At 31.5% G+C, this 70,647-nt stretch overlaps 7 protein-coding genes and 1 pseudogene across 12 annotated transcripts in view; 2 read left to right on the top strand and 6 right to left on the bottom strand.

Annotated features, from left to right (window-relative positions):
* The window catches only part of LOC7474728 (tRNA-specific adenosine deaminase TAD2), a 9,096-nt gene extending 7,194 nt beyond the window's left edge, over positions 1 to 1,902 (bottom strand). The window contains exons 1-2 of the mRNA XM_002308077.4: positions 1,861 to 1,902; positions 1 to 33 (exon numbers count right to left, since the gene is read on the bottom strand). The exon at positions 1 to 33 is cut by the window's left edge and continues 36 nt beyond it. Of these exons, the coding sequence (XP_002308113.2) occupies positions 1 to 33; positions 1,861 to 1,887 (60 nt within the window). The 5' untranslated portion in view covers positions 1,888 to 1,902. The remainder of the gene's footprint in view (positions 34 to 1,860) is intronic.
* Positions 1,903 to 4,521: 2,619 nt separating this feature from the next.
* LOC7485501 (protein CHLOROPLAST IMPORT APPARATUS 2) lies at positions 4,522 to 8,451 on the bottom strand. 3 transcript variants are annotated; one of them, XM_002308076.4, is made up of 4 exons: positions 7,933 to 8,449; positions 6,397 to 7,902; positions 5,480 to 5,632; positions 4,522 to 4,914 (listed from the first exon to the last, which is right to left on the bottom strand). In XM_002308076.4, the coding sequence occupies exons 2-4, from the start codon at positions 7,525 to 7,527 to the stop codon at positions 4,852 to 4,854; spliced, it is 1,347 nt and encodes a 448-aa protein (XP_002308112.3). In that variant the 5' UTR covers positions 7,528 to 7,902; positions 7,933 to 8,449; the 3' UTR covers positions 4,522 to 4,851. The 3 variants fall into 3 exon arrangements, with proteins under 3 accessions (XP_002308112.3, XP_024460411.1, XP_024460413.1); XM_024604643.2 differs by having other exon boundaries at positions 6,397 to 8,449; XM_024604645.2 differs by lacking the exon at positions 4,522 to 4,914 and having other exon boundaries at positions 5,480 to 5,627; positions 6,397 to 8,451.
* An 8,494-nt stretch (positions 8,452 to 16,945) lies between these two features.
* On the top strand, positions 16,946 to 18,657 carry LOC7474727 (uncharacterized). The gene is made up of 3 exons (XM_024604027.2): positions 16,946 to 17,231; positions 17,630 to 17,830; positions 18,442 to 18,657. Exons 1-3 carry the CDS (start codon positions 17,121 to 17,123, stop codon positions 18,475 to 18,477), a joined length of 348 nt encoding a protein of 115 aa, XP_024459795.1. The 5' UTR covers positions 16,946 to 17,120; the 3' UTR covers positions 18,478 to 18,657.
* A 1,326-nt stretch (positions 18,658 to 19,983) lies between these two features.
* Positions 19,984 to 24,308, bottom strand: LOC7474726 (uncharacterized). The gene is made up of 2 exons (XM_002308075.4): positions 23,113 to 24,308; positions 19,984 to 20,456 (listed from the first exon to the last, which is right to left on the bottom strand). The coding sequence occupies exons 1-2, from the start codon at positions 24,169 to 24,171 to the stop codon at positions 20,298 to 20,300; spliced, it is 1,218 nt and encodes a 405-aa protein (XP_002308111.4). The 5' UTR covers positions 24,172 to 24,308; the 3' UTR covers positions 19,984 to 20,297.
* A 3,372-nt stretch (positions 24,309 to 27,680) lies between these two features.
* On the bottom strand, positions 27,681 to 32,294 carry LOC18099953 (transcription factor bHLH35). Of its 2 annotated transcripts, none has more exons than XM_024604161.2 (5): positions 32,052 to 32,294; positions 31,774 to 31,936; positions 31,401 to 31,640; positions 31,150 to 31,320; positions 27,681 to 27,975 (listed from the first exon to the last, which is right to left on the bottom strand). In XM_024604161.2, exons 1-5 carry the CDS (start codon positions 32,132 to 32,134, stop codon positions 27,886 to 27,888), a joined length of 747 nt encoding a protein of 248 aa, XP_024459929.2. In that variant the 5' UTR covers positions 32,135 to 32,294; the 3' UTR covers positions 27,681 to 27,885. The 2 variants fall into 2 exon arrangements, with proteins under 2 accessions (XP_024459929.2, XP_024459928.2); XM_024604160.2 differs by having other exon boundaries at positions 31,774 to 31,940; positions 32,052 to 32,278.
* A 21,242-nt stretch (positions 32,295 to 53,536) lies between these two features.
* On the bottom strand, positions 53,537 to 55,286 carry LOC7474723 (transcription factor bHLH35). Of its 2 annotated transcripts, none has more exons than XM_024602531.2 (5): positions 55,148 to 55,286; positions 54,866 to 55,031; positions 54,360 to 54,593; positions 54,097 to 54,267; positions 53,537 to 53,863 (listed from the first exon to the last, which is right to left on the bottom strand). In XM_024602531.2, the coding sequence occupies exons 1-5, from the start codon at positions 55,225 to 55,227 to the stop codon at positions 53,780 to 53,782; spliced, it is 735 nt and encodes a 244-aa protein (XP_024458299.2). In that variant the 5' UTR covers positions 55,228 to 55,286; the 3' UTR covers positions 53,537 to 53,779. The 2 variants fall into 2 exon arrangements, with proteins under 2 accessions (XP_024458299.2, XP_024458300.2); XM_024602532.2 differs by having other exon boundaries at positions 54,866 to 54,986; positions 55,148 to 55,279.
* Positions 55,287 to 61,168: 5,882 nt separating this feature from the next.
* LOC7485500 (transcription factor bHLH35) lies at positions 61,169 to 63,433 on the bottom strand. Of its 2 annotated transcripts, none has more exons than XM_024603484.2 (5): positions 63,216 to 63,433; positions 62,934 to 63,099; positions 62,462 to 62,695; positions 62,125 to 62,295; positions 61,169 to 61,618 (listed from the first exon to the last, which is right to left on the bottom strand). In XM_024603484.2, exons 1-5 carry the CDS (start codon positions 63,293 to 63,295, stop codon positions 61,529 to 61,531), a joined length of 741 nt encoding a protein of 246 aa, XP_024459252.2. In that variant the 5' UTR covers positions 63,296 to 63,433; the 3' UTR covers positions 61,169 to 61,528. The 2 variants fall into 2 exon arrangements, with proteins under 2 accessions (XP_024459252.2, XP_002308107.3); XM_002308071.4 differs by having other exon boundaries at positions 62,934 to 63,105; positions 63,216 to 63,424.
* A 1,895-nt stretch (positions 63,434 to 65,328) lies between these two features.
* The window catches only part of LOC112326114 (uncharacterized), a 6,800-nt pseudogene continuing 1,481 nt past the window's right edge, over positions 65,329 to 70,647 (top strand).

Here is a 70,647-nt window from a genome sequence, read left to right as displayed (position 1 = left end):
AGAAGAACACCCTTCTTCCACATGAGAATCCATCTATGAAATACTCAGATAGAGAAATCACCAAAAGAATCAATAAGAACTCAAGTCTGTTGGTTTTTCAGTGATGTGTTTAACTTGTTTGTTAAAATGCCTAAACAAAATTACAAGCTTTGAAGCTTCCAGTTTGGCTAGTGCAAGTGGTTGTTGTTAGCATCTCAGTGAGGTGTTTCTTTATGAGGATTTAGAATGGTCTATAACCTTGAATTTAATAACAAGAAAAATATATGATAATTAAATAAAGCAAAATTGAGAATAACAAGAAAAATACCAAAAAAGATTGAAACTTTAGTGAGAATTTCTGGTCTATAACCTTGAATTCAAGTGGGAATTTCAATCCAACAAATATAAGATAATTAAACAAAGTAAAAATTGAGAATTCCAAAGACAAAAATTAAAAAAAATCAGCACTAGTAACTAGGGAATTCAAAGAAAATCCTGGAATTTGGAGGAAACCGTGTAGAATTAGGTGAACTGCTAGAAAAGCTAAAAGATTCCACCTTTTTGGTGATGTAATTGTGAAGTAACAAAAACCCTAAAACCCTAAAAAGTACAACAAGCGAGAAAAGTATCACTTATTTCTGTAGAGGAAAAGGAGAAAAGGCCAAGAGTAAAAAGAATATTTTACAAAAGAGGAGGAACCTAGAACCATATAAAAAAAATCCGTTAATAAAATCAAACCCCATTTTACTAATCTTAAAGAGAATAAAGATAATCCTGATGGATTGAGAGCAACATATAACCCTTGTAACCTAAACAATTATGAAGGAAGAAAAGGTGCCTAAAAGAAAATGGAAATAACCATCTATGTATAATGCAAACGAAAACAGATTATCATGAATGGTTATGCAAGGACAATATGTTTATGCATGGGCATTCCAATAGTCTGATTACAAGTTCACACACAACAGATCTACCACAATGAACATCAACAGTTTATGGGGGAAAAAAAGTCCAAAGCAAACTCTTCTGGTTCCTGTAAAAGCTTCTAAAGGATAAACACTTGGAAAGATAGCACTGTCAAATTGATGCTTCACACTGGACTCGGCAAAATTAAGAAATGGGCTCCACAACATGTTATGACATGCATTGTACTTATCCATAAACATGTATTGGTTACAGAGGCAAATAAGACTTGGAATTGGAGTGGTTCTAGAAACAAGCAATAAAAATTAGGCTCACTGCGATAAAAAGAAGATTTTCAAGCAATGAAAATTCCATTAATCTATTTCCAATAGTCTGATCACAAATTCACACACAACAGTTTATGTCCGTGACAAGAACAACAATCAGGCTGTGTGAAGCGTTCTTGCATAAAAAATCATTCTTTTCTTTCTTGTATATGCCTAAGAAGAAGAAAACAAATGAAATGAAATATAAAATTGCAGTTTACTTATGATTTATGCGGTATTTGACATTGAGGTTAAACCTGGTTTTCGTCAAATGTTTTTAAAAAAATTGCTTTGATATACTAATATAAAAATGAATTTTAAAAATTAAAAAATAAAAACACTATTTTAATATATTTTCAAGTAAAAAACATTTATACTCCACCCCACTCTCAAACACCCTCTCAGAGCTATAGGTCAAGAGCTGGTTTGTCTAGGTCTGCGTATACAGAAACAGAGAGACAACCAGAGCAAGTTTCAATAACATACTCCTGCAAACACGTTTCAAAATTGAATTTCAATAAGCTAAACAGTGAAAAGAAATCAACTCAAACAAAAATAAAGACAAACCATTACCATCATAATTACAAGGTCTCCTAATTTGGTATAAAAGATCAATAAATAAACCAACCAAAACCCAGTTTTAAACACATACGTAGCATTCAAAAGGTAAACCTTTCATCCAAGAAGGACCACCTCCTTTTACCTCTCTCTCACTTGCTCCGCAAAAAAAATGGATATTTTAAACCTGCCCAAGTCAATTATATTCTACAAGCAGAAAAAAAAACTTCCATGTGCAGCACTTCTTTTTGAAAAGCAAAGCATGACTAATCAGGCAATTGGCCCATTTGGCAAATAATCATGTGATAGAAAGGACAATGTGCTAACTAATGTTTGCAATTCAATTTTGAAAGTAAATTTTGGGACTGACCTAAGCGAGAGGGGTGGTTGCTGGCTGCGCTGCGCGAGATAGAGGGAGGAGGGTGGTGCCGTGATTTTACGAGTTAACTCCCGATTTTGACACCAATGCTCACGACAGTTTCTCTCTCCTCTCAGTGCATGTTCTTGTTGATTTCGGCCTCCGCCACCACCCTTAGCCACCACAAACGAGGTCCAAGCGTAAAAACTATATATTTCAAGCTTGAATTGAAGGTTCGTTCAAGAAGAAGAAGCAAATTGGGTGAAATGAAGAAGGCATTGGTGGAATTAGGGATTCGATTTCTACGGGATTTCTCTTTTTTTCTTTCAAATTCTTCTCTTCTTACTTATCCCCGACTTTCCGAGCGTAGTTTGTAGTCTGAACATTTCAATACAACCTCGTGGTTGCCTGTCTTGGGAACCGATGATTTTTACCCCTGTTCAAAACGACGTCGTTAATAAAAAAAAGGTTCATCCTTGGGTCAACCGCTGGTCACCTAGGTTTGACCATGCGAATTTCCTAGGAGCTATTCTAATGAACCCGAAACGGTCTAGAACCCGGGTCTACTAGTTCTTGGGTTGACCCACTGGTAGGTGCAAGTTTTAAAACACTGAATAAGACTACCCATGATATAATTGTGAGGTGTTTTTTTTAGGTCTGCTCTTTATTGAAAACCTAAGAAATTAAGAAAGGACAAATATATTCCCTTTAAAAAGTATTTATTTTTTATTAAATTATTTCTCACGGAGGATACATAATGCCTTATTAAACTATTCACGTTAGTATTTATAAGGAATTTTGACAACTGTTATTTTCCATGAAAAAATCTATGGATTTATTTATCATTAAATCAATAAATTCTTAAAACGGGTGACGAAGATGTCACTCTACGAGTTTATAATGAAAATATTCATCTTGAAATAACTAATGATGGTAGATAATTTGACAAGTCATCGCTCCTTGGCTCCAACTTAAATTAAATAAGTGTTTGGAAATGCAGTTATATTTATATTTTTAAAAAATTTAAATTTTTTTATATTTTAAAATGTTTTGATGCGTTGATCTTCAAAATAATTTTTAAAAAATAAAAAAATATTATTTTAATATATTTTAATATAAAAATACTTTAAAAAACAATTACAATCACATCCTCAATCATGCCAGACAAAAGTCATGGCTTCCTTGTTTTCATAATGGAAGAGTAAAGCCAGCATATTGAATAATCTTGGTGCATACTCATGCACTTCGATTACGAACTCAAATTGATGAGCCAATTGAGACGAAATTAGGTGCCGATAAGAGCATTAATGGGAGTAGATTGCGTTTTTTCTCATGATATTCATGTGATTTTGCACATGATTTTGGTTATTTCGAACGGCAACGCCTTGTGCTCTATATATTTTGATCTCATTTTTTTTATAACAAGAACTTTTACTAGAGTAGAAATACAGTAATTTTAAAATATTTTTTTATTTAAAAATATATTAAAATAATATTTTTTTTATTTTTTAAAAAATATTTTTGATATTAATACATCAAAATAATTTAAAAACACTATAAAAATTGTTTTGAAGCATATAAAAAATAAAAAAATAATAAATTTTTTAAAAATACTTTTAAAACACAATAACAAACAAGCTTGGCTACATTTGTTTTCCACAAGTTTTTGTGTTTGCGGTGAAACAAACGCAGCAAAGTGTTTGGTAACAAACCAAATCGTATTTTATGCTGCGGGATCCACTAAAAAATTAAGTTTGAAATGTAGTTTTTATGTAGAAATTTTTATATGTTTTTTTAACTGAATTTCGTAAAAATTCCTAAAATCATGTTTGTTTTTGCGTTTCAAAAATGCTTTTGGAAAAATTTTAAAATTTTTTATTTTTTTCTTTGCTTCAAATTAATATTTTTAGTGCTTTTAGATCATTTTGATGCGCTGATATCAAAAATAATTTTAAAAAAATAAAAAAATATATTATTTTAATATATTTCCAAATAAAAAATATTTTAAAAAACAACCACACTTCCAAACACAAATAACTACCAAACATTTTATACATATATTTTACTACACATAAAACTTTAACCACATTTATCTTACCACAAACTCAGAAAATTGGTTCCCCTCTCTCTCTCTCTCTCTCTCGCTTAGTTTGTATTAAGAGGGTGTTTGGCAGTGTGGTAGTAGTTGCTTTTCAAATAACTTTTTGTGCCGAAATGCATGCAAATGATTTTTTTTATTTTTTAAAAATCATTTTTGACATCAGCACATCAAAATGATCCAAAACATACAAACCATAATAAATTTTAGTAAAAAAAAAAAAATTTGAATGTTTTGAGAACACGATTTGCATTGCGTTCCCAAACAAGTTCTAAATTTCTTAATCATAACTAAAAGAATTGAAAAAGAAAAGAGAGTTAATTTGTACTTTGTATTAATATTGAACCATCAAGAGCCTCTTAGCTGCTAAATGATGCTATCGATAACTTTCTTGAACCAAAAAAAAAAAAAAACTCAAGCAGCATCTTTCCAAAAACTAGGAAACAAAGAGAAAATATAGAGCCTAGGCGAAAAAAACTCGTCGGCGAATACTTCTATATCCTCCTCTCCCTAACCAGCCTCCATCTCCTCGGGTTTTAGCGTAGAAGATGAAAAGAAAGCAAGTAAATAATGCAAAACAAAAGATACCATCATCAAAGTAGTGATGATGATGATGATGATGATGATGTTCACAGCTTCTTCTTCTTCTCTTGTTCATCACTTCTTGGATTCGGCCTTCTCACAAATCTTCCCTGTAACGTTACAAGAATCATAAATTAGAGTAGAGAAGAAGGTTCAAGCTACCCTTTTATTTTTTGTAAATTCAATAAAAGGGCTAATTTCTTGCAGAATAACAAAAGAACTAGCAAATATTTTTTAGGGGTTAGGGGCAATGACACCCCCAAACTTTGAAAAATCTTATAGTTTAATTCTAAGATCTTGAATTTCTTTAATCATTTCCTTCATTTTAAAGTTTATTTTATATGAAATATATGTTTGCATCCCAAAAGTTACTCTAAAATATGATAAACTATTTGAATAATTTATCATAGACTTATTTATCATCATATATTCTTAGAAGTTCTCTTTATTGTTTTTTAAAATAATTTTTATATATGAAAATATATGAAAATAATAATTTTTTATATTTTTAAAATAAAAAAACAAAACAAAAAAACAAGCTAGAAGTAATATAGAAGATATACCATCAACCTCCCACTTTCCACTCTTCAGGGTATAATTAACTGAAATCACCAAGAGTGATCTCAGCAAAAAGAAAGTACATAACATGGAGTAAGGAAAAGAAAAAAAGTGTACCTTCATTCTGGGCCGTTGATCAGCGTTGACTTTTCTGACCTGGTATCTGATCTTCTTAGAGAAAAGGCGTGTACGCCGCTTTTCTTTGTAGCGCAGGACGCTAGCTTCTCTCATTCCATTCTCTGAGAATAAATCAATCTGTGCCAGCCTGGCCTGCCGCAAAAATAAATAAATAAAAACAAATTAGAACCTTCAAAACCCATGGGAATAAATTGAATAATCCCACAGCAATTATTGCGAGAAAATTAATTTTGAACAAATTAAAATAGTTAATATATATAGTTATACAATAATGCCACCGCAATATGCCTCGACCTAAATGCCACGCAAGCAAAAACAAATCTTTGGTCAACAAATTGAATTGCCTGATCGGCAAACTTGAGTTTGATTGTTTCAAAAAATAAAAACAAAGCAAACGTTAAAAAAAGGCTACTACTTTATCACACGGAATCAAGGCCAGCACCATTAAAAAAAAAAAGGAGTTGATTAGAGCAATAATATTCAAAAATAATAAATAAAAAAATAATCATATTTAAAGCTTCTCAAAAAAGAAAAAAAGAAGAAGAATAATTAAGGTCCCACTAATTAACAAAAGGTCGTAGCATTAGCACCGTTGGCTGGATTATTATTGGTAATGGTAGGTAGCTCTTTCCGAAAAAAATTATTTATGCCTTTTTATTTTCTTAAAATCTCAAAAAAAATAAAATACTCAAAAAAATCAAAACGGATGTAAAATATCAACTTAAAAGATTAAAATTAAAACTATATATTAAAAATTGGCGCCACCTTAATGGCATGTAGCGAAAACTACAACTATTTTACTAAACACATTTATAACCTAACCAATTAATCTATTAAAGTCTGAAACTTTTTTTTTCATGTGAAATTCATTTCCCGGCAGGAGATGAGAAACATACAGAGACATCATTTCCTTCAGCACACCCCATACTTTCGTCGGAAAAGGGCGAGCCACGGTCGGACCACTCGCTCAAGACATGGTCGTAATTCAATTTCAATATCAACCCTTGACTGGATTGTGGAATAGAATTCTCCTTGACTGGATTTTCATCTTTCAACTCCACATTCTTCTCTTCCATCACAGCTGGTTTCTCTACTTTCTTTTTCTTCTTTTCGCTGCTCGAATTGGGTTTCAATTTCAACTTTGGTTTTGGCTTTGGCTTTGGAATTGAATTGCATTCTGGACCATTGTTGCTATTGGCATTTGCGGTGGCGGCCACGGTGGTGGTGAGTCTTGGAGAGATTTGTAACATATCAACAATTGGAAAATCCCACCAATTTCCTTCATCAACATGCCTCAAAGCTCTAACACCTCTTCTCATTGCAATCCCATGACCATATTGTGATTTCCCGCCAAAATTATATCCCATTGAACTCCCATACCAAGAATTCATTTGACCACCAAAACTAGAACTAATGCCATTAGGCACCTCGTCAACCATTTCATTGCCTATACTTGAATGCCCCATAATACTATCAATACCCTCCTCAAATTCCTCATCAAGAATGGATTCCGCGTCGAAATCCTCATCGAGTCCATCACACAATTCCACTGAATTCCCGTGGAAATCAACTTCCCCGCTGCTCTGGCAAGAGGACTTATCTGTAAAATTCGCAAATCTCGACTCGTTTCCATAACTGGGCTTTCCTTGGATTGGTTGGTGAATTAGGAATCCAGAGTTGTCGAAGACGCGAAAAGGCAATAACAAGTCGGAGGATTGGTCAAGGAGGAGGCTGTTGTCCTGGGGTTTGGTGAATTTGCTAGATTTTGTGAGGTGTTTGGTGGAGAAAATGTTTGGATAGGCAGTGGAAAGAAGAGCAGCTGCTTCATTGTAAGTTTGATTAGGCCTTTTACGAGGAGTTCTTGATTTTCTTGTTGAGATTGCTAACGGGGAATTGCTAGATTCAGAGATAGTTGAAGATGGCGAAGATGTGTGTGATGTTCTTGTTGAGGAAGTAGATGAGGATTTGACTATTTCTAAATCAAATCCATAGGTTCTACCACCTCCACTTATACATGGAGAAGACATTTTAAAGGCGACAATAACAAGAAAAATACCAAAAAAGATTGAAACTTTATTGAGAATTTCAGGTCTGTAGCCTTGAATCCAAGTGGGATTTCAATCCAACAAATATAAGATCATTAAATAAAGTAAAACTGAGAATTCCAAAGACTAAAAAAAAGATTAGTACTAGTAACTAGGGAATTCAAGGGAAAACCTGGAATTTTGGAGGAACCCGTGTAGAATTAGGTGAACTGCTAGAAAAAGCTAAAAGATTCCACCTTTTTGATGATGTACTTGTGAAGTAACAAAAACCCTAAAAAGTACAACGAACTAGAAAAAGTATCAATTATTTCTGTAGCTTAAGAAAAGGCCAAGAATGTTATACAAAAGAGGAAGAACCTAGAACCATATTTTTTTTTTGGTTGAAACCTAGAACCATATTAAAACAAAAGGAAATCCCTTTTTAAAATCAAACCCCATTTTTAAAAACCCATATGAAGGAAAAAGAAAAAGAAAAGAAGAAAATAGTAAAAGAGCTCAGCTTTTCTTATTCTCTGACTAAAAAACAAGGGGTTCCTAAAACCCCATGAAAAACCCAGAATCGGTAGCTAACATGAGAGTTGGTTAAGGAAAAGATCGCATAAGAAAGGAAAGCTAACCAATAAGTGAAGAAAAAACTGTAGTCCAGAAACTGATAAATTTAGGATATAAAGAGAATAAAAATGAATAAAACAAGAAAAGGGAAGAGATTTTAATTTGTGGGCACAGCCGGAGCCAAGTTGCTAGCAAGAAGGTCACGAGTCGAGGCAGATAGAAAGAAAAAGATCTGCTGATACATGGCAAGAGCACAGAGAGACAGAATGCCACCCTCTGGGCTGGACTGAGAAGTTAAGGGATGAGATTACAAGAGAACAGGGGTAGAGACAATGCTAGTTCCCGCTGCGGGACCATTCCTTTTGGTCTGCTCTCTCTCTTTCCAATTATTTTGTCATGCTTATTTACATCATTGGCCCTCTCCTTATTTGTTGGCTTAAAATTAATTATTCCCTATTTCACAACCAAGATCTAAACTACTACTTATTAATCTTACAATCAGAGAAAAATAATCATGGTAGTTGTGATCTTCCAACGCACTAACTCATATGACTTACTTTCTTTTTCTTTTTTTAATTGTTTTTTTGAAGGTTTTAAAGTAAGAAAGTACAAGTATATTTGTATGGTATACCTAATTTTTTTTTTTAAAAGAAAAAATTAAAAAGAATTTGATGGTAAGAAACCAATTTCCCCCCTCCTAAAAGTGATTTTAGCATACAAGAATCCCATTTTACTATGTACTAAATTCAAAGGGTATACGAAGAAGTTAAAAAGAAGATCACAAGGGATATGATAATAAATGCGTTTATTTTTATATTTTAAAAAGTTTTTTTTTAGATTTGAATTTTTTTTTTATTTACTTTTATATTATTTTAATATATTTCTATTCAAAATTACTTTAAAAAATATCTATTCTCAACTCCAATTTGCACCTCGCCATGAGAATAGATTAATTTACGTGGGATTTTACGGGGCAGATTTCTTATCTGCTGAGATGGCAGGATCTCATTGGATATTTTAGATTTTTCAGTGCTTAGATGGCAAGAAGTTTAATGGTTAGAGGATCGTCACGTGTATCAAGGCAGAGATCGGGTTTCTTTTGGATCTCACGCACACGGGAGCGAGAGGTAGAGGCAGAGCCGCAGAGAGCAATGATTTGAACCTTTTTGGTTTCTTTTGCATTCCTCTGTGTGGCGGATGGGGAGCACACGTTGGGCTTGCTAGCATCGTTAATTTCTTGTTCCTTTTCTTTTTCTATAATAATAATAAGTTTTTTTTAAAAAAAGAATGATCGTTGTCCGTTGAGATTGTTTGGAAAAAGGCAATAGAAATCTTAATTTCCTTAAATATCTAAAACAAGGAAAATAATTTATGCACGTAAATGGGCTAAAACTTTATAACATAAGAGATTGATGTAACTTGAATATATAACAATCGATAAACTATGGATTTCATAAATCTTAATATAGTATAGAATATAGTATTTATTGTTTTATTTAGTACAAAATAGAACGCTAATGTTTTATTTTTATAAAAACAAAGTCATTGTATTCTGCTCTTTTAAGGTTTTAGGCCGAGGCGTTTCCTTTTCGTGATATTTTCTCCAGATATCCCAATCATCCGCAACATAGACACTTATGCCACCGTAAATATCTGGTCTGTCTTCAAACACATGTCACATTCACCGGAATAACCTGGATCTTGTCTTCTTCCCCCCCTCTCCCTCGCCAGTAACTCCCAATATAGATTATCTATTGTTGCCGTGTGGTGTTGGTTTTTTTAAAATTATTATTATTTTTTTAAAATTAATTTATATTTTTTATATTATTTTAATATATTGATATTAAAAATAAATTTTAAAAAATAAAATATATATTATTTTAATATTTAAAAAAACTATTTAAAAAACAACGCTACCACAATATCAAACACCACCTAAAGTTTTATTTTTTGAATTAACAAATCTAGTTTTTTTTTTTAAAAAAAATGGTTTACTAATTGATTTAAAATATATTGATATAACCATATTCTATCCATAATTGTTTTGAAATAGAAAGAAATTACATCCAAATTTTTCTAATTGATTCACTGATAATTCCATGATTAAAGGATAGTTGAGATATAAGAGCATGAAGGAAAATCTCTCATGTATTCTCGTTTTCATGTCGATTAATATAGAAATTGATTTAAAGTTATTCCTCATTTAAAAAAAAAACCAAAAACAGAGAGAATGTTTTTTCTCAACTACACTTAAATTGGATTTTCTTTTTCTTTATATACTCTTAAACTCAAATACTGAATGAATAATAACGTGAGAAAAAGTAGCTCAATGGCCGGCGGTCCATTACTATTAACAAAAATACTAAAATGATGATATTTTTATTGTGTATTATCTCATAAAATATTATTGATTTCAATAATTTTTTTTATTTTTTTATTTTTTTATTTTTATTTTAATTTTATCCTTTAATTTTTTATTTATTATAAATTGAGTTTCATAATTTGTTTCAATTTATTTTTTTTAGGGTTATCATAGCCTCGTAACTCAAGTCATGGATTTAACGGGTTCACATAGTTAGCTCATGTTTTTTTTTAATTGGATTTTTTTTAATTTTATCTTTTAATATTTTGATAATTAAAAATTAAGTTTTATAATTTATTTTAATATATTTTTTATAAGATTATCCCGATCTTATTACCTGAGCCATTAGTTTAGCAAGATAACTTAGGTTGACTTGGGTATTGTTTTTATTCATTTTTTAAAATTGATTTTTTTTTCAATTTCACAATTTAACATTGGATTAATTAAGAATTGTGTTTCATAATTTGCTTGATTTGTCTTCTATTATGTTATCTCAGCCTTATGACCTGATTAATCATGAGTTTAGTAGATTAATATGAGTAAACTCTAATTATTTTTTTTATTTACTTTCTATAAGGTTATACAAGTCTTATGACCCGAGTCACAGGTTTAGCGAGTTCACTTGAGTTGACTCGAGTTATTTTTTTGTGTTATTTTTTAATTGATTTAAAAAAAAATTCATACTTTGACATTGAGTTATTTGATAATCGAGTTTCATAATTTATTTTGATTTTTTTATGAAGTTATCCCGGTCTCATGACAATGATCACGAGTTTGACAGATTAATTCGGATTGACTCATGTCTTGTTTTTTAATTGAATTATTTTTCTACCTCATCCTTCAACATTGAGTTAATTAGGAATTATACAATTTGTTTCGATTTATTTTCTACAGGGTTATCATGATCTCATTACTAGAGTTGTGGATTTGACAGATCAACTCAGGTCAATTCAATATGTTGGCGTTTCAGTGTTTAAAAAAATATCATCTTAGATTTTTTAATTTAAATTAAACTATATTTTTACCGATTATTTATATTTTCTTTCAACCAATCAAAATTGAATGAAATCAAAGATACTTTGATTTTTTTTTTTTTTTGTGCAAGATAAAAACATTAGTAAATCCCGAGTATTTTTTTTAACCTTTTAAAAAACTTATCCGAACTGTAAAGGAGCGCAGGGCAGGACAATAGTCTCTAAGAATAAGGGTTTGAATTGATAACTAGTTGGCAATGGGGCATTGATCACTTTTGGCAGCAAAAGTACATCCTCTAGTTGCAGCCTGAATACAGAGGCAAAAGACAAAATGTGACAGTACCTTATCCTTCCAAGGGTGAGTTGGAAATCCCATAGCCTTTAAAATCAGATAACCTCTAGCACAAGGGTTTATGATCACTGTAGAAATTTCATGATGCATGTGACCAAGTTTCGGTGCTGCAAATATTAGCCAGCTTCTTATGTTATCTTGTTCATCATGGGATCGACACGTACGATAGAGGAAGAAACAGAATACATGGTACTAGATCTTCAAGATCATGTCTTTTTCATAATCATTCGTGTCATTGTTTACTCGCAATCTAAGGAACCCGATGGTTTCAGGGTATCTGTAACTTATCTTCTTAGACTAGTTCTACAGGAAAAAAGAATGGTAAAAACCAGGTATTGAGAGTAAAAAAACTGGGTTATAGGTGTTTTATAACGATGTTTTTGAAGGCCTTAATATGATGATATTGGTTGGACTTCTGATACAGGTTATGATGGTTTTGAAAACTTATTTCCAAATAAATTCTAGCTAGTTTGTATCACCAAACGGATCAGGGAAATTTAATTTCAGATCTGAATTGGCAATTTAGGAAAATCACAAACTTATTCAAAGTTGCTTAAGCCTTGAGTGCTTTATCATACACAGGTGTTTCTGAAATTTGCTTCTTTCTCATTGCTTGGTGATGTCCGGTTATCTATAAAGAAAGGAAAGAAAGAAGAGAGAGAGAGAGAGAGAGAAAGAAAAAGAACTGGCTTGCGGAAGCAAAAAAAAAAAAATAATACCACAAAGCACAAAAAGACAACATAATGGTTAAAATAGAGTTATCACAATAAAACCCTAAATCATAATTTTATTTCTAATATAAAGTAAGATAAGTACTCGTTTTATAAGATGTTTACATTACTTTTAAATATGTCAGAAAACTACCATTCCAAGGCAGAAAAAAATCAGAATTCTAAAACAAAAAGGAAAGATAACTAAAACTATAAAAATAATATAAAATCAATAAAAAACAACAAAACTAACTCAAATAACATCTTCACGGCCTAAATTTTGAGGTCTTTCAAGACTTGGCTTGTTCCAGCAAGCCAAATTTATTACGGAACTAGACATTAAAAATCATTTAAAAAATTTTAAACTCAATCCAATAATTGAATTAAATGTTATTAATATATTAGTCTAGCACAACCAGACCTCTCACTATCTATGAATATGTTATCCGCATGATATTTTAATGGAAGATCCTCGTAAAACTGTAGCAAAACTCCATCTAATTGAACTCCATCTAATTGCTCATAACCTTTATTTTTTGCTAGCTCAAGTACGTCAGAAAGGCAGACTGCTAGATCACCACACCAAGAGGCAAGCCTTGCTGAGATTAATTCAATGAAGCCAAATAATACCACCATAATACGGTGGCCTCCTACACACGCCAAACAATTTCCCTTTCTTTTCCCATTGAGATTCTCCATTCTTTAAAAATTCTCAATTGAGTTCCTAGTTTAGCCCAAGCAGGAAGAGAGAAGGAGAAAAATGAAAAAAGGACCCAATTAACTAGGCTCAACAAGTAGCTAGAGCCTAACCGAACCAAGCAAATAAAAAGAAAGAGAAAAAGTGAAGAAATATTGGCATGTCAAATAATATTTAAGCATGTTCATGCAACCGTAATCACCTAGCTACCAGTATTCTTTGTTCTACACTATGCCCACCTGATTATTCATTTTACAAGCTATTCACGGCGACAATTCCCGGGTGGTGTCTCATAAATTGATAATGCAGTGTCTACATGAACAACTTGTTGTACATGTTACGTTAGAGGTAAAAATAATTATTCTGTATTATTATTTCTGTATGATATGTCTACGATTCCATTCTCTACAAAAGACAAATTCATGTAACTTGGAGTGTATAAAATACCTAAGGTTACTAGGTAAAAACAAAAGATAAATCCACACAATAACACATAACCACACACATAGGAATAATAAAATACATTCCTTTTAAATTCTAGTTCTTTTTACTATATATATTATTTTTCTTTTATGTATTTACTAACTTAGATTTCAGAGAATCCCCTATCTCGTATAAAAAATTTATTTTGTAAGAGTACATGAATAATCGGCCCAACCCAGCATAAAAAAATAATTCAAAACCCGTAATTGTATACCATGACTTCTTTATTGGAGGAAACATGATGAAATTAATGCTATTTATTTTAGAATATCCATCGAATTATTTCTTAAAATAATATCAAGGGGGTGTCTTGCGATACCTATGAATCAACTCTATCTCATGGCACCATGAAATGAAAGATGGTGTGAAAGATTGTCCCATAATGATCCCATGCAGCGTGGATTAATGAAAGACTGTGACATCCATGCTAGTTGCAGGTTAGCCATGGAAAACTCCAAGAGGAGAAGAAATGACCCTTGGCTATCGAAGATGGACAGATACAGATGTAGGGCTATCCGGGCTAGCTGCCCATTAAGCCTGCCATGCAAAAGAAACTGAACCATTTTCTTCAATTGTGCAGAGTCTGCAGACTTTATATATGCCTTAGCCCTAGTACCATCACGACCAGCTAGAGCAAAACAGGCTGCTCATATCAGCCATGAACTTACCGAATGTATATTAATTGGAGGACCGTGTGCCCCGTCCTTTTCAAAATTGGAGAGTGATAAAGAATTAACATGCTGTTTCAGGTTCATGCCAAAATCTTCATGAAGTTCATTTTTAATTATAGAAAGACTTTTTGTCTTGTGAAGGCAGATGTAAGTAGATATACTCACAAAGATTACAGAGAGAATATACTTCAGTTTTATAGACCTTCATACGTGTGTGTGGGTGAGATTTTCCAATATATCTTTGAATTGCATTTGTTTATTATTTTTTCCCCCGTAAATTATCTAAATTAAAACATTTTTTAATAAAGTATATATTTAACTTAATGAAGTTATAACTCTTTTATTTGAAAAGGCATTACATATAAAAAAATTTAAAACTCATATGAAATGCAATAACTACTTAACTTTAGAGATGATTTTCAGTCAAAGCTTACACTCCTCCTAGTTATGCCTTTGACGGTGCGAGGGAGAGAGAGAGTATGTGTTTAACGAGGAAGATGGCTGCAATTTCTTGGTAAATTTATAGGTTTAGAGGAGGTAGAGATTCGTGGTGATCGACTTCCCAACATGTCCACACTGCTCACATAGTGCTCCATTGATGGGACAATGCTGAACTCTTTCCACATGGACTTAGAGAGCAACATTCCCTTGTTGATAACACCCAAGACATTACAAGTAGAGAACACCCCAACAAAAATTTGTGCTTAAGGTTTCAGTCCTCCATGTTTAGATTGATTAAACAGATCAATGGCATCCTCCCCAAATCCATTCTTAGTGAGCCATGTTATCATGATATACCATTAAGTCAAATTGCATTCTTGCATATTGTCAAATACGATACATATTTTTAGTACATTTCTAAGATCTTATTAAGCTAGCCAACATCCAGAGGAGATTGTGATCTTACAATGCAGTCATATCAACAAGTGAACTGGATATAAGGTATTTTGGTTTGTCTGAAGCTATAAGTCCTGTTGATCTTAGTAGTTTGTCATTTCTTCAGGGTGTAGCCCGAAACCCGGCCAATTTAATGTCAAAATGCTTCTTTTAAAGATGTATATAACTTATTTGTTAAAATACTTCTTCCAAGCACCGTATTATTTTGATGATTTAAGGCTATTTAGTTATTAAAATAAAAATAATCAAATATTTCATATATTCGAAACTCTAGCGGAGCCACGATAAGTGTGAAAGAAAGCGTGGGATCACCCGATCAGGTAATTGTGGAGATAAAAGGAACCTCATTGCAGGTTCAGACAGCTCAACAACTGATTCAGGTATCACATTTCTCGGCATATATCTCAATTGCCTAAGGTCTTGTAGTCTTGTAGAGTATTTGGGATGGATACTGATTTTCATAGATAATCTTCCGTTCGTTTTAACTATTGTTTTTTGTCCAGTTGAAGTGAGCTTTTGTAGATAAGTTAGAGGGAAAAGCACTGTGGAGAATGGAAAAGCATATCCTGTGACAAGTTGGGACAAAAATGTGGGAACAAGTGGAGCTTTGTGAACATGCTTCTCCCTCTAGAGCATAGACATAACAATACGTGTGCAGACATAATATTTGTTTTATTGTCCGAATAGGTCTTTGGTTGGAGCATGTAGTTATGGCAATAATAGTTCCCTGCTTTTCTATATATGCATAGAATATTTATGAATGGCAATTTCTCACAGGAAAACATTTTTTTCAATATTGATGATCCGGTTTTGCTTATAGAATGCTGAACGCTCATCCATGCTATGAATTCTCTTCTGTTTCCTGCAGGAATGTTTAAGCAATGCCAGCCATATAGTCACCAGAAGCTACGAGAAGTATGAAAGCGGTGTGCGATCTGTGTACAACGACGAGACATCTTATCCTGTAAGTTCAGCGGTGGGACGACTCTACGGTGATTATGGATCTTCTGCTCTAGGAGGCTATAGTGGTTATAGGATTTGAGCGGGCAACTCGTGACAAAATATGGTCTGAACTCTTTCTGACTTTGAGACTACTATTCAGGGAAGGAAATCCTCTTGGGACGTAGTTTTTGTAGGGTCTTGGAAATGTCCACCTCTGCTTATCTGCCATCATCAGCTAAATAGTTGTAAGTTTTGAGTTTGGCGGAAAAAACACAAGCAAATGCGATGAAATATTTGCAGTTTACCAATTTCTTTTTTTTCGGAATTCATATGGCAGCTGCACTTTTCCTATTGCCATATAATTATATAGCGAAAATAAATAAACAAAAAAAGAACGAATTTCTCTATGAAAAACCCAGATGTTTTTTGAATTGAAATGATGTCTGTCCCAAGTATTCTCATACTATATATATGGAAACTAAATGATTCTTTCATAATCAGTTTGAGGTATCTTTGGATTACCTCGTGCTTGTCAAAATTCAAACTTTTTATTTCTTTTATCCTTGGATTATCTTGTCGTGCTCCTTCTATTATCCGAACTAAATATTTCCCAAATTCTAGGTATAATATTCATAATCGAGCTGAAGGACGGTCATTTTCAATATCTAATTCTTAATTAATATTTATTACCATATTTTTTTGAAAATTAAGTGGGTCGTATAAAAATCGAGCACTGTCCATTTCTTTTTTTTTTTCTTTTTTTGAGCCTTGATTTATTATTTTCCTCCAATCCCAGTAAAGCTCCCTTCTAGTAGTTTAGGAAGGAAGCGTTATCTATCTCCAAACCTATTCCCATCCATCCATTCATACAACAAAGAAAGGTCTTAGCCAACATAGCCCCTTCCCCTTCCCCTTCCCACCAGAAAGAAGAAGAAATGCCAACCTTGAATCTCTTCACAAACATACCAGTTGATGCTGTTACAACCTCCGATATTCTCAAAGATGCCACCAAGGCTCTTTCTAAAATCATTGGCAAACCTGAATCTGTTAAGTACCCTGTTTAACCACTTTCCTTTATAACTAATTGTGTCTTTGCTTCAGTTTTCTGTCCTTGTTTTTCTTGTAAAACTTTAAATGACTGCGTTCTGTTTGATGAAATTACTCTGTGACACATCAAAATTAGTGTTCGGTACACAGGGTTGGACAGCTGTGCTTGCACTGATGTTTTGTGTGTCCCACGTGAATTTTTATCTTTCTTCTTGTCGTAGGATAACCTTGTTTACTCTTCTCCAGTCTAGGCGTGCACATCAAATGCGTCTTTCTTTTCATGTGTTTAGTTTAGTTTTTATTTTTTTCTTTTTTCATGAAGCTATTGAATGCTGGACTTGTATGAAGATGGAATTGACATTGATGTGTCATGACGGAATATTGCTGTATTTTTCAGTATGTGATGGTTGTGATGCATGGAGGGGTACCTATTGTATTTGCGGGAACAGAAGCACCAGCTGCGTTTGCTGAAGTAATCTCCATTGGTGGACTTGGGCAAAGTGTTAACGCAAAACTGAGTTCAACTATTGCAGATATTCTTCAAACTAAGCTCTCCATTGATAGCTCCCGTTTTTATATAAAGTTTTTCGATTCCCCGGTAAGTTAATTGGTTCTGCTCTGGTTTTGGCTTTGGCCTCATTTACATTTAGTTTTGCTTCTATTGTTTTATAAGGCTTTGTGGGTTAGAATTAAGAGAGTTTTTTTTTTAATATGAATTGATATGAAATAGGCAAAGCTGCTAGCATTCCAGTCAACTGGAACTTGATTCACTATTACTTACTCCACTGGCTTAGTATTTTTGGCTTGAAATCAAGAGGGGTTTATGAATATGTATTTATAAGGGAAATGGGCAAAGCTGCTAGCATTTCACTGTCAATAAACTTGATTAAACTGCCATGTGTTTGTCACTTACTTACATCACTAGGTTAGTCTTTCAGTCTCAAAGCAATTGCTTGCTGGAAAAAGTGACAAAAAAAAAATGATAATCTATCTCGGTTTATTTCAAGTGGGAAAACTTGGAGGAAATTCTATATCATGCACTATTTAATGCAGTGACAAACGTAGTTTAAAAAGGGTGAGTCTTTGTCATGCTATGAAAAATATCCTTGTACATTCAAATATATACTGCTTGGCTGGTTATAGCATTCCAGATGGGAAACTTGTTTTTTGAAACCTATCTTGATCTTTGTTTTTTTCTTTTGTCTCCAGCGCCCGTTCTTCGGCTTTAACGGCACAACTTTCTGATGATCTCCAAATCTAGTTAATTCAAATCTATAGGTAAGCCTGTATATGGCCAATGTAGCATGTTGAAGCCATGTTTGGATTTCAACCTGGTGATTGTTTGTTCTAAAGTTATTGTTTTCTCAAAGGCAGTGCTCCATAAATCCTTTTATACCTAAGATTAAAATGTTCAGCATTTCTTTCCTTCTCCTTTTCTTTCTTTTTCCTGATGCTATGCTGCCTTCTGATGTTTGTGGATGGAAACTCTCCAGAGTACAAGACTAAATTCTAAATTTTTTGGTCCATGAAGTACATTTCCCTCTTGTGTAACATTCATGTAAGTTTTTCTTCCAAGTTTTGCATAAATGTGAACAGTTAGACCACTTTGCTTGTGTCATTGACTAATTTCTGCCTAAGATTTACAAAATGAGAACGGTGTTTCGCAAAAAGATAGATCAGAAAAGAAGAATATTTGTATGTGAAATTTCAGAGTTTCACTGTAAGCTTTTCCGCATCTCCTACCTAGAAGCAAATGCAGTACAGAGCAGTACAAGGACTGAGATACAAAGTAATGAAAAGTTTTCATCTAGAAGGTTTATTCACCATGAGAGTGCAATTACTTTTTTCTTTCTTTCTTTCCAAGAAAATCAATGAACTTGCCTTTGGGGATGATTTAGTATTTTCACATGATACATTTTTTATTATGAAATTCACCGGGGACAACTCGGTTTTTAGCTATTTTTTAGCACAACGCAATTATTGAATTTCCCTTAAAAATAAAAAATAAAATAAAATTCCACCCATGACCATTTTCGTTCTTTTGTTTCGGCTAGCACAATGCAGTGACAAAAATACCTTTCGGAACTTACTTTCAGGGGTTATTTCATCTACAAGGTTGAGTGGAAAACATAATCTGCACATTTTAAAAGCTCAATATTCCTTATTTGATGTCATTTGCATCTTCGAAGACCTTCAACTTTAGAAGAATCAATAACAAGACAGTAGTTTGCTCTAAGTGAAACCAATACTATAAATTATCTTATTTTTTGACTATAAATATTATAAATCATAAGCATTATTTGCATTTCTTATAGTTTCTTCAATACCTAAACTTTTAAAACAATAATTCATCTCAAAATCTAATAAAATGATTTTCACTGTTCTTATCAATAACTTCCAAGTATTAGATTAACACTCATTGCACTTGCATAAAAAAGAAATTCTATTTATATTAAAGCTTGTTATTCATACAAAAATCCTAAAAAGCAAATGGACTTCATCCCTTGATGATGGGTTTTTTTTTTTTTTTAATTTGCAAGCCTTTATATATCTAACTTGCATGATTAAATGGATTTTCTTTCCTACCCAAAAAAAAATATTAGGCAACAATTCTAAAAAACAAAAAACAAAACTAGAGCAAACCGAGATACAATATTTTTTCCTCATAAATACATTAAAATAATATATATTTTTTATTTTTAAAATATATTTTTAATATCAGCATATCATCCAAAAATATAAAAATATTAATTTAAAAAAAATAATTTTTTATTTGAGCAGCGTGGGCTGCATTCTCAAACTGCTCCGTAGTCTCATGCATGCAGCTGCCTCTCTTTTTTCCCATGAGCAGAATCAGATGCTATTAAGTTCATCGTCACCTTGAGACATTCTAAAACAGTGCTAGCATAATTACACTACTAGCAAGTTATAACCATCAGCATGGCTCTTTGCGGGACGAATGAAAAAAAGAAAAGTGCAGTGAAAATAATAGCAAAAACACAATAACATCTGAGGGGAGCCAACATCAGCTGTTTGATACCAGAAAAATGGAAATCATCTCAAAATCACCATCCATACTTGGCATGTGTTTCAGCTTTAGTGAGAAACCCTTTGGAACGCCGCTCTGTCAATTCTGTCTCCTTCTGCTTCATATCAAAGTACAAAGTACCAATTTGATGCTTCCTCTTGTGCAGTTTCGATGGCTTCCCTTTCGATGAAGCAGGCTACAGAAGACAAATATATGTTATCACATAGAGAAATGAAATTGAACATTAACTAGACAAACTTAAAAGAACTTGTAAATTAAGCCAGGCATGTGCTAACAAAACAAGTTCAATAAACCATGGATTTTAACTAATCAAATTCTTTCGGTCATGTCAGATTCTTGCTCAACAACATCTAATCAAAATTCAGATTCTTGCCCAACAAAGTCTAATCAAAATTAGCAATTTATCACACTATAGAGATATTTAACTAGGCCATTAAGTTTAAGTCACTGGTAACTGGAAGAGCTCTCCCCAGGTTGTGCCAGACATGAAACAACATTTAGGAGAAACAGACCATGATGACTTTTGACTTCCCATACTCTCCATGATATGATTAATTAACCAAAAATGAAAAACTTTATGGAGACCAGCCAAAGTATAGTTAAGTTCCTAATTGTTAGTGTCGGCATGGATCACTTCTCTCAGGCCCTGCCTCCAGTCTTGCACTGAACAGCCAAACTCTAACCAATTCACTGGAAAATAGCCTCTACCAGGTTTACAACCTTTGTAATCTACCAAAATGAAACAGTTACCAAGGATTTTCCACCTAAAGACTAAAATTTGAATTTATCATCTCAAATTAATAGACGTTTTCCTCCAGTAACTATTCTGGTGACAAGGAATTGGAATTGGAATTGGAATTGACTTTCAACTTATTGATAGCTAATATCACCTGAATTTATAGTATCATAAATACAAAGAAAGTCATCTGTTCTTCATAAAATTTGAATTTGTGGAATTTCTCAGACCTACAGTTACAGACTTTTTTTTCTTTATTTATTTTTTTATTTCTAAGAGACAACAAGACAATTATTCCAGGTAGGGTCCTATTCTTCAGAATTTTGCATTAAGTGTCTACTCTCATAATGACTTGCCAATGCTCTTATTCTGACCAGTGCACTGGAAATGGCTCCTTTCTTGTTTCCAACCTTAATAATCTACCAAATTGAAACATATAACAAGGTTTTGACTTTAAATGACTAAAGATCTTGAGGTTTTATCACAGACAAACTGATGATTTTCTCCAGTATGCATTAAAATGATCTTCGACTTAATGATATCAGATGTCATCTGAATTTAAAGCAGTACGTTCCTATGAGGAAACACTTGTGATACTCAAACTCCTGCCTTACTCATTGACTCACACCCAATAGCTTTCTATAGTACAGCAATGGTAACCGCCCCCTTCATTCTAGAGCGACAGAGGGATCGTTTGAACACCAGATGCCTTTCACATCCAAATATAACAATACACATTGAATGCTAAGATTACACATTGAATTTTCATGAAATATAAAACAATCATCATTCAAATTGAAATTGAAATTCGAATTTACACATTGAATTTTCATGAAATATAAAACAATCATCATTCAAATTGAAATTGAAATTCGAATTTTGAGTCACCAACATGCTGATTCTTGTCCAGTTCCAGTAGAAGCAAACTTTTCATGGTTTTACAGGTCAGACCATAGTAGTCTATTCTTAAATTCTTAAAACATTATATGATTTATGTGTTCTGCACTTGAAATAGTAGTAAAATTATTTTTGTAATTTAGTCTGAGTAGAATCTCTAGGGATTCGAGTGTGTACTTGATGTGGAAAGAAAAGGCATTTTGAAGTGGACTTGAAAATATTCATGGAGAACTGCCCATTTTCAGAATTTGTTTTTAAGTCCTTTCTACTTTTTCTATGAGTCCCCCATGAAGATGAACAAAATGAGAACAATACAGTTTATGATTCTTGGGGATTCTAGAATCTAGAGCTTCTCATCCTATACTCCAAACAAGAGCATTTTGCAGTCCTCACAGAAAGCCCACTAGGGAAGAAATCAGAAAGAGATCCTCCATTTTAGTTGGAGATTCTCACTGCTCCTCAAATAGCCAAAACACCAATACACACTATCTCATGTCACTAGATTATGTAGGAAAAATGACTCTTTATGTACCAAATGTTAAGACGCAGACCCAGACCAGGGTTCAAGTACTATGCCTTGCAAGGCCTTGTCACTTACAGTGGTTCGGTAGTGTTTTCTTATTAAGAACCAACTTCAAATAAAAGTCTTAGCCTTGGATGGAATTAAGCTTCACAGATATGATTGACCAGAGGGAAACAGATACAGGAATAGAACTCTAGCTTAACTACACTAATAGATAGTTTCAAAAAACACAAGTAACCATTTTGATACATCAATAGCATGTTTGCAAAAGTTGAATTATCAATCCATGCGTTTGTTTCTCAATGTAGAACTGCAATTCCTAAAGCATTTGATACATAAAATAAAAACCTCATATCCCTCTTCAGCAAACAATTGTAACAGCACTAAAGCAGTCAAGGCATTGCATTGGCATGGTCAAAGCAAACATTGATGAGATGAAACAGGACAGTATAGCTCATTGAGAGCGGACACGTTATAATTCAGAAAGCAATATAAGTTTTGCCATATATGTATAATAAACTCATTATCAATTGAAAAGCACCAATCAATGCAATATTACATAAGTTCCCCAACTACAAATAAACCACAAATCAAAATCTCCACACAAGTAAAATCATCTTCAACAAACAAACTGAAAGAACCACGCACATAAACAAAAAGTAATAAATGCAATACCTGATAAGCTGGGCCAAAAGCGATTCCAGTTGACTTAACCTGGTCCTCCCTTGGTCGATTCTTAATCAACTCATCCTGCTTCACCTCAATAATTTCAGTTGGTATCTCATTCCTTCTTCTCTTCCCCATCATTCTCAATGCACTTTCAGCTGCCCCTCCACTTCCAGTCTCAGCCACTGCTGCCACTGACCGATCATCCCAATTACTCCCATACTGCCCAGAATCTCCATAACCACCATAACTCTCATACCCTCCATAACTAACACCATCACCACCAACATTTTGAGCAACACTTTGACCAGCCCCAGATTCATAACTACCATAATTCACATAATCCCCTCCATTGTGATCAAAACCTACATAACCACCATCATAACTCACATGTCCCTCACTACTTTGATCAACCCCAGATTCGTTTTCTGCTCCAACACCGCCAGAACTTGAAGTGGGCCCCTCAGATTCAATCACAGACCTCCTTCCAGACCCAGAACCCAAAGAACCAACCCCTAAAGTAGATGAATTTCTTGGTGCAGGTATACTAGACAAGAAACCCTTCACTGAAGAAGAATCAGATTGCAACAAAGACTCAGTCTTTTTTCTTTTTCTCTCCTTCTCCTTCTTCTCCTCCTCATCTTCATCCTCCTCGTCTAAAATTGAAGGCCTGTTAATGGGAGGCTTAAATTGAACAACCCTTTTGGGATTACTGTCTACAGGCGTTAAATTTGATGTGGGCTGCTGTAAAGTTTCGGTTTTTGGCTGTGGTAAAGAAGAGAAAAGAGAGGTTGTAGATTTGAAGGTTGGCCTTTTATCTTCTTCTTTGAAATTAGCAATTCTAAGGTTGTTGTTTTGGGGTATAACTTGGGGTTTTGAGGTGGGTTCTTGTGTGGGTTGTGGAAGAGAAGAGAAGAGAGAAGAAGAAGATTTGGGCTGCGGAAGAGAAGAGAAAAGAGAGGGTTTTCCTGGAGGAGAGGCTGGAGTTTGGTGCCGTTGCTGGGGCTGGGGCTGGGGCTGGTCTTTTTCTTCTTCATCTGAAGAAGCATAGCTGGCTATCAAGTCCATGGCAGAGAAAGAGAAAGAGAGGGAGGAATTGATTGAGGTTAGAGAGAGAGAAGGTGTGCGTGAAGAATGTTCAATGAAGCCTTTGCTCAATGGATCGGTCACAATGTTGAGGCTCTGCCTTGCTCAACTGATGACTCGATTGAAATATAGGTTGTAGCATAAGGACTAATTTGATGATAAGCAAACAAATTGAAACTACAAGGTTGACGGTGATAATTTTTAAACATTAAGGGCCGAGGTGAAATACTGAAAAATTGTACGAATCGGATGCACTCTGTAGTTTCTCCAAATAGGTAAAAATCCATATGATGCAATACCGAGATCAGATCATTCTCAAAATTGAATCTCTATAGTTTGAACTTTTTAAATAAAAACAGCACTTTTTCCATGTCTTTAATAACTCCATGAAAATCTCTATATCAAAATCTTCATGTCTTCATTAATTTTTTTCATGTTTCCATGAAAATATCTTTATATCTCCATTAAATTTTTTATTTCTCCAAATATAACTTTCTTAAATCTCACTTCAACACTACACCAATCTCAGTCTATTCAATCTTACTTTAACACTTCATTCTATACATTTCTTGGGTTCTAATAAACCGTACATATAAACTTTTCATGCATATAATTTTTTCTACGTCACAAGTTTTTTTATGCAAAGCAAACATTATTTTCTATATCATGACATTACTCATCACCGACATTTCTACCATTAATGTGCATGACACAATAATCATGGCATGACACAACAACTAATGAGCCACCATGGATAGCCAAAAGTAGTATACTAATTTCTCCATCAATGATGCATCTCTTCCATGAAGAAATTCCAAGATCTAAGTGTATAAACCTAGTCACCAGATCGATCCTTAGCCAAACAAAGCTCCATTTAGCAATCGAAAGTTAGGCCTGGCAACATACATTCACGTTTTGGCCATAAAAACCAGTTATGTTATAAAAGTCAATCATGTCATTCTTGTCATTCATGTCATTTTAGATTATAAAAGTCAATCATGTCATTTTAAATTTGAACCAAAAACTCTTTCTCTTTATACATTTTTCTTCGTGTATTTTTTTATGCACTACACTCTTCTTCCACTTTATGACTTATACAGTGAAGGGTATTCTATTCCAACAAAAAACTTATATTTTTAGGTAAACGTCCAACCTCTAAGTCAAGTCCATCAGAGACTAGAGACCAGTTCAGTCACTCTATCAGTCTAGCCAGGATACAGCCATGAAAAGTCCATATTCTATTTGGAAATTTTCCACTAACTTCTTCATCAAAGATCATGTAAAGAGTATTTATGCTATAGCAGTAGATGTTGTGTTAAGCATCGATGACTTCCTTCATATGGAATGCAATATTATCTGAAGTGAAAGAAAGAAGAAAATATTAGTGTGGAACAATTGACTACTATTTATGCATTCATTTGATTGGTGCTTCTGATACACTTCACACTTCTGCATTTATGAGAGATTTTCACCTAGGTTAGGTTTTCTTCTGTTTAATTAAAGGCATTTCGCTTTTTCAGGCCTTTTCAAGTTTTTTCTTCTTCTTCTTAATTCTCACGTGTTATTTTCTCGTGGTTTATGAATGGAAGAGTATGGTCAGATATGTTGTATAATATAATCTATAAAAAAGAATTTTACAAAAGGATAATAATAAAAAATAAAATAAATAAGAGTATAGTTGCAAAAGGTGTTGTTTATCTAAAAACTTTATTAATTTTTTTAAAATATAAGTCAATATAAAACATGCAACCTTAAAATAAAAAAAAAGAATATGATAATTTTGAGTCACACGTAAACTAGTTGAATAAAAAAAAAAGAAGAATAATTGTAACCACTTCCAAAAATTTTATAAAGAAATTGGCTTAAAAATGGGCTAATAATGATATTTGCCTTGAACAAGACGGGCCGCTTTTTCTTTTTTAGGAATGATGGCCTTTTAGCCTATTGTACAGATAGCCCAACCCACCTTTTCTTTTTTCTTCTTCTTAATTCTCATGTTTATTTTTCCTGTCCGAAGCCTCTGAAATACCAGGAAGCAGGGTGGGGGAGACTGAAGCCAAGGATTCATGAACTCATCAACACAAGTCTCCCTATCAACACTTGATTGAACTCAGATTTTATCCATGTTTCTTTCACTGTCATTATAGAATCGAGAATCATCCTCATCATCTTCTTATAGCTGTGGACTGGAATTCTTCATACCATAATCAATGGTTTCAAATTCTGAATAGTGTGGATCATCCAATTCCTGAATTTTTATCTGGTAGTCCTTTCCATTGAACTGCAGAATAATGTTTCTTTAATTAACCTTGTAAATCGCGTTCTTATCAGAAATTTCAGAGTATCCGTTGTATTGAAACGAAGAATGATTCTATAAGAACTGATAACCCTTCCGTACTTTGACAGAATGTTCCTTATACAAGATACATTCCAAGGCATAACTGGGAGGTCATATATAGTAATCTAGGCGAGCCCGAGTTTATCCATGGTCTTAATTCTTCAAAATAATGAGGCCAAACTTAAATGTCCGATTCAAATGCCTCCATCATTGAATCGGAAAATTCGAGTGATATTAAGGCTTGAGAGGCACCCATGAATCGAAAATCGTGAAATTGCACGCCACAATCAATCAAATCCATTTTGATTTTCTGATAGTTTACCCCTTCTGTAATGCAACCCAACCAAGCTATTCTTCATCCAAACATAAATGTCCTTCTTGTTTCGCCTTTTTGATACGAAGAGATGAATCACGTGGCCAAACCTGGTAAAAGATTTCCTAAGGGTCTGGTAGTCAAGCCAGGTAGGAAATCTCTCAAAATAAATCCTGGTCTCTGTAGAAAAACCAACAGAGTTACTCCGTTGGGGCTGTGAAGGATAAAGATTTGGTTTTTTGGTGACAAGTGTTTGTGTTGGAGGGATAAAGGGTAGGTTTTTTTGTAGCTGGTTAGTTGTGATGGAAGAACAAACTGGTTAGATTGCAGATGACGGACGTAAAGGTTGGATTTGGAAGGATTAGGGTTGAGGTTTTGGTGGGGTTTGGAATGGGGGAGACGAGAAGTCATGGCGCCTAGATTTTCACCGTTGAAGTGAACAAATTCTTAATTCCACTAGACGAAACATAGAATCTTTTGATACTTCGCTGTTTATTCTTATTTTATATTTTTGTTTAGAGTAATAAATTAAGAAAAGAAAACAATTAAAAAGATTACATCTTTACATGAAAGCAAGTGGTCGGAGATTGGAAACTCAATTGTGGTCGGAGATTTGGATTAGGTTTGATCTCTCTTTTTCACCTGCCAGAAATTAAAGACAAATAGGTAATCTTTTTCAGAAAATATGATTTCTGCTGTTATAATCGTTGCTGATAAATTCTATAGTGCATAGAATAATTAGCGGCGTCCTTGTATATTCTCAAGTCACCTCGAGAAAATCATTCCTTGAATATACTCGAGGCTTTGCTTTGTTTTTGTTTTGAGCTGAAAAGTCGTAACTTAGAAGAAATATACCAGGAAGGCACAATTATTATTTGATGGTCGCTTCACTTAGCTACAGAAGGAGAAAAGTCCAGGAGAAAGAAGAAGAAGAAGAAGAAAACTACAGACTCTTCATCAAGGAAACAAGGATGGAAAAACCTCAACAAAGAGGAAAAAACAATGGCTGCAAAGTGATATGTATTGTGCATGGATGTCACGTTAGTTACATGCTCATAGGACTTAGAGGATCATTAAGAGCTGCGATAGCTGTTTCAATTCTTGTCTTCAAATTATCCTTCTCTTCTTCATCTGCCTGCAAGACAAATTTGGCAAATGCTTTATCATGGAAAAAATATATATTATTCATTAAATAAACCGATATCAGTCTTTTATTTCACCAAAACTCAAATGTGCAAATCCAGGACGATCTTTTGCTTTCATTAATCCCTTAAGCCAATGCTATTTCGCAGGAGGAAGATGGAGATTAGTGCGTTACCCTTGCGTCACTTAAGGGGGCGACCATTATTTATTATAATCTTATTAGAGATCACTTAAGGGGACAATGGAGTATAGATTAACCCTACATAGCATAAGCCCGCCGTGGAACAGGGGCCACACTGTTCGAACACTAGTAGGGTTTTTAAATGTAAATTAAGAACAAAGAACAGTTGATTAAATAATTCAAAAAATTATATAGACGACAAAATGTTGATGAACTCTAGTTTTCCAAAAGATCATGCTATATCTATCACACATTAATTAAAGCAGAATCCAGCTAATTAAATACTTTATATTCTTTCCTTCTTAACATATACTAAAAATATGCCATGCTGTCCGCATAATCCAACCGTTTATTGTGGAGGAGTTAATTTTATGTCGAGCTAATAACAAAATATAGGCATCAATTCACGAATTAAAGATCATATGGGCCCTAAACATCATCTTGTGAGGCTATCAAAACATTAAAAAAATATACTAATGGCAAATATTGAAGAGCTCACGCTGGGAATACAAATAAAATCTAATGGGAGTATTAATTATAATCCAGCTAGTAGGCACAAACGTCATCTAGCTAGTCATAATCGTAATTCAAAATATATTTAATTAATCATGAGAGCACTGTGCTCGAAAAACAGGTTGACGTGATGCACAAAATCATCTCTAACTAGTTGAATGATGGCAAAAAAAATGAGAAAATTAGATCTTGCAATCTCAGCCGATAAAGACTTGCAACCAAGATAATAATAACAAATGATACCTGCAATTTCTATATCTTTATGTCAACAAGAGCTTGGGATTTAAAAAAATGTCTGGTTAGTTTTATATGATCATGTGATCCAACAAGATTGGAGAAAAACAAGATCAAAATAAAGAATAAAAAAATGATCCATAAATTAAACAGCTGCACAACAGAATGTGACTACAGCACTGTCTGGTTTTAGAGATTTCCAATGGCAGTGGTGGTGGTGTTAACTGTTAACTTCTGAAAGCGCAGAGCTTTTTGAATGAAGGAACTTTTGAGACCATGGAAAAAGAAAGAGAAAAAGAGAGAGGAAATGTTAGATTAAAAATGTGTTCGTTTAATTTGCATGGTTAAAATTAAGGTTAAATATAATTTAATTATGTATAAAACTCAATTATAAGAGCTAGTTTTTTTTATGAGTTTTATACACAAACCTTACTTGTAGAAACAAACACACATTAAAATAGAACTGTTCATGAAATGCCCATCTTAGCTTTTTGGATTTTGGCTTTGTTTACAAAGATGGAAGGTTTCTGTTTGGAGGTTTCTGTATACAAAGATGGAAGGTAAAAACACGGTTTGAAACACACACAGAGAACGAACAACACGGCTTATAAGAATTGGAAACACGGTTTATTGCATCTGTTCCCATCTCATATCCTTTTATGCCACGAGATTTGTCTGCTTTTGCTTCTCCATATTTGAAAATACGGGGAACACGCCTTATTTTTAGGTAAGCAATATACATTGTAAACTCTTTTTTCAGCTAATTTATTGCGGTTCCATTACGTTTCACTGTTGTAAGTATAATTTAGTTGTGTTTGTTGAAAATGTTGTAAGAAATAGAAAAATCTAGATATCTTTTTCAAACATAATAGCCATCGAAATTGAGTTTTAGGGGTGTTAAGATCGATTTCAAAAAAAATTTAATTAGAAATATATTAAAATAATTTTTGAGATGAATACATTAAAATTATATGAAAACACAAATAAAATATTAATTTAAAACAAATAAAAAAATAAAAAACTATAATTTTTTTTTAAAATACTCTTGAAATATAAAAATAAATAGGATATTAATGTTGTAAAATGATAATAGACATAATCAACCCCTCCTTTTTCATTGATCATTGAGTTTTACATTTGGTTTAGTTGGTTTTTGCGTGCCTAACACAATTCATGATGTAATAATGAGTTGCAGGACCCCTTTTTTAAGTGATCTTAGTTTCTTGTTTGTGGAAATTTAGTGGGCAAACATCTTGATCAAACAAGGAAAGATACCACTTGCCACATAAACAATTGTAGATTATCACAAAAAAGAAAAAAAAAAAAAAAGAGGGAGGGGAAGATTATTTATGCTTGTACATGGTGGGAAATTGATGGGGTCCTTCCATCACTTTGTTCTCTCGACTTGTTTTATTCGAAAACACTCCGGCTTACACCATTCATGATTGCCCTAATTTGCTAACATTATTATAGTGGTATGATCCCACTTTATTAAAGCAGTCTTATCAGTTCCCCAACCCTATATGCCCGTCTTTTTTTATGCCACTATTTTCACTTTGCCCTTTGATACTCTTCTATGTGATGATAGGACGGACGCTATCTTTTTCTCTATCCTTTTTCTTTAATCTGGTTAGGTACAAGCCGGGGAAAAAAAAAGTGTTCAAATCCACGGTACAACTAAACTATTATCATGACACGGGCAAAAAATTGGTTGATATTTGCAACTCTAATCGGACAATAATCTTGATTTGTACGTTCTGTCTTAATGGAGGTGGTTTATCTTGAAAGTTGTGGAGTTCAATTATCTTTCTTTGAGTTGAAATTTCTACTCTACGTTTTGATTTTTAGTGAATGTAACTATGAATGCTATTGAAAACGATTGAAAACATAAAAAGAATTAATTTTAAATAAAATAAAATTTCAAAATTTGGCCAGAAGAAAACAAAGACTAATTAATCCTAAATCAAATCATAATTTATCAATTAATGTAGAAGATATAACACCTTAATCAAAGTTATAGCAATCATGAATCACCATACATGGTGAAAAGTAAGCATCTTTATAATCTTAATAGTTTTCAAAATTCTTCTCCAATCGATTTTTTTTTAAGAGAAATATTCACAAAAGTTTGTCACCAAAAAACTTGGAGTTTTTTTTGTTTAAGTGCCGTATGTGTGACACGTGGAGTGAGATGATGTATAAAGAGAAATTAAGATGTGGAAGAGAAAAGAGAGTTACCTCGATGAAGACTGTCTTCAATACTCTGCCCGAGACAGTTGTGATATTAGCTGTAATAATTTTGACTCTCAAAGATTCAAAAACCTCACAAAGTTTCACCATTGTATCTGTTCTTTTACTACATGTCAAGCTCACTAATAATGTCTTCTCTCCCATGTAAGCAACCCTTAGCTGCGAGAGTAGAGCAGAGTACAAAATCAGCCCACCATCTTTATATATGCCATAATTAAGGAGAGAGATGAGGGACTTACTTCAAGAAGTTCAATACGAGAAAAATTCTTGGATCCTCCAAAATCACAGAATCGATCATCAATTTTCTTTTTCTTGGATCTCAGAAGCGCTGGTAGCTCTTGCTCAAATACATCAAAACCCGGATCTTTCTTCAATTTCCCAGATTCTAGTTCCAATATTTCAGCTTGAATTCTTCTCTCTTGTTTATGCAATTCTTGGATGTAATCAATAGCGTCTTTGATTATTGATGCCTTGTCCATCTAGAGTGACAAAAATATTAAATAATAATAATAATAAATGTAGAGATCAAAGTCACTCAATAATTTAGCTTAGCTAGTAGCTATATAGAACTTCGATAAATAAATATTGATTAGTATGTGTTAATGTCATCACCTTACTAATGTTGGGGACCACGGCTCTAAGTGCGAAGAGTCTTTCATTGAGTCTCTTCCTTCTGTTCCTTTCTGAAACAATATTCTTAGAGGCTGCCGATGAAGCTGCTCCGTCCGGCGAACTTGAGTCATAGTACCCTGAAAAAGCCTCATCTATTGCCCAACTACCTCAAAAAAAAAAAAACAAAAAAACATCTTTCCTTTGGTAAGTTCCAAGACCCCAACTAATCAAGTGAAAGGACAAAAAAGAAACAAGAACCATGCATGGAGAAGGTATACCTATCAAACTCCTCATTTTGGAGAAACATTTTTGTTTCCCAGTAATTTTGGTATTCTTCACCAATATTCTCAATAGATTCCATGGGAGCAGTGGAAGGGGGTGAGCTTGTGTTTTCTGAGAGAGAAAAGAAGAGAGATAGAGAAGGGAAATGATGCCTTCCTCTAATGGTGGGATTTGGTGTGCGTGTGCGTGTGTATATATATTATTTTTTTTCCAAGAATCGACAGAAGTGGGGTGTTGTTCTGGGGGGGAGGAAAGAGGTGAAAAATGAACGGAATGGGAGCTCTTAAACCACATGTGGCTCCCATGTCTTATTAGATGTTTCCTGGAAGGATCATAACCGTCCATAGGTTGTTCGGTGATGCCACATCCAATTAATATCCATAATAATTTTTTTTTTTTTTGTAAAAACCCAATGTGTGTGTGTGTGTGTGTGTGTGTGTGTAGAATTAAGTTTGGAGCTGAGTGTATTTTATTTGGATGGTGTGAACAAAATCTCACGTTTTGTGATGCTAGATGGATTTGCTAAATGATATGCAAAAACACTTAATTAATTTTTAAATATATACCAATAAAATGAGAAAACATATAGGGGTTAGTTAATCTTGTTTATTACGATGATTTTTTTTATATTAAATATATTATATATTAAAAAAAAGCTATTATATTTAACCGCACCAAAATCTCAAACACCCTCTTAATAATTGCACAAGCACCCTATGATTTAATTTAAAGAGGTCATGAAGCCACTTAAAACTTTAAAATTTTATAATTTAATCTTTTGGCCCTTCCTAAAATAACTCACTTTATCTTTAATCTAAGCACCTTTTACTTATATCTCATTTCAAATTTAGCCTAATATTTCTTATGATGTCATGTTTACTTATAAACATCAGGTTCAGTCCTTGATCGACATTGAAACACTACACATTTTAAAAACAAAATTTGAGATTTTTTTAACAAACATAATGGTTCTAACAGTTATTACAAAATGTACTAATATGAAATAACAAGTTACATTCCAATTTAAAAACATTTTAGCAATTCACAATAATTTAATTTTTTTAATATTCATTCTCAAACTTTTTTTTTAATTATAGCCTAATGACCAATTTCGTAAAATTTGTTAAGGAAAGCAAAATTTCACCAAAAAAGAACTAAACTATAAAACAAGGGGAGATCCCATGACAAATCTTAAATTTGCTAGAATTGTTTTTTTTAGTCCACCTACTTCTTCTTTTTTCTTAATTTTCTATCCTTTCAGTTTTTGCGATTCAAGTTTTGAATTAAAATTTTATTTTCTTAATATTTTAATTTTTAAGTTTAAGAAAAAAGAGAGAAAATCATTTAAAAACAACGAAGGAAAGAGAAAATTGTAAATAACCCCGTTTTGAAGATGAATATTATTATTCTTAGTGCCAACAGATTCCATTTAACTAGAGAGTTCTATTAAGTTAGTTTTGAACCTTCATCTTGCTTGAAAAAATATATCAGGGTTGAAAGAGAAAAAAATTTCCTAGTTCGATTTGTGTTTCTAGAGTTTTTGGGATTTTTTTGAGTTGATAAATTGATTTTTTAAAAGGTTCTAAAGATGTTTAATATGTGTTTAATTATAGGTGAAATTATGTTGAAAAATGAATTTTTACGCTAAAAAATAGCTTATTGATTTTTCAGTCATCATTATAGTGGTTGGATTTTGAACAGGTAGACGACGCATCATCTGTTATAATTTTTTTTTCCAAAAAGAAAAGGGTCGGATGACTTAGGCCAGGTTAGCACGCCTAACCTTTTTTTTCCCTTTTATTTTCTCAATTTTATCTTTTAATAGTGATTTTTTTTAGTAATTTTTTTTTTTTAATTTTATCCTTCAACATAAATATCTCGATATTGAATCGATACTCAATTTTGCGAGCATCTATTTTTGTTGTCATATAATTAAAATAAAATTTATTTTTAAAAAATAAAATTATTAAACTTAGTAGAATCCATAATATAGCTCGTAGACTGAGATAAACAATATGATCAATTAAGTAGAAAATATAATAACAAAACTTCATTAAAATAAAAAATACCTTAACACCTAACTTCAATATGATCAATTTAAAACGAAAGAGAATGAACCACCCATGAGTATTTTTATGGAATTCAGGTTAAAATGTGAAAATCAGTATGATAGCGAAACCTTAAATTAGCCGAATGTCTAGAAAAATATCCACTTATCAATCCGAAAGTCAAGAGAAATGTTAACAAACATATACTTTATATACAATAAATATAAGAATACAAAGTAATAATAAAAACTAAAAATAAGTGACTCACCATAAGATTTAAATATTTTGAATATAACTATTAAATGTTCATCTTCTTCTGCTTCTCGCTCACATCTTTCGAGAAAATCAAGAACCACCCATTAACCCTTTCATGTCTTTCACTCAAATCCTCAACTAACTTTCGCCCTTCTGTTACAAAAGACAGCAACATGCGTCCAAGACTCCTAGCCTCTCTCTATATATAAACTAGAATATTATCCCTTGCTCTGGAACATGTCAATAATACTCCGGAATATGTCAATAATAATTTGTTTAAAACATTAAAAAAATTATTAAAAATATAAATAATATTTTAAGTGTCTTGGATTTAGAGATAAAGCCAGAGCCAAGAGACTAAGGTCTGGGAGGCAATGCCAGACCACGAGACCTGGGCTCGCGGACAATCCAGACCCAAGTCTCTTGGGTCTGGCGGCCATACTTAATTAATATTTTTTATATCTTTTATATTTTTATAAAAAAAATTTAAACTATCCTTCAAGTATTACAAACAGAAATGTTAATTATTTTTTTTATTTTTATAAAAAACATTTAAATTATCCTTTAAGTATCCTAAACAGAAATTCTAATTAATGTTTTTTATAGTTTTTTTTATTTATTATAAAAAACATATAAACTACCATTGAAGTATCCTAAACCGAAGTGTTAATTAATTTTTTTATAAATGTTTTTTATTTTTTATAAAAAAAATTTAAACTATCCTTAAAGTATCCTAAAAAAAATCTTAATTAATATTTATTATTTTTTATAAACAAATATTTAAACCACCCTTGAAATATACTAAAACAAAATGTTAATTAATTTGTTTATAAATGTTTTTTTTTATTGTTTCTAAAAAAACATTTAAACTAGTTTTACAGTATCCTAAATAGAAATCCTAATTAATTTTTTTAAAATTTTTTCTTATTTTTTATAAAAAAAACATTTAAATTATCCTTAAAGTATTATAAACAAAAATGTTAATTAATTTTTTTTATAAAAAAAACATTTAAATTACCCTTAAAATATCATAAACAAAAAAGCAAATTAATTTTTTTATAATTTATTTTTATTTTTTCTATACAAAAACATTAAAACTATCCTTGAAGTATCTTAAATAAATTTTTTTTATCACTGTTTTTTATTTTTTATAAAACAAAACATTGAAACAACTCTTAAAGTATTTTGAACAGAATTCCTAATTAATTTTCTTATAATTTTTTTTATATTTTTTCTATAACATTAAAACTAACTTTGAAGCATCCTAAATAATTTTTTTTGCATAAATGTTTTCTATTTTTTTATAAAAAAAATTTAAAATATCCTTAAAGTATCTTAATCGGAAATCCTAATTAATTTTTTTATTTTTATTTTTTATAAAAAAAACATTTAAAATATCCTTGAAGTATCCTCAACAGAAATCCTAATTATTTTATTTTTATTTTTTATAGGCTCTTAGGTCTAGCGGTTAAGTCAGACCCAAGCGCCTTAGGTTTGACATGGTCCCTAGACCCAAAGAACTACATTTAGTTCATTGTAGTTAGCGGCATTTGAGTCTTTTATCCTATGTTTTGTTGTTAATTTGAAGGTAGTAATGTAATTCCTCTTTAAAATAATGATTTTTTAATTGAAAAACTGCTGACGCCTGTAGAGTAAGTGCCAGCGCATTGGACCTGCCACACATTTTGGGCGGCATGTGCGGTGGTTTTTGACGATAAAAATCAATAACAACAACAATGATAATAATGACAATGATAATAATGATAGTTGTAATAGTAATTTTTATTTTTATTTTTTGAATTGTTATTTTTTAAAATCCTTTTATATGATGAGAGTCCCCCCTCAATTTCATTATTTAATATTTAATTTTTTAAGAATTGAACTTCATGATTTTTCTAGATTGAGTGCTTCAAGTTTAATGACTCAGGACACGAGTTTAAAAAAAGTAATATATTTTTTTAAAAAAAACTTTATAATTCTTTTTATTTTTAATCAGATTATTCCAGTTATATAATTTATATTGTGGGTTTAATAGAATGTCTCTTGGTTTAAGCCTAATTAGAGTTTTTACATATTTATCATTAATAATTTTTTATATATTTGTTTTTTTTATCTATTTTCAGTATCTGAACATTATTTTTTTGTTCAAAAAATAATCCAACCTCGTGACAAAACATTGGCACGAAAGTGTGTGTGTGTATATATATATATATAAACAGATATTTAGCTACCGTTAATAATTTTTTTTATTCATTATTCAATATCATCCCATCCTCACTTATTAGAATTTTCCTCTGGAATAAAGGTTTATTAGTTGTTTCTTGTTGGATGGGAAATTAAGATTAATACTACTCAACGATTTTGAATGCTTGTCGGATGGGAAAGATTAATACTACTAAACGATTTTGGATCTATGGTAGTGCGTTAGTTCAAATTTGAGAATTTTAAAGAGTTTTCTTTGTCGTTCGAATTATTGAAAGGAAGAGTTATTTTTTGAAAGATAATCATATAAAGTTGATGTTGTCATTTATTTTTTCAAATAGTAAATTATATTTTTTTTCTAGATATAGTATATAAAACTAGCTAGCGCTGTACAATGCTCGTAAGAGCAAATTTGTTATACACAACAACGAAAAATAATGCGCAAGCATTGCTAGTACTTGCTGCAACATTCAAGAATGCTGAGATTGTGAAACAAAAAACAAATGTGTTAATTTTTTTTTTTAAAAGAAATCTCTTTATCTAATTAAGACCTCACCCAACCCAATTTTAAGGTGATATAATTTTTAATATTGAGATGACGGTATATTGAACTGGCCTCAAATACCTGAGTTAATTGTCAAATTTACAACTCAGGGAATGAACATGATCAGAATATGCTAACCCAGTGGGCCATCTATCTCCTTGTTTTCCCTTCCAATATCGAGCCTTTATTGGACCCGGGTTTGATGAAATCCATATTAAATTGAAGAGGTCTTAGAGAAACAACAACTAAATTGAAAGAAAAGGGCTTCGGTTCTGGTGGAATAAAAATTGAAACTCAATTGAGAAGTTGTTATAGATTTAGGGACTAAAGTGAACAAAGGGGAAGACAAAAGGTTGGTGCGTGCAAACCACATATCAACGAGTGGAAGGAATCGTCTCTCTTTGAGCAGCGCATGAGGACTCACATGAGCTCCAAGATAGCTTTCTTTGATGTCGTTAGAATCATTATGTTGTCATCGTTCTTTCAATGTGATGCGAGTCTAAAACAAAGGTCTTGTGTGGCTTTGATTACTATTTTTTTCTTTTTTCTTCCTCTCGTTTCCTGCAGACGAAATTTCTTTTCCTGGACAAAAAAGGATTGGATTTTTCATTAATCTTCTATTGTAGTCCTTTTAGTTCTAATCATTTAAAAACTGAAAAATCAAAATATTTGTTTTGCAAATTTGAGTGCCAACCCAAAATCATATTTTTTTTATATAGTGAAATTAAACCTTATACTAATTAAGTAAATCAAACTATCAATCCAAATATCAGGCCAATCAAATATGAAAAGACCTATTGGAAAATAAAGAAACATGAAAATGAAAATAAAAGAAACTTCAAAGGATGAAAAAAATAAGACAAACAGTGGGTCCACAATAGAAGAAACAGTAAAACTTGTAAGCAAACTAGTTTTTTCTTTAAATTAATAACGTATTTATATTGTATTTAGTATAATAAAATTGCTCCCTTTTTTTTTCCCGTAAAAAAAGACTTCATATTTGAGTACATGCCTCATGTATTTGTTGTTAAAAACAAGAAAAGTATTTCTTCCACTCGATGTGTAGGATATCCACTGCTTGAAAATGATACATCTTATTCATCCAAATCTATGAAAGTATTTTGAAAAATCAATATTAAAAAATAATATAAATTATATTTTAGAACTACACATAAAAATTTAAGCTTTTTGATTGAGATAATTCTTTGATACGGTATCAGAACCTTGATGACCAAGCGGTCACGAGTTCGAATCCCGTCATCCCTATTTATATGATAAAAATTACGCATAATATAATATAAACATGTGTAAATTTCAAACTCTAAAGATTTTTATTTAAAAAAATATATTAAAAAATAATATAAATATTTTAAAATCTTGATAGATTAAGCTTTTAAAACTATATATGCAACTTTTTTTCCCGTCAAGGAATAAAGTTGTTCTTAAATTTCATCTTTGAATGAGGACGCTTTTTTAATAAGAATTATGCTTGTTCCTTTCTGTGATGTCATGAATTACCTTTACTACAGACGTCATCCATTTTACCTCACCATGTTGACATCATCATCATCGTTTACTTTACTTTTCCAGCTGTTGATTCTTAAAGCATGGTGCTGAACACCATGTGGTCTTTTTCTTTATGATCCATTTCTTCATCTTCAAGATTGCTGTTTGTATTCAAGGAGATGGATAAGTTTGAGGTTTGCACATGCACAAAGATTATATGTAATAATGGCTATCATTTCCGGTTCAAATAACCTAAACTATTGAGTCACGAATTCTTTTTTTTTTTTAGTTTAACGTGAGTGTTCGGATCAGCTTGCGCACACCTCGACTAATCCTACGAGCCTTGAAGTTAACGACCATATAAGCCTTCAGTGGCCATCATATGAACAACCACAAGGCTCGAACCTGAAATCACAAAAAAAACAAACCTCTTAGTCCCAAACTCTTACCACTGGCCTACCACCTAGATGGTTCACGAACACTCATTTTTTATAATACAAGCATTTTGTTCCTCTCACCTTTAGCCGAAATGAGATATTTCACTCACAATTGTTTCCAAACGAAACAAAACTAGGACCCGTATTAATCATCAATTGTGGATTATATTCATTAAATCTAAATAATTAAATTCAAATTGAAAGACTTAGTCTATGATAAAAATGAAATTAGAAAAAAAGAATTAGAATAGAACCCACCGTTCTTTTATGGAAACATGAGAGTATAAAGAATCCAAGATTTAATTAGATGCTGCGCGGCTTCTGTCCATTCCGTCCAGCCATGCTGATGTGGTACCGTACCCATGGGAGAATTATGGCCCCAGGAGGGCCAGGACTCTGCTATTTTTGAAAGAGAGAGATGCCTCTTTGACTTGACTCGGTGTCCTGTATTGTGGTGGGTCTCTCGTCACGAGGCCTTCAGAGATTTTTTGTTTTTTCATGATACCCATCTGAAAATCCATCTGCCATGTGAAACCGGGTGAATTCGGGTTTTTATAGTTAATATTATTGTAAAAAACTTGTGTAAAAAAGAAAGAAAAAAGATATAAATCTAAAAAAAGATGTTACATCTAGCATTAGCATTGTTACTCACTTTTTTTTTTTTTTTTAGTTTAACTTGGGTGTCCGAGCCAACTTGTGTGCACCTCGACTAATCTCACGGACCCTGAAGTTAACGACCATGTAAGCCTCTAGTGGGGGCTCGAACCTGAGATCACAGAAAAAACAAACCTCTTAGTCCCAGACTCTTATCACTGGGCCACCACCTAGATGGTTCATTGTTACTCACTTTTGTTTATAGAAACAAAATGATGGTAGGATGGCAGTGAGTGGAATCAGGTTAAACAGCAATTAAACTATGATAGGATTTTGTTAGGATTTTCAAGCTGGCATTAGATCAGTTTAAAAAGCTTTTACATGACCGACCAAATCTAATATCCCCGTTATTTTTATTTTTTCATTTTAAAAATGTTTTTTTTTTAATATTCACTTTAAATTATATTTTTTATATTTTTAGATAGTTTTAATGTGTCAATATTAAAATTAAATTTTAAAAAATAAAAAATATTATTTTAATATATTTTTAAATAAAAAAAACACTCTAAACAAACAATTTTTTACAAAACTCTAAAAATCCGACGTACCAAGCCCTTTCGAAAAGGCCAAGTGAAGCGAAGACCTGCAGATAGCTGTCACCTGGAGTCATGGGGCGAAATAAGAGGCTCTATGGCACGGAAGTCAATTACCATCGGCTTTCATACATACGCGTCTCTATTTATCCTTATAAAGGTAGGCGTGGAGGAACTTCTATATATCCAGGAAGGCACGCATGGAAGCATGCAAAAATACTTGATACAATAATATTCAGGTATAGGGTGGAAAACTTCTTTCTCATATAACATTTGAAAATACAGGCCAACCTGGATTTCTAAAAAAATCAAAATATTTATTTTTATTAAAAATTAATTTTTTTTATATTTTGAATTATTTTGATACACTAATTTTAAAAACAATCTTTAAAAAATAAAAAAATTATTTTAATGCATTTCAAAATAAAAAATACTTTAAAAAACAACAACAACCACCCTCTTAAACATAACTTACAAGATTTGCACGGTATGGTATCGAAAGAAAATTGTCCTATTCACATTGTTGCACATTGTTGCACATTGTTGCAGGAACATGGAAACCCGCAAGAACTTTCTTGACTAACCTAAAAAAGACAGAAACTTTTCAAACTTGATAAATGATAATGATGCTTTTACTAAGAGATGTGAACGCTTGTGTTCAGATATGCCCATTTCAGGAGCAAAGTGCTTTGAATGGACGGAAAATTTAATTTCTACACACTAGCCAATGGAGACAAATCTGAAGGCTAGCTGCGATTATAGGCTAATCGGGTGCACATGCTTAGGTTGATTCCCGCAATTAGCACAGGTTTACTCAGTCCAAGGAGAAATAAAAAAAAACTTCTATTATTTTACATGTCAAATAATTTTTTATCCATTGAATATGAATTCAAAATTTTATTTATTTTCTTCCAAAAAAATTCTTTTAATTATTAAGTGAACTTTAGTTAAATGAACTATTATTGTCAAGGAAATGTTTACCCGAATTATGTCTAGATATAATCCTTATAATAATAAAGTTGAAAATATTTGTTTTTGAGTTTCATCTGGTGGACTTAAGAGTTCTTCACTGTTCTCAAATTGCAATGTAAGTTATGGTAGGATTTGGGTGGTGGGTTGCGAAGCTAGCACATGACTAACCGCCATAAAAGCAAGCACTTTCAAAATTGCAAGAGTGAAGTGGAGATTTGTTGGTAGCTCTCCATATGCATAACGAGAGGAGATACGAAGCTTCATGGAATTTTTACAGCTTTGAAAGAAAAAGGAAGATTGGTTTGAACCAACAACATCATTTAATGGGGTCAACTGGTGATGGACGGTGTGGTCTTATTTACGTTGTTGTCGGAGCATGGAAACCAGCTGAAAGAACGGGGCACTACAGTTCAAGAGAGGAAGAAGACCACGCGTAAACAATTCAAGCAGTATTTCAACCTCCTTAAACATTTTATGTATATCCAAATTGAAATCCAACATTCCCTTGTTCATTGTCAAAGTTGAAGATCCTGGTGAGATCTCAGAATTAATTAAGAAGTCAATTTTGTTATCTTAATTTGTCTTTAACTATATATGCTTAGCCAGGTCAGATTGCTTCCTCTAGCCGAAATAACACAGCGTCAATGGTCTTTAACTAATTTATTTTACCTTTCTATAAGGTTACTATGGTTTGCTAGGGTAACTTGGGTTGGTCTAATTTACAAGTTTGGTAGGGTGTTTTTTTAATTGAATTTAACTTTTTTATCATCTATTTTTTCTCATATAGTTAAAAAAATAATTTCAGAGAAAAATTATGTCATTAAACCTTATAAAAGTCTATGGATCTATTCACAAGTTTGACTAGTTGACTTGATTCGTAGGTCTATCAAGTTTAATTTTTTTAATTTCATCCTTAGAGAAGAGAGAGAGTGACTCGCAGGTTGACAATGATTCTGATCATTAAGATTATCGATCTTGATACCAACGAGTTCCATTTAGTGAGAGGGTGGGTTCAACTTAGGTGTTTTTAAACCTTTAAACTTCCAAAAAAAACCTAAATATAAGCTCGAGAAGATTTTTTATTTCAGGTTGATTTTGGGTTTTTGTGCAGTTTTTAAGGTTTTTTACGGACATTTATGAGTTTATCAAGATGTTTAGGGTCTTTTCTAGATATCTGATAGAAAAACAAACAAGTTGAAAAATAGTTTTCTAAACTAAAAAAAAAACAAGAGCTTTGATTTTTCAACCACTACAGTGGTTGGAATCTAGAGAATTTCAAACCTGCATTGCTTGTTATATTTTTTTTTCTAAAAAAATCAGGACGGATAACATGCCATCAATCCCAATAGCTTTTTTTTAAAAAAAAAAGCTTGCGCGCATCAGCGTGCTCTAATAGGCCAAGCGCTTAGCCTAACTTACCAAGCCCAATAACATTTTGTCTCTTTCTTTTTTTTTATTTGTTTTAAATTATTACCCCATATATATATATATATCTTTTTCTTGAAATAATCTTTAACTTATATTTCAATTAATATCCTTTCTCAATGATTTTTTTTTTTGGCTTATTTAGTCTTTTTAAATAGCAATTATTTTTAAATTATGTTGTATGTATTTAATTTTTAAACATGTTATAATGATTCATCTATATTGTTTTTTATATTATATATATATGAATTTTTTTAAGAAAATAAAAAAATATTTATTTTTGAATAATATTTCTAATATGTGCAACCCTGCATACTAGTTTTTTTTTGTTTAATTTTTTTCAAGAAATTTTATGCGTCATTTTTATTATCATTTAGTTTAATAAAAAGTAATTTTAGTAATCAAATTCATTAAATACAACCAAGTAAATGATATATGTTGTGAAATTAAATATCTTGATATATCTATATATTAATTTCTTAATTTTTTAATTTTTGTTTTTAGTTATCTTTAATGATTTTTTTTATTTATTTATATATATGATTCTTGATTTACTTAATTAGAGATATGCATAAACTTTTTATTTATATTTAGGAATTTGTTTTATGTGAAAAAACATGTTGGAAAAGTCAATATGTTCAAAATTTTTTATTGCTAAAGGAAAAATTTGACACGCGATAGAATACAAGCATTGAATTATTGAAAAAGGGCGTTGAATCCACATGAATAATGAGAAATGGTTTTGGATGATGGAAAAAATAGACTTTAGCCCTTTTGTTAAAATAAATCTTGTAAATAGAGAAATTTTTTACTATTATTTATTTATTATTTTTGTTGTTGCTGTTGTTGTTATTTTTTATTATTATTATTTAAAAAAAAAACATGAGTTTTTTATATTTTTGTATTTGTAGACCCAAGATCCATAGGACAAATAAACTTGTCGTGAAGTCTAAAAATACATGGAACAAAATATATTTTTTGTTTTTAACAAATTCCAAAGACATAGTTTTTATAATGCTGAAAAAACATGCAAAATGATTTTTTTTTGGTTTTATGTTAAAATTGGTTTTTTTAAAAAAAGATATTTTTATGATGATTTTTTTTAAAACTTTGCCATATTTTTTGTCATTGTTTTTTCCTTTTCTCTTGCTGCCAGACCTCTCTTGTCATTTTTTTTTTCCTTTTCTTCCATGCCAGGGCAGTCTCGAGTTTCTACTGTGTTATTTGCTCTTTATTTGTCTCTCTTTTTTTTTTCCCTCTATTTCTACCACTGGTTGGTTTGTGTTGTTTGGAGGCAGAAGTGCACACAAAGGCTGTCCTCAATTGGAAAGGCAGTTAGGCCTATCGCTGAACGTGAAATTGCAACCAAGCAATACAAAGCATGATGGGAGTGCAGAAGAAGCCCGAAGGCAATAGAAGGGTAAAAGAAACAATTTCGATGAATATACCAGTAGAAAAAAACCAGAGAGAAAGAACCATAGCACGGTAAGCAAAAGGGGAAGGCGTCAAAGACAATTTGGCTATAGATATGCTTGAGGTTTTTTTTTTTTTTTTTTTTCAATTCCTTTCCGTTACGTCTGTGGATTATGATTTTTATCTTATTTGATTTTTCATTTACATCTGTTTTTCAATCTCAAGCGGTGTCCTCTTCCTTTGACACTAAACCCAGGTTCCGTTCTTCTCTGGGTTTTTCATATATTCCACAGCTTTTTTAAACTCTTACAAAACAATTTTTTTTAGGTAGAATAGAGGATTTTGATGATCAAGTTTGCAAATTACGGAGAGAAATATAATGTAAAGAAAGAGGAGATTGTACGTGTGTTATGATTCGTTGTTTAGTTTTTTTCATGCCCGGTGGTGTTCTTGAGTATTTATATACCTTGAGAGATCACATGGATTTTGTCCTTTGCTGTCTGGTTGGGCTTGTTTGGTTGGGCTTTTCAGCTTGGGCTTTTCTATGTTTTTTCTCCTTCTTTCTCTTTTTTCCTTTACTGGCCCGTTGGGCTTGTTTGGTTAAGGTTGTCTAGCGAGGCTTCTGTTCTCTGTCTTTGGTTGGGCTTTTCTCTCTTTCTTTTTTGTTCCTCTTCGTTTGGGCCCTTCCTATGTGGTTGGGCTTCTCCTTTTATTTTTCTTCTTCATTCCTCTCTTCTCTCCTCCACGGTGAGGCCCTTCCTCTTCAGTTGAGCTTCCCCTTCTTTTTTTATTCTCCCTTTGGTCTGTTTTGGCCATCTTCTTTCTCCTCTTCCCACTATCCGGTCAGGCCTCCCCTCCTTATTTTTAATCTTTATTATTACATAATTTGACAGGTTGATTTGGGAAAAATCCGAATTAGATTCTTTAATTTATTTGAATGTAGAGTATGCTTTGAATATAATTTTTTCTTCAGGTCCTAACTTTCTCCTTGGTTTCAATGGCTCAATATTATTTTATCTGAGAGATTGATTTTTTTTTTAAAGTATTCAAGTCACCTTTTTCTAGGATTTGTTAGGAAATACTCAATAATCAACTTGCAAGCTAAGTTAAAAAAGTGGCACATAAATAATGGATTTGCATGAGAAATTAATGAGCAGTGAAATTTTTTTGAGTTAGAAAAAATCTCTTTTAGTTAGAAACTTTTGAAATCAATGCGTTTTCTTTTTTCAAGTCCAATCGGGTTTATAACATGAGTTATTGATTTAACATGAAAATTTGAGAAAAAAACATTAAATTTCAAGTTAATAATCAAAATTTACTTAAAAATAAAAAATAAATTAGCAATGCAGCACTATTTTTCATGTCTTAGAAAATTTAGTACTGGGCCGGAGCCGAGCACGGACCAATTACTCTGATCATCATAAAAAAGGATTGAGTGTAAATTTGGATAAAAATAAAAGAGGGTATACAAGTAAAATTTGTATAGTTATACTATATCATTTACCTATTTATAATTTATTTTATAGTTATCAAATTTTATTTTAATCATTAAAGCAAAAAAGAAAAATACACAATAGACTAATGTATTTCCACAATAGATAGTTATGGGCATGAGTCATCTTTCCTCCTCGTGGTCCTAATAATTAAAGCAAAAACTAACTAATACTGGGGCGCCTGGTGCCTTCCCGAGGAGGATCATACACGTGGCAAATTATAAATTTGGGGCCCTGCATATTGAAACCTTTGGCAATTAAGCATCAAATATGTCACTCTCTTCAGTCAACATATGAGAAACAGAAGACTACTAAATTTACATAATTTCAGCTAGATTGCTGAAAATCACCCCTATAATGATATATTGGTACTTATAGTTGTTTTTTTAAATATTTTTTATTTTAAAATAATATTATTTTTAATATCAACATATTAAAATAATAAAGAATTAATTTAAAGTTAAAAAATCTTAAAACAGATTTTAAACGAAAAATCAATCACACTCGTTATGTTTGAATGGGACCGAACATCTTACTAGACAGCATTAAATTATGTACTATGCTAAGCGCACGCATTCTTGACTAATGACTACAGATTATTGTTCTTGAAAATGACAAACAGAAAGACTGACAACTGACACGTGTAACTTCTCCTACAGCAGGCTGACACGACCAACAGAAAGACTTTTGACAAAATAAGTGTTAATAAACACATCTTTTATATATATATATATATATATATATATATATATATATATATATATATATATATATATTACGTGGAAATGATTCATGAAATGTTTTACGGAGCATGCAATGTTTTGCACATAACTTATTTAATAATAATAAAAAAAGGTTTGCCCCATGTTTTCTATAAAGTTTCATTTCCAACAAGTAGTTAGATAGTTTGCTCTTAAATAAATTAAGAATTTTATAAATAAAATTATATTGGACCATCAAATAGTGACCTAGGATTTTGAATTTAAAAAGAATAGCAATTACTTATTATGATATCTTATAATCTAAGATATATAAATAAAGAGTTATTTAGTGTTTGGGGCAATAGTTAATCAATATGTTTAAGTGCTTGGATTTCTTCTTCTTAATATAAAAAACTTCAGGCTTATGATAGAAGTTTGAGTACCAATCGGAGTAAATTAAAGACCCTCCAATGATAAAGTCAGTATATTTATGGAAAAAATATTAAATGACTTATAACAATAAATGACTTAAAAGAACCTTAAATTCAAGGAACAAATATCTTTGTTCCTAAGTTTTAAGTTGATTAATATTATGAAATCTATATATCTTTATCTTAAAAGATGAAAAGTTTTGACATTTTACTTGGATTGTTCGAAGATATTTATACACATGAACCTTGTTGTTTTTAGATAAAAAAAAGAACTGGAAAGTCCTCTGCTTTCAATGATACCTATGAGTATAGACATAACGGTTTATCATGTCTTTAATACTTTTATTGTAGAGGATTGTCTAGAATCAAGCATATATAGCCTTAGAACTTGATAATGTCCAAGTTCTTTGGGTGTGATATGTTTGTCAGACTCACGTTACCTTGGGTTGACTAACTACTAAGCCCAAATATTTTGGGTTTGGCGAATTTGCAAACCTACGTTACTTTGGACTTGACTGACTGCCAAGTCCAAGTTCAGCCAAGTCAAAGTTCCTTGGGTTTGGCATCCTTGCGAAACTCACATTATCTTGGACTTGACTATCTGCTAAATCCAAATTCTTTGAGTCTGGCATGCTTGCTAGACTCACGTTACCTTGAACTTGGCTAATTGTCAAGCCCTAATACATTGGGTATCACATGTTCACCAGACCCACGTTAACTTAGACTTGACATACCTTAGACTTGACAGACCGCCAAGTACAAGTTTTTTATGTCTGACATGTTCGCCAGACTCACGTTACCTTGGACTTGGCTTACTGCCAAGTCCAAGTTTTTTAGGTCTGACATGTTCGCCAAACCCACAATATAATTTTATTTATAAAAATCTTAACCAGAAAGTTAACTTATTAACTTAAAATTATTATTTATTGAAGAGAATTACATAGAGCTATGAATCGTTTCGATATATATAATATATTTGTTAGTGAGTCCATTATTCAATCCGTTAGTGAGACACAATATATTATTGATGGGTACTCTGTTAATGAACCGTCAGTAATATTTACTGAAGTGTTAGAGAATAATATAAATCATATTCTGGAACCTCACCTAACAGCTTAAAGCTATTGGGTTGAGATGGTTCTTTAACATGGTATCAGAGCCTTGATGACCAAGCGGTCACGAGTTCGAATCTCATCATCCCCATTTATTTGATAAAAATTAAACACAAGGTAATGTGGCCCTGTGCAAGTTTCAAGCCCAAAGGGCTTTCACTTGAGGGAGTGTGTTAGAGAATAATATAAATCATATTCTGGGACCTCACTTAACAGCTTAAACTATTGGGTTGAGATGGTTCTTTGACATGAAGGATAGACTGACAAAAAATGGTTGATATTTATTTTTATCAGTGACACTAATATTTTATCGGTCTATCCGTTAATATTTAAATCATTGACTGCATTATCATTGGATCTGAAATCCCTAATGAGACACTCATTAACCACATGATTTCATTATAAAATCCATGGTGTAAATTAATTTTCTATCATGATAGTTCTCTCATGTATTAAAGAACTCATGTCCTCCAAAGATTTTAAACACTAAGATGTTCGTATATGACAAAGTTACAACATTTCAAATTCAAGAAAAAAATAATCAGTACTTGAAGAATTAGGAAATTTGTACTCACCATAGAATGCTTTTATAATCATTCCCGCGAAGCAATATCAGACCTAATTAACAAACCAAGAGTCCAAGTGTAATTGGGAACTGTTGTAACACAGCAATAATTGAAATAAAGAACTATAGAGGACTTCACTATCATGGGTCATTTTCTTGACTTCGCCATCGTAAGTCGTGTTCAATTTTCGGTCTGGCCAATGTCATGTAAAGGTCTGCACAGCACTGGTTTCAACCAAAGTTATGTCCTTACTGCCACAAGTTTCAAATAGAGGGACCCCAAATTTATAACAAAGCCAACTGCCACTTGATTCTCTTCCGTTGAGATATCGGTAAAAGTTTGCTTTCATCAGAAAAAAAAAATAAAAAGTAATAGTTTTTTTCTTCTTTTTTTGGGTGTAATTTGAATTTTGAAGGTTTAATTGCAAAATTGGTAAAGATAATAAGGTTAATATGAAAATGTTACATAATTATGATGGTATATATATAGTGGGTAGAGTTTCGAGTTAATTTTTAACGTAAAAGTTGAAGGCAACAACATTATACACACATTTTCAATCATAATAAAATTTTAATTAAGAAATAAAAATATAATGTATTTGTTTAAACAAAATAGATTGAAAAATATAAAAACGTCTAATAAATTAAACAAGAGTTGTTACTGTTGATTAAAGATCGAAGAGAGGAGTTGATATTTTTTTATAATAGATAAAAGAAAGATATACATGCAAGTATTTTATCTTAACTATCCTTTTTATTTTATATGTTTTATTTTATTTATTTTCAAGGTTAATTATAGTAACTAAGTATATGTGATTGATTTTTTGGTATAAACAAACCATGCGAAAACAATTTATTTATCTAAAATTTGAGATGAAAAAAAATTTAAAAAAAATTCAAATAATCTCTTTAGCCTATAAGGAAAAGCCTAGTGTCAAATAGAACTTGAATGCTATGCTTATGCAACTAGCTTTTCTTATTATTTTTTATTTTTTTTTAAGATTGGATAATGCAATTGTGTTTTAATTTTATTTTAAAAGATGTACTTCTATCTTAGCAAACAATGTATCATCTCTTTTTATATTTTCCATTCACTTTCAGTGACCAAAAAACTAGAACCCAAGTATTTGAAATTTAAAATCATCCTAAAAATCTTAATAAACACATTTAAAGCTTAAAACACTCTCTAATTAGTTTAAAAACCCATAAACCATTCAAATAATAAATAAATTACTATAAAATATCAAAACACTGTTTTAACAATGCTTTATAGGTAAGTGAATAATGAATTCACCTTTTATTCAACTTTTTTTTTTAATTTATGCAACTATGTTCTTAATTAGTAATTGCATTCTTCTAATTAAAAAAAAGGCTCAAATTTGATATATGTTTTTCTTAAAGAAGGGCACATATATAATAATTATATGATCTGCATAATCATAATTAACTTCAAAGCATTGGCATCATTTAAATAATAAATCATTTGACTAGTTTTCAAATATCAACTATATATAAAGTCTACGCATCAGTAATTGAGGCAGAGCACTACTATTATATTAAATGAAAAATGAAGCATAACATTATATAGAAGACCGGTGACACAAAGAGTTTTAAAATGGCCAAGATTTGGTCATATAAGAACTTTCTTCTTCTCTTTTTATTTTTATTTTTCTATCAACTCTCTCTTTTCTCTAAACATTCGAGAACTGCAATGTAAAAAAAAAAAAAACCTCACAAACCACAATATAAAAAGGCCAAAGAAGAAGGATTGAATATGAGAAAGTAAAACTTGAGGGATCAAACCGAACATTTTTGTGCCCTTAGAAATTAAATGTGTTAAAAAAACTGAAATTTTTTAAAATATCAAGTAAAACTTGAGGGATCAAACCAAACATTTTTGCATCCTTAGAAAATAAATGTGTGAAAAAATTGAACTTTTTTAAAATATCAATTTTAATCATTGAATTTTTAATTTTAATATTAAGAACAACATAAAATTGGTCTTTGATTCAACGTAAGAATATTTAATTACAATAAATAAAAGATAAAAATGAAAAAAAAAAACTATTTTGAAAAGATGTAATTAAAAATAAATAAAATTAAGTGATCAGGACAAAAAAATAAAAATTTTAGAGACTGAGGATCAGATATTTGATTAGCTAGAGTAGATGAACACATAGTTATCAAACCTGACTTGGGAGTTGACCCGGCCAAGGGGTCGGGTCCTGTGTTACACGGGTTGACCTAGGTCAACCCGAATCAACCCAGAAAAATTAAAAAAAATATTTGAAGTTTTAATATTTCGGCCCTGTTTGTTTGCTGGAAAGTAGTTTTATTTTGGAAAGTGAATTCTAGGAAAGTGAATTATTTTCCGATGTTTGGTAGTGTAATGAAAAATAAGTTGGAAAACACTTTCCAGTGTTTGGTTATGTCATGGAAAATGAGCTGAAAAATAACTTATTAATGTTTTATTTTTTCCAAGTTTATTAAAATAATGAGGAACAAATCTTACAAATTAAAAAGTTGAATGGGAATAAAATTGAAAAAAAATATAATTTCATAAATTATCTCAAATAAAATAAATAATAATCAAAATAATAGAGATCAAATTTAACAAATAAAAAAAATTCAAAGATGAAGAAATTAAAATAATAATAATTACAATTTCATAAATTATCTCAAATAAAATAAGTAACAATCAAAAGAATGAGGACCGAATTTGATAGATAAAAAATTTCAATTAAAAAATGATAAGGGAAAAGCAAATAACAATTAAAAAAATGAGGACTAAAGTTAATATAAAAATCAAATTCTAAGGGATGAAATTGAAAAAAAAATTCAAAACAAAATATATATAGCAATCAAAAGTTTGAGGACCAAATTTGATATAATCAGCAAATAATATGATATTTCTAATTATTTCACAACTTTCATAAAGTGTTTTTCGCCCAAAATAAAAGGAAAACACTTTCCTGGAAATCAAGTCAAATTTTTCTTTGACTGAAAAGTGTTTTCTGTTGACCAACTTTTCTAATGACAAACAAACGCATGAAAGTTTAGAAAGTGGTTTCCAGAAAACCACTTTCTGTCAAACAAACGAGGCCTTCATATGAAAAAATTAAGAAACAATCCATGTGAATATAAGTTATACATGATATAAATAATGAAGTTTAAATGATTATTTCAAAAGGTTTTTTATTCCATATTGAAAAAATATTATCTTATCCTTTTAAGTTGAAGTATTTAAACCAAAAAGATTTTTTATCCCATATTGAAAAAACTTAATTTTTTTCTTGTGAACATAGAGCATATTTACTAAAGGTCTTCAAATCTCACATTGAAAAAATAAAACATTCTTCTAGTATTTATATAGTAAACCTTGAAATGGGTTAACACCTAATTGAAAAATATGAAAAAAGAGAGACCTTTAACTAAGAGAAAAAACACATTTTAAAAAATAAAAACGGGTTTCTACTGGGTTTTGCCGAATCACCCGGGTTCCAGGTTGACCCGGTGGGTCGAATGGTTCATCATGATTTTCCCAATTATTTTAATTATTTTAATTTTCCCAATTATATATATATATATTGGTGTCTGGGATAACTTGCACATAACTCGACTAATCTCACGGCCCCTGAAGTTAATAACCATATAAGCCTCCAATAATCCTGAAAGGACTCGAACTCGTGATTATTAAAAAACAAACTTAAAACCTGAGCCATTAAACTATTTCTCAGGATGCTCAGGATTGAGAGTGATACTTCCATTTTTTTTTATTAACGTTGGTGTCCGGGCCAACTTGCGAGCACCTCGACTAATTCTACCGGTCCTGAAGTTAATGACCATATAAACCTCTAGTAGCTCTGAGGTTTGTGAGACTTAAATTGATGATTTTTTTGAGAACAAATCTAAAATCTAACCAGTTAAGTATACCTCTAAATATTAAGAGTAATACTTCCTTGATTTGACTCGTGCTGGATGATCAAACGTAGGAGCCAGCGGCAGCGGCTACTAAATGAATTGACTCGAGCATGCAGCGGGCCAGCGGCTACTCCTACTCAAAATAATAATGACTTCTGTCCAATACATGATATTATAAAATTATTATTCATTTCTTATAACGCACTATTTACTAGAAATGCTGACGAATCGGGTCAGCTATGGAAAGATTGATATTTTATAATGATTATTTTTTAAAATATATTAAAATAATATTATTTTTATTTTTTAAAATTTATTTTTAATATTAGTATAAAAAATATATATTACAAATTAATTTTTTATAAAATTCCAAACGACACTTTAATCATGCAAAGTTTTATTATAGAAAAACATTAGTCCTAATTCTCTTACATTTTTTGTTTATAATAATTTGGAAATAACATAAATATATAACAACATACTAAAAATCACCCATATGTAGGGAGCTATGCATAGGGTAGCTGGTTAATTGATAAGGTCAAAGAGAGAGTGATTGCTACAGCATCTCGAAAGAATTATAATCGTAATAAGTTCAAGCATATTTAATTGTTGGATAAAAAAACTAACAACCCTTAAAATAACAATAAATTATAATTCTTATGAAAATATAAAAACCTTAAAATGGTACAACCAGTGTATTAATACAATTAAAAAAAATACGTTTTTTGATAAATAATATTAAATCATTTTATAAAATTCAACAGTACTCCTATATTAGACATTTAATGTCAATATTAAAAAACTAAACTAAATTAAATTATATATATCAGTAGATGATTTTTTGAATCTCAATAGACACTTGTAGTATCTTATAAGGCTCTATACTCATAAATAACAAGTAGTGACAATATATAAATTTGATGACTTTGTATATATATATATATATATATATATATATATATATATATATATATATATATATATATATAAAATCGTTTTAGATTTGTTTTTTAAAAATTAAGAATTTGAGATTTTTTATTAATCGAGTTATGTGTGAGTTGGCTCGGACACTTACGATAATTAAAAAAAAACTGTTTTAATATTATGCCAATAGATAAACGTAATTAGGTTTAAATCACCTTTGGGATATATTTTTTTAATATAATTTACTGTTTATAGATAGTCCGTTTTGGCTTGACAAAAAATGTGAATTTAATCTTTATACATGAAAGCTGGTATGTTGATAGATATATTCAGCCGTCAAAAAACTTTTGAAAAAAATATTGCACATCATATTTAATAACAAGGAGTTTTAGACACACTCTCGTTCATTTTACTTTGGCATACAGAGAGAAATTAAACAATAATTGCACTACAGGGTTGCTTTTACATTTATGATATATGGTGTCCCATAAGAGGATTGAGGAAATTTTTTTAATATGGTTACAATTTATTTGGATTTGATCTCCTAAAGCCGTGATGGAAATAGAGAAATTGTGCTTCAATTTCCCATCACTGGACTGTATGTGGGGATCTAAGAGCTGAAACAGCTCTTTCAATTTTTATCTTCAGATGCTCTTTCTCTTCTTCATCGACCTGCAAGACACGAGCTGCTGTCAACTTTCCCGATCAAATTTCTTGTGCTAAGATTGAAATTTTTTTTATGGAACAAATTCCATCAATATTTTCTTTTAATAAATCACTGAACCCGTTTTACTTTCTAAAATATAGCTCTTCTTATGCACTTTTATATCCGTACAACCATTTCATATTTTTGGTTTTACATTTGTGTGACTTGGAGAGATCAAGGAAAGAGAAGGGAGCCTGACCTCTATCACGACTGTCTTCTTTATCATCCCTGAGAGAACTGTGGCATTTGCTGTGATAATTTTTAGCTTCAAAGATTCAAAAACCTCACAGATCCTAGTCATTGCGTCTGTTGTTTTATTACATGCTAAGCTCACTAACAATGTATTCTCTCCCATAGACGTAATAGCAAGCTGAAAAACATCACCAGACTCATCATAAGTAACATATTAATCATTTGAGATACACAGTGGCATGTTTTACGTACAGGCAGAGAGTAACTCACTTCATGAACTTGAATTGGACAAGTACTTCTGCCCAAACTGTGATGATAAATTTTGTCATATCTTGTTCTCTTGGATCTTAACAAGTCTGGTAGCTCTTGCTCAAAGCCAGAATCAGGATGTTTCTTCAATCTTTTGGATTCATGCTCCCTTATCTCCGCTTGGAGTATCCTCTCTTGTTCTTGCAAGTCTTGGATGTACCCAATAGCATCTTTGATTATGGAAGCCTTGTCCAACTAAATTTGGTCAACAAAAAAATGAAAAAAAAAACAATTCAAATTCAAATCCAAAACAAAACAAATTACAAACATTAACATTATTAATTAATTAATTAATGTAGCATTAAATTTAGAATTATCTGTGTATCGCATGTATTAATTTGTTAGTGGTTGCCGATAAGCATATCACTCAACCAGCATTCATGTCTTCCTTCCATGAAAAGATATCAAGTTCGAGACTACCTGTAACAAAATAAATAAATAAATAAATAAATAAAATTCTGGGTTACCTTGCTGATTTTGGGGACTGCTTCTCTAAGTGCCAAGAGCTTGTCATTGAGCTCCTTCCTCTTGTTCGTCTCCAAAGCAATATTTTTAGTTCTTATTGGTGAAGCAGTTCCCTCCGGCAAACTTGAAGCATAGTACCCGAGATTAGATTGCTGATTCGTTGCCCAACTGTCTCGAAATTAAAGCACTTTTATACGTAAAAGCTTTGGACATGGTTAAGCAGCATAAATTATATAGTAAAATAAAAATTTGGGCACCAAAAGAAAGTATATATGAAGGGGTACCTATAATTAAGCTCTTCGTTCCAAAACAAGCTAGTTTCCCAGTAATTTTGGTACTCTCCAATATTTTCAATGATATCCATGAATTGAGACAGAGAAAAACCGAATGGTTCTTGCTTAAGATATAGAGTGGTTTTGTCATCTCAATCATGCACTTTATATATATATATATATATATATATATTACACGGAAATGTGTGGCGCACAAATCTTCCACTGGGTATTTTGTCTTTCTCTTCCAACTATTTCCAGAAAGCGCCCACATCCAACGGTATGGTACTCCCATTGTCTCTTAAATCACAAATAATACTACTTTTTTTTTCCACAAAAGCTAATGAATGTTTTTCAGTACATCTATCACATGTCCTTCAAAATATTTACCAAAAATGACTAAAAAACTTGTTATCTCAATCAAAAGTAATGATGTTCAATAACTCATACAAATGAACCACCTTTTAAAAAATAATTTGAGTTGTAGAAGCATCATTGTTTTTTTGCAAAGGATAAAATATACCAATATTTAAGAACATATTAACTACAATAAATACAAAACCCATTTCCCCAATCAAAATCAGGGGGAGTTTTGATTCAGGTGAAAGCTAAAGACAATAACAAACAAAGAAAGAACAAGGGAATTTTATTGAGCGAAAAAAACTGCAGACGTGAACCCCAAGTTTGTAGGTTTTATTTTCTCTGGAATAACAATCCTCCAGTCCTCCTCTTTAGGAGATTTATAAAGCCTTAAATAGGTCAGAAACTCTATCTCAACTAGAAAACAAAATAAAAATTCAAAATTACAAAGAAAAAAAGAATGAAATCCGTAAATAACAAGGAAAATTACAAAAATTACCAAAACCAAAGCCTAGGGCGAGATTTTCAAAATCTAAAGATCTAACAGTCAAAGTAGCGATTTCATGCTTCTTTGAGCGTCTCTTAGATTTACTTTAAGAAAAACAACATCTGGAAACTTCTGTAAAAATTTGAACGCGATCTAATAGTGGAATCAAAAGTTATGATTTTTTTGAGTTGTTATTCTAGTATGACACAACCAAACCTCCTCTTGGACCTAGACCTGTTCCACTGGTTCATAAAAATTGCCAAAACCGAAGCCTAGGGCGAGATTTTCAAAATCTAAAGATCTGACAGTCAAAGTAGCGATTTCATGCTTCTTTAAGCGTCTCTTAGATTTACTTTAAGAAAAACAACATCTGCAAACTTCTGTAAAAATTTAAACGCGATCTAATGGTCGAATCAAAAGTTATGATTTTTTTGAGCTGTTATTCTAGTATGACACAACCAAACCTCCTCTTGGACCTAGACCTGTTCCACTGGTTCATAAATATATTTGTTAAGTCATCCATATAATTTGTTTGTAGCAGATTATCATCTAGTTATGGCAGACCCACACCTGCTCAAAATAACTTATTATTACAAGTCTATCCACATCAAGTTTTAGCTACGTGGAATGAAGAGAATTTTCAGGTATAATCGGTAGATTACGGTGGTCAATGGGTAGCCATTTTTGGTGTGTATGTTAAAACATCTTTCCATTGTGCTGTTGTGGGAATTTATGCATCAATTCAACATATGACCGAAAGACATTATGGTTTGATTTAAAAATTCTGAAATAAATTCTGAAATCTACTTTTGACCTCCCCATGATCCTTGTAGGAGATTTTAATGAAACACTTCGTGCGAGTGAAGCAAGTAGTGGGTACTTAAACCGGCAAGGTTCATGGGCTTTCAGAAATCTTATTTTCGAATGTGATCTTATGGAATATCCTCTCCAGGGGCATCGATTTACTTGATTTAGAGGCAAATCTAAGAGTCGCATAGATCGGGCTTTTGCATCTCCGGCAGTACACCAGCAATTTTCATCTCATTGATTCGGTTCTATTGAGGTCTATCTGATCATTGCCAACTAGTCCTTGGGCAATCATTACAAAACTAGGGGTAGAGGCCTTTTCGCTTTATAAATTGCTGGACTTCTCACCCTCAATTTTTGAATGATCTTAAAGGATTCTAGAATGAAAGTTGTATAACATTTCCAGGCAGGTACAACCTAGTACGAAAGTTGAGTTTCATGGCAAAAAAATCCAGAATCTGGAATCATGCAGTATTTGGTAATCAAGACAAAAAGCTTCTAGATGTACAGAATCAGATTCAAAAGCTTGAAGGGAAAGGAGAGGTTACTCAGCTTACAGAAATAGAGATGTCTGATCTTAGTAATCTGATGATTTCTCAACAGTGGCAGATTAGTAAGAATGTTTAGGCTATTTGGAAGCGAAAGTCTAGGAAGCTCTGGTGTAGACTTGGAGACAGGAATAAAAAATCCTTCCATCGAGCATCCACTGTTAGAAAATCTCGTAATTTTATTTCAAGAATTACACATGAAAGCTCTCTACATTCAACTCCAGATAGTAGTCGCTGCAGTTTTTTTTCCTCTCAAGTTTGTTCTCTAAGTGTCGGCTTCAAAGGGTCAGTATTGGAGCTTTAAGGTTTAAAAAGCTTTCTCCTGTATAATCAAGCTGGTTAGAAAAAGAAATAACACTGGAAGAAGTCAAACGACAACGACAACGCCATTCCAGCTGAGCCCAACAACAGAAGAGGCCGCCTACCAAACCGGTCCAGAAAAAGAGCTGAGAGCAACACAAAAGAACTTTTGGCAGATCCCATGATGACATTAACACCAAAGAGCATTTTCTTGCTGTGAATTCCTGCATCCTTGAACTGAGCACAACTTAGTTTCATGTCCAACACTCTTGTTTTCATTCTAAATGATGACAACATGCTAATTCATATATATGAAGTGCATCCTTAAATGGTTTGAATTAGCATCAGGACTCTGGGCTAATTTTCATAAGAGCTCGTTGAATGGAGTTAATCTAGATGATGATTACACATATGGTATGGCTAGCTCTATTCTCAGAAGATGGGACAGGTTACCTGTTAGGTACCTAGGACTTCCTTTGGGAGCAAATCCTAAAAGACTTTCTACCTAGAAACCAATTTTATCAAGGATTCGGGCTAGATTATGTTCATGGAAAGGGAGGTTACTCAGCATGACAGGACGGGTAAGTCAGTGTTTTGAATTGGTTGCCATTATATCACATGACAGTGTTTCGAATGCCTACGGAGGTAAAGCATTCTATAACGTCAATTAAAATATGTTTTTTGAGGGAGCGTCAACACTGATGGAAGGAAAATATGCAAGCTGAAAAGGAATGCTGTAGTAAAAGAGAAGAGTAAAGGAGGGTTAGGAGTTCATTGCAAGGCAAAAACATAGCCATGTTGTTTAATTGGTTGTGGAGATTAGGAGAACAAAATAATGGAGGATGACAAGATGTAATCATCAAGAAGTAGAATCCTGAATTTCAGAATGGGATCCCTATTTTTCATGCCTCTCTTCCGGCTATATGGCAAGGGATTTAATCCATTATAGCTACCGAGGGTCCGATGTCTAAAAAGTTGCTCGCTAGTTGTTGCTTCATAGTGGGAAATGGAAATGGTGTCAGGTTCTAGACTAATTGCTAGATAGGAAATACTATACTGAGATCAGAATTTCCTGAGCTGTTTGCTCTGTCTATAAAGCTGGCTGCCATGATTGCGGAAATGGGAGAATTTGGGAGGGGATGTTGGTCTTGGAAGCTAAAGTGGAAGAAAATATTGAGTACCAGTGAGTTGGAACAAGCTAATCAGTCATGCATAATAATTTGTGAGGTCAATCTAAAGCAATCCGCTTCAGATAAAAGGAGGTGGAATTGTGAAGCAGATGGTAACTATTCTACTAAGTCAGCCAAAACAGTCATTGACATAATTCTTCTCTCACGTAATCTTTCTCTCTTCTAAGATCATCTGGACAGGAAAATCACCTCCAAAAATTGAGGTTTTTATCTGGTTGTTGCTTCATAGAAGACTTGATACTAAGGCTTTTTAAGGTAGAAGACATGAAATCAGGTTGGAGGATGCGAACTGTCCATTTTGTAATAATGTTGTAGAATCAGTATAGCACCTCTTTATTCACTGTACTGTAGTTTGGAAACTGTGGAATAAATTTATAAACCTGCTCGGCCTGCAATGGAGCATGCCCAACACTATCCCAAAAGTATTGACCCGGTGGATTTATTTAACAAAAGGAAAATTTCAGCAAACATCATTCCTTTTTTTTTTTTCAATTTGTTTTTTATGGAGTTATATATCTTGATCTCATTGATTTTGGTTTTTATTTTTTTCAATTTCAACCTTTAATATTTTAATTATTTTTATTTGTTTTTTATGAAATTATCTTAGTTTTATGACCCATGTTTCAGGTTCAACAAGTTAGCTTTGGTTGACTTGGATAATTTTTATTTATTTATTTTAATTTCATTCTTTAACATTAAGTTGGATTTTATTATGAGTTTTACTAAAGAGAATGAAGATGTTTCTATATGGATAGACTAACATTGTTAAGTACTTACACTTGTTGAAAATTGTTAGATACCTAGGAGAACTAGAGTCTTTATAGAAAGATCAGTTACTCTTCTATGTACTAGAGTCTCGTCAACCACATAAGGGAAATTTTTTGTTCACGTTCCCATAGACAGTACTGCCATGATAAAGTCATAGAAAAAATTCACACAAAAATAGATCTTCCCTAAGAGAGTTCCGGACCTAAGTTATAGTTGTAGAAAAACTTCATACAAAAATTGGATTTTTCCTCGTTGAGTTCTGGGCTTGAGTTATACTTGACAAACAAGTCTTTAGTGGAATGAAAGAAACTATATATGATGCTTAAATAAGTTTTTGAGTTTGGTTACTCTCGAGTGACAAACAAAGGTAAGAAATTAAGAAAATGAAGATCGTGTTTTATAGAGAAGAGATCTCTATGTGAAGAGATATGTTTATTTTGTAGTGGAGAGGTGATCCTGAGTATTGTTGAGATAAATCATCCTCCTTCTCTCTATTTAAACCTGAGAATATATAGCCTACATTCTTATAATAATATTTATAAAAGAATCTAAAATGATATTATTCAAGGATAATGAGCCCAAAACAATCCTATTCAAGGATGAATTTCACAGATAAGTCTGATAAAATACTATTTACTAATAGTTATAGCCTGAAACGGTTTTCTTGAAGTGTTATAAAACTGAGATTGTTGACATTAATCTGAAAGGACACAAGACGTCTTGCAGGGCAGTATGTGTCCATTTCGGTCCAGGCACTGGTCCATTCTATTTTGAGTAGAAAACGTGAGGCAAACAGCGTTTCTACTTTAGAGTCAAGAGAGTGGTCCCTTTGTTCACCTCGAAGGATACAGATCTTCAAAGGTTTGGTAATGTTTATTGAATCTTAATAATTAAATTGAAAATGAATGTATCTTATTTTAATAATATAGTTAATGATAAACAATATTAATACATGATTGATAGTGTTCTGTTCCTAACATGTATAGGAGAACCGAACCGAACCTAACAAGAGTTCTCCTGTTAGTATTATTGACACAAACTTGAATTGTTACTCAACCTAAAAGCAGCTTAAGATGTTACACAAACTTGACTTTGCTGTTTTTTTTTTATCTTTTTTTTTCAATTTTTTTTTTTATATTTGATAAATTGGGAATTGTCTTCATGTTTTTTTTTTTAATTTTCTTTCTATCCCAATCTTATGTTTATGATCACAAGATTAGCGAGTTAACCCGGGTTGACTCAAATATTTTTTTTTATTTCTCCCTTCAACATTTTTTTTATATAAGTAAAATTAACATTAATACGCCACAAATATAGGTGAGAAAAACAAAGACCAGTTTGCAGTAAACCAATTTTTACAAATGAAACAAAACAAGACTAGGAGGTCGCATTGTCCTCATGCAGCCCTTATTCAGAGCAAAACTCAAGGGTGTTATGTTACTATTAGGGAAGTCGACACTTGAGGTATGTTTTTCTGATCAGCTTGAATTCCATGCTCTTCTGACTCAGGAATAAAACACCTAAAACCTAAAAGCATAATCCCTAAATTCAGCCATAATAAAAACAACATATATAGAGATAAGAATCCCCCAGCATCTTTATTTGAGCACCAAATCACTAGAAACTTATCTGAGTAAATCACAGCTATGCCATAAAATCACAAATCTTCTCTCTCGAAGATAATTCTAGAGCTTCAACTATAGCTAACAATTATGCTTCATAGTCAGGTTGCTTGTGATCAAGAAGGAACTCATTTCATAGAGAGAGAGAGAGAGAGAGAGAGAGAGAGTTCTGGAGACACTATAATTCCAAAACTCCTCCTTAAACAGAGATTACAACTGCCAACCAATTATTTTGCAATATCAAAAGAGGACCAAGAAAATGTTATTAAAAAGGCAAGACAGAATGAAATTGTGCTTCGATTTCCCATTAGTTACATCATCCTGGTACCATGTGTGGATCTTAGAACTGAAAAGGCTCTTTCAATTTTTATCTTTACATGCTCTTTCTCTTCTTCATCTACCTGCAAGACAAATATCGTAGTTAACTTTCATGATGATGACGACCAAATTTTACTAGGTGCATGGCTTTTTGGCAGCATTTTTTGAGCTCTAATTTTTTTCTTGAAACAAATTCTATCAATTTTCTTTTGTATGAATAGCTATTCCCTAGAGCAGTGGCCCCCCCTTTTACTTTCTAAGAAAAAGCTCCTTTATCATTTTATAATATCGGTAACCCTTGATAACTTTTCTACCTTTGTGGGGAAAAAATATTCTTTAAATCATGATTTTCAACTAAAATCCTTTACCTTAAATTATTGGAAACCCTTAAAACTGACAAAATTCTTTACCTTTATTATCAACTAAAATTTGTCACTATATAATGTTAAATCATGTAGCTATTCTAAAAAAACACTTCTGGCTCAAAAGTGTAAGCTGTTGCAATTTCATATCTGAACAGCTGTTTGGATTTGCATTTGTGTCACTTGGAATGGAATAATGGAAAGGAGGAACAAGAAAAGAGGCTGACCTCTATCAAGACTGTCTTCTTGACCAATTCTGAGAGAGTTGTGATATTTGCTGTGATAATTTTCAGCTTCAAAGATTCAAAAACCTCACAAATTCTACTCATAGCATCTGTTGTTCTATTACATGTCAAGCTCACGAACAGATTTTTCCCTCCCATCGAAGTAACACTAAACTGAAAAACACATCACAAAACATACCATAAGTAACATAATTAATTAATCATCTGATATATGTTGCGACAGGTACCCTTTTTTATTATAATTTTACTGGTAGTGAGACATCTCCACTACTTAAAAACTGACTATATCATACCAGACTAAAAGCAGAGATCGACTTACTTCATGAACTTGAATGGGACAAGTATTTCTGGCCATCCTGTGATCATAAATTTGGTCATATCTTGTTCTCTTGGATCTTAACAAGACTGGTAGCTCTTGATCAAAGTCATAACCAAGATCTTCCTTCAATCTATTCGATTCAAGTTCCATTATCTCAGCTTGGAGTCCCTTCTCTTGTTCTTGCAAATCTTGGATGTAATCAATAGCATCTTTGATTATAGAAGCCTTGTCCATCTAAATATGTTCAACCCAAAAATGAAAACAACATAAAAAAATTTTCAAACCCGAAAACAAAATGATAAGCATTAGCATTGCTAATTAATAAATGTTGCTTAAAATTAATTTACAATGTGTATGACTTGTATTAATTAGTGGGGTTACTAGAAAGAATATTAAGAATTAAATTTTAAAATCCAACAAAAAAAATAAACTTTAATATTATTGATTAATAAATATTACATCGACGGGTTACCTTGCTGATTTTGGGGACAGCTTCTCTAAGTGCTAAGAGCTTGTCACTGAGATTCTTCCTCCTGCTCCTCTCTGAAACAATATTTTTAGAGAATATTGTTGAAGTGGTTCCATCCGTCGCGCTTGAATCATTGCTCCCGAGATTAAATTGCTGATTCGTTGCCCAACTGTGTCTAATTAAAATAATTTTTTCAGTTGAAAACTTTGGACATGGATGAACAATACAAATTATATAATAAAACAAAAGTTTTGTCATCGAATGCAAATATATAAGAAGGGGTACCTAAAATTAAGCTCTTCATTCCAAAACCAGTTAGTTTCCCAGGAATTTTCGCACTCTCCAATATGTTCAATAATTTCCATGGATTGGGGCTGTGTGACAGACGGGGAGAGAGAAAAATCGAAAGATTATTGTTTGAGATGAAGTGGGTTTTGCCTTCTGGATGATGCAGATGTTGTTGGATTTTATGCAGAAGAGTGAGGTGTCGCTGTCAATAATTGCTCTGTCGTTTCTCAGAAGGCCAACGACTTTTGAAATGGGCTATGAATAGTTCGTTTACTGTATTGTTGCCCGCGCTACTACTGTATATCTGTATTATTTTCTTAATAAAATATTGTGCGTTGAAAACATATTCTTTTTATAAAACAAATTCAATAATTTGAGTTACAATTCCAATTAATTAATTAAACTGATTTTATTTCAATCATATTTGAAAAAACAAAAAAGAACAATATATATATATATATATATATAAATGATAGTGATAATAAGGTAAAAAACCTTTTATCATAAAGTAAAAAAAAATATTTCATCTATCTAGTTATGTTTAATGAGTTTTTTTTTTGTTTAAATTCAATTTATAATAGAAATTAATGCACACATAAAATCTATCAAATAAAATAAAAGGAAAAATAATATATAAGGCTACACATATTAAAAATATAAAAAATAAATATTTAATTTATATAAAATATATAAAACAAATTACAGATGAATCACACTAACCTTTTAAAAATTTAAACACACCTAATATAATTTAAAAAAAACTATTTAAAAAAATCCTAAGAAAAAAATAACAAAGAAGAAGTATTAATTAAAGCATAAATTTAAAAATTATTTAAAAAAAAACATAAAAAAGACATTAATAAAAAATGAAAATTTAAGAAAGAAAAAAGAAAGAAAGGAACCAAAATGAGAGAGAGAGAAAAACAATACACTATCAACATGGATTGAAGAGTGAAATAAAAAATAAAAAATTATAAGAATAAGGATTAAATTAAAAATACCAATACATGATAATATGTAGAATTTTTCAACGTGTTTTTTACATAAAAAAAATATAAAAGTAAATCGAAAAACTTATGTACCCACCTAATTAAATAAATTACAAACCATTATGTAAATAAATGAAAAAAAAGTCATTAACAATAAATAAAAACATAATTAAAAAAAGTAAAAGACAAACATAGATCAAGATATTTAATATCATAACACGAATTATTTACTTGGTTGTGTTTAATAAACTTATTTATTAAAATCAATTTGTAATGTAAATCAATACACACATAAAATTTATTGAATAAGATAAAATAAAAAAATATTATATAAGACTGCACACACTAGATATTATACAAAATAAATATTTAATCTATATAAAATATATATAAACAAATTAAAAATAAATCATTCTAACCTTGTAACAACCCCAAATTTCAAACAATATCATGTCTTGATTTACAAAAATACCATGGGAAATTTTATATATGGTATTTGACTATAAATATTTTTAATTTTAGTGTTGGTAAATATGAAGTAGCCCAAAAAGTATAATATTCTTGACTCTGATGCTAGTGAATAAATCTGTAAAATTTGGATTGAAAAAAAAACTATTATTATTTTTTTTCTTTTTTTTAAAAAAACAAACATGTATTGTATATCAGATTTGTATTTCATAGTAAAAGTCTATGAACCAAATATATAGTAAAGTCAACAAAAATAGTGCGAGGGACCCCAAATAAATCAAAAAGGGTTCCCCATTTTTTTTGAAATTTTGTTATATTTAAAAAGGCTCGGTTAGCTAAATTTCAACATAAAAAATGAAATAAATGGGAAATAGCATAAGGGTGTGTTTTGCCATGCACACCCTTAGCCCAAAGGAGATTGTGGGCTTAAGGCATAGACCCAGCCCGGTTTCAACCCCTTTTCTTCTTTTAAATTGAGCTGGATCTAATAAAGTTGTACAGACTGAGCTGGATCTATCAGGACCAACCCGATTTTAGGCCCAAGCTAGTAACCCTGCTGGTTCTTCCTTTTCTTTGCTCTGTAGGCATGTGTGAACTGTTCACGCACGCGTGCTACAGTCACCAGGTAATTAAATGTAAATGAGGGGGAAACAATGTCGACTTATCTGGTGCTGGCGTTCTGGACGAAGACCCTGCTGGTGCTCGTTACTGGAATTCTGGGAAGAAGCTGGGATTCCACTCTCTTCTTTTGGCTTCCCTTCTGCTCTGTCGTCTTTTCTTTTTTTTTCTATTTTATGGTTTTGGTTTTTTAGGTTAATTCTCTCTTTTTCTGGCTTTTGCTTCTTTTTTTCTGTCTTTTTAGAGGCTTTCTTGCGGGAATTTTGATCCTTATCTTCCCAGGATAATGATCTTCGTGTGGAGATAAGGTCTGGGACTTTGTGTTTTGGTTGGGTTGGGACACCAACAGTCCTGCCATTGCTGAACTGTTGGTGGCGGTTTCCTCGCATTGTTGGCACCTCATGGCGGTGGAGGAAGGTCGGTCGGACAGGGGACATATTTGGTCTAAAGGTGGTGAAAAAATAGGTTACTATTCACTGATTTTTATTGGTTTCATGTTAATGTTAGTTTTATTCTGTAAACCTATGCTTTAATCTTTTTATGTATTTATGTGTGTGTAAATTTTTATTTTAAAAAAAAAACAATGTTGACAAGTTTTCATCAAGTTAGTGTTATATTTTTTTTATATATAAAACTTGTATTTTAACAGTTAGGTTAACATGTATCTTATCTTTTAAAGATTGACATAGTCCTATCATATATTTTTAACTTTAAAAAAAATTCAATAATGAGTCAATGAATTAATTTTCATTAAGTTATCGTCATGTTTTGAGTAAACTTGAATTTTAATGATTAATCGACATATAGTATTCTACTCAACTTTTTATTTTTAAAATGATAAAAAAAAGGGTAAAAAAATACAAATAAATAAATAAATAAAATTATCAAGTGGCAGACTCGCTGTTTAGGTTCAAACACTAACTCTACGAATATCCATCAATAATAAATAACTTGTGAATAAACTAAAAAACAACTTGGATAGTTAATGACATGCATAAAATGAATTTAAAAGAAACATATAATGGTTTATAATTAAATAATAATACCAATTAATAATTAATTGTTATTGTTATTAATATTATTATAATAATAGTGTTATTTGTTCTTATGGAACACATGACCACAAGTTCAAGCCTCTCATCTTTTTTGTCACAAAAAAAATAGTAATTTAAGAAATTATAGTTATAAATTATTTGATAATTAATAATATAAAAGTATAGCTAATTAAATATTTTTTTCATGATTTGCTATCACTATTACTTATTTTGCTTATTTGGTTACTAAATTTATTAATTTCATTGCATAATTTCTTTGATTTGATATCTAATTATTTGTTTATTGCATGGTAACAATATTTTACCAAGTATAATTTTTTATTTTTAATGACATAAATTTCTTGTTTTTTGATAAGTTTTTATACAACAATAAATACTCTTATTTTAGGATGTAACATAATCCATCAATTTTTATTTTATAGTATTTCACTCTTATAAATATCTTTATGATTTATTGATTTTGTCATGTGCTTCATTTCTTAGATAATTAAATATATCTTGTTACGTACTTGCTCGAGATTCTTGCTTGATAATTAAATATATCAACATAGATTATTTTGTCGCTAGTTTTAGAGAGAGTAGGACGTAGTTAATTGATTAATTGGATAGAAAATCTGACAACCTATCAACCCAATTAATTTTTATGATAAAGAACTGATAAACAAAATCTAGTTAAACTCATTCAAAGTACCAGTTTAAAAAATCTCAATCACTTTGAGAACATATTTTATGTTTTTTATAATAAATTTTTCAAATGAAAAGGAAATAAAATGATGAATAATACAATATTTTTATTTTATATGCAAGCATATTTATCATTATAAAACATTATTTTTTATGTTTTTTTTTTATTTTGTTAACTTTATATTTTTTTAAAGGATAAATTTAATATAAAACATTTCTTTTCTTGGAGTTAATAAGTACGTTTACTATACTATTTAATTAGAAAGATATAAAAATATATTTCACAGTGAAATTGTCACAAATATAAATAATATAACTATTATAAATTATTCTTTAGATCTTTTTTAATGAAAGATAATAATAATATTAATATATTTTCTTATTTTTTGATGAAGAACTTCTCTGTAAAAATATAACTACGTACCATGCACAACCATATCCATGACGACGGCCATCCGACCACATTTACTACCAATATTATAATCATTGTCATCAATATTTGTCTCTTTTAGTATTACCTATATTCTACATTTTTCAATGAAAAATAGCTATTTTATTTTTATAAAAACTGACTCATTTTACAAAAAAAATGTTTTGCGAGAAAATATATTTATATATATAAAAAACAAACCTCTAGCTAGTGTTTTAAAAAAATTAATTTTAATGAATTTTAATCAAGGATCCATTTTTAATTTAGCTACATGTTTTAAGAATATATTTTTAAAACAAACCTCTAGTTAGTATTTTAATTTAGCCACATGTTATTAATAAATTGATGGCTCACGGGCCGGCCACAGCGTCCATATTGTGAAATTTCTACAGTGTCTTCAGACGATGGATTGCTTGTCGTGTTCTCCGAAGCAGTTGCTATGACTACAGTGACAGTTTGTTCGAAACAGATATTTGTCGACATTTTTCTTCGAGGACAGAAAATTTCCAAGATGACAGATACTTGTCGACCGATATTTGTCAACAACATGCATCCCGAACGCCTGCTGTTTTTCCCTGTGAGCTCCGGCGGTATCATGTTAATTCTCAGTGTGTATTTAATGCTGCAATCTGTGTTTCTTCTACACTTTCAACCTAGGCTGCTGCTGGCTCTTCCTTCTTCGCATTGGGCAATCTTCAGTCAATGTTCTGATAGCCTTAGCATGTGCTGCTTGCTGCTGCGGTTTTGGTAGTTGATTATTTCCCTGTGAGCTCCGGCGGTATCATGTTAATTCTCAGTGTGTATTTAATGCTGCAATCTGTGTTTCTTCTACACTTTCAACCTGGGCTGCTGCCGGCTCTTCCTTCTTCGCATTGGGCAATCTTCAGTCAAAGTTTTGATAGCCTTAGCATGTGCTGCTTGCTGCTGCGGTTTTGGTAGTTGATTATTCATGGTTTGCCGCCGTCCTCTTTGATTTTATGTTTCAAATATATATATATATATATATATATATATATATTATTTTTTTATTTGTTTCAAATTAATATTTTTTTTTTGTGTTTTTAGATAATTGTAATGTGTTTATGTTAAAAATAATTTTAAGAAAATAAAAATATATTATTTTAATACATGCAAGGCAGTAGGTGTTTTTTTTAGGGTTGTTTCTGGCTGTGGAATCCGTAGTTTTTTAATGTATTTTTTTTGTTTAAAAATAATATATTTTTTTTATTTTTTAAAATTTATTTTTGAAATCAAAATAATACAAAAACATAAAAAATAATCTTTTTTTTAAACCTTTATTTAAGCAACAAACAGACACTTACCGAGACTTAATTTATTGTCATCTCTATTCTTTTGCCTGTTTTGTTTAGTCTTTCTAATTTCATAACTCCAAGAAGTAGAATTGTTAATCAAGAAAGTATAATAATAGCGGAATTTATCATCTTTAAATGTACTAAATTAATATGAATAATGAGTTTTTAAGATCATATGAGAGAGAATATCAATTAATGTGTATAATCTGATATTTTTATCATCTAATTAAAAAATTATGAATATCTTGTTGCTTAAGATTTATGTTGCTCAAAAAATGCTTATCCAACACAAGCAATTGTATAATAGGTAGTTTCGGTTTGAATTTCAATCATTTTAGTTTATTTAATTAATAAATAATAAAATAGTACTATTTTATTATATAATTAAGTTTTATTGTACTTTTTCATGAACTGAAAATAATAATAAAATATACGTATTAATAGACTCTGTACTCATCCGATTTTGGTTACTAGAAGGGTGAATACAACTAGATTAGCGAGAGGGGTCTCATTTTATTGTGAAGACCATAATCAAGGATGATTTTTCATAGTGATTGTCGCGCACGTGTATGGGGTCGCGACAATCGAATCCATCTTCAAATCATAAATGTTGGTATCCTGGAAAAAATAGAGAAAAATAAAAAGACAAAGAATTCTTGTTTTTTATCTATGAAAAGCAGGAATGAGAGTCACCACCTAGTATTTTGGTCACTAGGAACCCTAACTAGTCTCAAAAATTGGGCACGGGGATTGATTGCGTAAAAAAAAGGTATTAGCATTCCAAATACGTCATACCTAAGGTAAGCTGCATTGTTTTATTGTTTGATAAAATCTAAAATCTTGTCGTGTTTTCTAGTTGTTGATCTGTTTATGGTTTAAGAAAAGTCCTCCTCGGTAAGGAGATTCTTATCTCATCGGGTAAAACCTAACCGTTCTATGTCAACCAAAGAAATTTTTTTTAATATTGAGAATACGTCTTACGTATAAGCTCGTAATCCTTAATATTAAAAGAAAACAAAATAATTTTTTTTTTTAGAATTTTTGAAATATTCTCTAGTTCTCGTGGCTTTAATAAACTGGTTATTAAAGCTAAAATACATGCTAATACCTATTTTTTGATTTTTTGTTATATGAAAATATGATATATTTTTTTTGAGATACTTGGTCGTATGCTTGAAAACAAAAATAATTTTTTTTATATTTTTCAATGTTTTGACGAAAACTGGATATTTTAATATTAGATTTGTATCTTTACGGTATAACAATACAAACCAATACTAAGCAAAATTCAGTAGAAAAATACGCGGGGAAATCACAGATTTTTTTTTTTTTTGGGCTGGGTCCAGCTTGGCCCATGTGGATGGGCTGGACCCAGCAGGCTTAACCGGGTCACTGGCCCAAGCCAGTGACCCGGCTGGGAAGCTCACGCGTGCATGCTCAATGTTCAAGTGAATTATAATTCACTTGAACAGTAAAACACCAAATGAAAGAACAAATGTAACGTGAAGAGAATGTATTAAGCTTACCTGGTAACTGAGACAGACAGAGACGAATAATCGATTGCGTATTAAAGCTTCAATAGATATTGTTCGTTGGCTCACATTTCAAGCATGTGCTTTTAGAGGACATGATGAACGTCCAGAATCAAAAAATCGAGGTAATTTTCTTGAAATGTTGGAACTTTTAGCATCATATAATGAACAAGTAGGTGCTCTTGTTTTGGATAATGCTCCACAAAATGCTAAATACACCTCGCATCAAATTCAAAAGGAAATTTTGCATGTCTTTGCTAGAAATGTTCAGTCTTCAATTCGTCATGAGATTGGTGATGCAAGATTTTGCTTAATTGTTGATGAAGCTCGAGATGAATCC

Source organism: Populus trichocarpa, chromosome 6 (assembly GCF_000002775.5).
Source record: "Populus trichocarpa isolate Nisqually-1 chromosome 6, P.trichocarpa_v4.1, whole genome shotgun sequence".
Classification (NCBI taxonomy): Eukaryota; Viridiplantae; Streptophyta; class Magnoliopsida; order Malpighiales; family Salicaceae; genus Populus; species Populus trichocarpa.
This window is presented reverse-complemented; position numbering and strand designations above follow the sequence as displayed.

Bases quoted from the DNA above. Each gene is read 5' to 3' on its own strand.
- LOC7474723 (XM_024602531.2), bottom strand. From the start codon at position 55,227: ATGGATATCATTGAAAATATTGGAGAGTACCAAAATTACTGGGAAACT. The intron at 55,032-55,147 runs GTACCCCTTCAT...ATTTCGAGACAG, and splicing joins AACGAAGAGCTTAATTATAG to TTGGGCAACGAATCAGCAAT. The intron at 54,268-54,359 runs GTGAGTTACTCT...GATGTTTTTCAG, and splicing joins GTCCAATTCAAGTTCATGAA to CTTGCTATTACGTCTATGGG.
- LOC18099953 (XM_024604161.2), bottom strand. From the start codon at position 32,134: ATGGAATCTATTGAGAATATTGGTGAAGAATACCAAAATTACTGGGAA. The intron at 31,641-31,773 runs GTGATGACATTA...TTGTCACTCTAG, and splicing joins TGGTCCCCAACATTAGTAAG to ATGGACAAGGCATCAATAAT. The intron at 27,976-31,149 runs GTAACTCTCTTT...TTTGTCTTGCAG, and splicing joins TGAAGACAGTCTTCATCGAG to GCAGATGAAGAAGAGAAGGA.
- LOC7474727 (XM_024604027.2), top strand. From the start codon at position 17,121: ATGCCAACCTTGAATCTCTTCACAAACATACCAGTTGATGCTGTTACA. The intron at 17,232-17,629 runs GTTAAGTACCCT...TGTATTTTTCAG, and splicing joins TCATTGGCAAACCTGAATCT to TATGTGATGGTTGTGATGCA. The intron at 17,831-18,441 runs GTAAGTTAATTG...TTTTGTCTCCAG, and splicing joins TAAAGTTTTTCGATTCCCCG to CGCCCGTTCTTCGGCTTTAA.
- LOC7485501 (XM_024604643.2), bottom strand. From the start codon at position 7,527: ATGTCTTCTCCATGTATAAGTGGAGGTGGTAGAACCTATGGATTTGAT. The intron at 5,633-6,396 runs GTATGTTTCTCA...TTTTTGCGGCAG, and splicing joins CTGAAGGAAATGATGTCTCT to GCCAGGCTGGCACAGATTGA. The intron at 4,915-5,479 runs GTACACTTTTTT...GTAACGTTACAG, and splicing joins ATCAACGGCCCAGAATGAAG to GGAAGATTTGTGAGAAGGCC.
- LOC7474726 (XM_002308075.4), bottom strand. From the start codon at position 24,171: ATGGACTTGATAGCCAGCTATGCTTCTTCAGATGAAGAAGAAAAAGAC. The intron at 20,457-23,112 runs GTATTGCATTTA...TGTCTTCTGTAG, and splicing joins CTTTTGGCCCAGCTTATCAG to CCTGCTTCATCGAAAGGGAA.
- LOC7485500 (XM_002308071.4), bottom strand. From the start codon at position 63,295: ATGGAAATTATTGAACATATTGGAGAGTGCGAAAATTCCTGGGAAACT. The intron at 62,296-62,461 runs GTAAGTCGATCT...TGTGTTTTTCAG, and splicing joins GTCCCATTCAAGTTCATGAA to TTTAGTGTTACTTCGATGGG. The intron at 61,619-62,124 runs GTCAGCCTCTTT...TTTGTCTTGCAG, and splicing joins AGAAGACAGTCTTGATAGAG to GTAGATGAAGAAGAGAAAGA.